Source organism: Protopterus annectens, chromosome 1.part2 (genome assembly GCF_019279795.1).
Source record: "Protopterus annectens isolate FY-2018-M chromosome 1.part2, PAN1.0, whole genome shotgun sequence".
Taxonomy (NCBI): domain Eukaryota; kingdom Metazoa; phylum Chordata; order Ceratodontiformes; family Protopteridae; genus Protopterus; species Protopterus annectens.
In genome coordinates this window covers 612942472-613014560 of record NC_056727.1, presented here as the reverse complement: position 1 = coordinate 613014560, position 72089 = coordinate 612942472, and the positions used below count along the sequence as shown (strand labels likewise).

At 40.4% G+C, this 72089-nt stretch overlaps 1 protein-coding gene across 1 annotated transcript; it reads left to right on the top strand.

Moving 5' to 3' along the window:
• The first annotated feature begins 22048 nt into the window (after window positions 1-22048).
• Window positions 22049-57714, top strand: LOC122790458 (N-acetylneuraminic acid phosphatase). Its single transcript, XM_044058007.1, has 3 exons — window positions 22049-22222; window positions 30756-30886; window positions 45464-57714. Exons 2-3 carry the CDS (start codon window positions 30797-30799, stop codon window positions 46121-46123), a joined length of 750 nt encoding a protein of 249 aa, XP_043913942.1. The 5' UTR covers window positions 22049-22222; window positions 30756-30796; the 3' UTR covers window positions 46124-57714.
• The last annotated feature ends 14375 nt before the right edge of the window (window positions 57715-72089 follow it).

Sequence of the window (72089 nt, the reverse complement as noted above, 5' to 3'; positions counted from 1 at the left end):
TATTTCCTTCATGCTAGAGCAATGCCCCATCCCGTAATTCTACATAACTGACTCTTTGAAGTTAAATCTATTTTTTCAACATAAAACTAGAATGCATTAGACTTGCAGATTTTAATTTTCACGCCTTAAACAGAAAAACAATTTCTCCAATTTCAGCAGTCCATGTTTTTTGTACTACACTATTGCTTAGTTCTCATTCTACACTAATGAGTGTACTCTGTGCTATTTACTCACCAGTTTGAGTCTTTAGTCATATTTTGAATGCATTAATAAAATCCTAGAAATATTTTCATGGTACTTATAAGTATATGTTCATTTTAATATGTTTATGTCAAAATATATGCTAATGTCAATCTTTCATTTTTAATACAACATAATAGTATATATTCATGATGCCTAATCTGAAGTAATCTAAAGTCTACAAATCCATTAGTGGGGTATGAGAATGGCAGGTTGCCCATCAAAGTAGTCCAAATTTGGCCCCATAGTTGTTAAGGTTATCCCAGGACAACACTAATGATGTTCTCTACCCCAGTGAAAAATATATACCTAGTCTCACTCACGACATCTGTAAACTTCTTTTCTGCTTTCTTTGGTGTGTCAGTGAATTGTTAATCATGAAATATACAGTTTTGTTTGCATCACTGACTTGCAAAAAATGTTCTTCCTCCTTTTCCTCAGCTTGTATGATGTTCAAAATGGTTAAGCTGTCCTCACCTTCTATACTGTTGACTAAAAGCTGGATGTGGCTTTTTATTGTACTGATAACCACACTTTGAACAAAATGGTGATTGCTGAGATGAATGTTTATAACTCTGACTGCATAACTGCACTCATGAATTACTGTTAACTCTCATTGCTGTCTTACTATGTGGAACATTTTTCATACTCTACTATAACAACATTATTCTACCTAATACCAAAACACATATTTTCAACATCACTTCAGAGGATGACAAATGTTTACTTAATACTTGTAATATTTAATGTCACAGACAATTATGCCTCTCAGCAATGAACTATGCAGCTCACCAAATTCACATTATTTGGCTCTGTCTTAATTAAGCCATATATGCATCAGCAAATTCACGAGCCCTATTTTCTACTGAAACATAAATGCTAAATACAGATTCTGCAAGGAATTTCCTTAAGCACAACCAAATCAGACTGCTGATCTTTAGCAAGCTTAAATGTGTCAGTTTTTTTATTGCATCACCTCCTGCCAGGTGAGGAAAAGTTGCAAATTGGACTTCATTACTTTTTTTCATATAAATCTGATGAGATGCTATGAAGACTGAACTTCTACTCCCACTACTTCCACCTTCCTGCCAAGTTACCTTGAAGAATCAGAGATGCTGATGAAGTGAAGGGCAAACTAGAGACCATGAAGAATGATTCAGCAACTTTTAGGGGAAAGGAAATGATGGATAAATTGAAATGTCCTGGATTCAGATTGCATGCAAACGTATGATAGCTGTTTGATAGATTCATAGATTGTTACTAGGCTAACAACCCGGGGGGGGGGGGGGCTTTCTAAGCCTATCCAAGTTTTCCTGAAAGAATAATGATGTCCTGTATTCAAATAAGACACTGAGTGCAGCATTTATAAGCTACATCTGTCCATAAGGGACATGGGTGCCAGATTCAGTGTAAATTTCCTATTCCTGATCCACTGGTCTAGGCTGCCCTTAAACTAGGTAAAAGAAGAACTCAGCTTCACGTGGATGGGAAGCCTGTTCCATAGGAAGGGCAGTCTCTGGGACACATATCTGTCTTTCCAGCATATTCTGTTTAAGTGACAGACAAAATTTAGGTCCTTAGACCTTGTATTTATGGTACTACTTGACATGAATATGCAGGAGATTCATAATGCAAATGCCTTGTAAGCCAGGCATAGATCACCCCTCGATAATCTATAGGAGACTGAGTAGAGGGAAAGGACTTTAAGTGCTCTATAAAGACAGGCTTCTTATGTCTTGTATTCTTTTCACAAGGTACCTCTGAGGTCGCTCTAGTTGCTGCATATGCCTGGCCAAGTACATACAGAAAGGAGCATTGTACTCTGTGATTGTTGTGATAATGGCAGACTACAGTGTGATAATGATCTCTCTGGACCTAGATTCCATGTCCTTACTTATAACTTGTGCAACACAGAAGGCTTTCCTCACCACTGTGGCCACATGGTGGTCAAAGGTAAGGCTATTGTCTACTTGTGTACCCAGATCCCTGAACATTGGGTTGACTCTCAGGGGCATATTATTAACATGGTAATTAGCCAGGATGGTTGACTTCACAAAGGGTATAATTATACATTTCTTAGCACTGAGTTTAAGACCATGGATTTGGCACCATTTGTTAGCCAGAGGTAAACCTTCTTGAAGAATGCTAGTGCCTTCAGGGGAGTTGATGATAACCAGCAGCTTGCAATCATCTGCAAACGTAGTCAGCCATAAACCTTTAGCTTTTGTTTCCATTTCAAAGAAACATAGCTAAAAAAGGAGTGGGCCCAGTACTGAGTGCTGGGGGACTCACTAGCAACTGGTCTCTTGGAGGACGTGGCCTCACCTATTTTGAGCTCTTGGGTCCAATCGTTAAGCCAGTTGGCTATCCAGTGGGTGATAAAGAGGTTTCTACCTACTTTAGTGAGCTTTTCTATAACACCTCTGTGAGGTATTGTATTAAAAGCCTTGGCCAGGTCGAGGTATGCTGTGTGCACTGTCTTCATCCATTGCTTTGATGACACTCTCAAAGAAGTCCTCCAAATTTAATCAGCATGACCTTCCTTTCATCTAATAATATTAATACTTTCTGCTTCTGCATATGAGATGTAGTTTATTTATGTGATTTTTGTAATTATTTTAATGCATTTTTTTACATTTTATTTTAAATGTTTGCATATTATTGCAGTGTTAACAATTTTGATGCCTTCTGTAACAATATATATTTTTTTGTATTGTTGGTTCATGTGTTCATTATCTAGAGGCATGCTTAGTGGTAAAAAGAAATTGCTTTTGGTGATCTAGTGAAATTCCATCACATTATTACATTGTTGTAATTTTTAAATCCAAATCTTTGCAAGATAAAATGGAGTAATATATGACAATTAGAAGACAATAAACCAGCCAGAACTTTTGAAAACTCAGAATTATGGTAACTGCTACAATCCTGTTTGACACCATGTACTCTTTGGCATGGATTCAGGTTCCATTTCTTGGCACAAAACACTCAGAATGAAAAACACAGGCATCCAGAAAAAAAGTAAGTAAACAACCATTCACTTAAATGACGCATCTGCAACTGCCTAAGTAAAAGAATGTTGTATGACATCCAAATGCACTGCAGTCTTATGGAATGCTTAAAGAAACACTGAACGTGTACATTAGAACTATAGACAATGTTTTGCATTTGTCCCTAAATGTTTTACAAAGAAAAGGTGTGATCCAAGGGGTGTCATGACTTTCTTATGCTTCATTTGTTAAACTGGATCATGTCAGATCTGCAGAGAAAAAAAAGTTAAACAGTTTGGGAAAGCTGAGTAACAGGCACACACACAAGAGCTGCTGCTCGGTCAACATTGTGATGAGGAATGAAGATCTAATACAGCAACCAAAAAGCAAATACACATTTAGCTGCCAAGCAAAAACAATTACAAGGTTTTCCTCAGTTTCTATCTTGTCAGTACAGCCATATCACAAGATGTCTCAACCTCTAAGCCCATAAGGCATACTACCACACAACCCAATATTTTCGTTTTAGATGACTCCATTGTGAGACACAAATATTACAAAAATTCTGTAGTTATCCTTCAGGAAGGCCTGACACAGACAAATAACTAGTGCCAGAGCCATGGTCTAACACTCAATACAAAGAATTGCATAATAGTATCCTTTAGAAAGATGGCCATCCCGGGACATTACAAGGATTTGGGTATGCATGTAGACAGTTACCTGTCCTTTGACATTCACATGTCTACAGTGTTGAGAAAGTCATTCGACAATGCACGACTTATACCCAAGGGTATGGAATCTAGATCCAAGGTCATAATTGTTCTGCTTTACTTGGCCTTCATTAGACCAATCATTGAGTATAGCACACTCTTTGGTATGTATCCGACCAGGCATTTGCAACAACAGGAGAGTCCTCAAAAACAGACTATAGGAAATAAAACAACATGTCCTAAAAGGAGATTCATATCGCTCCATCAAAGGCAGTTTCAACAAAAGCAAATAAACTGAAACCAGTTTGCCGAAATTGACTTCAGTGAACACTGAAACATTTATTTATTTATTTATTTTTTTTTTGTTTTTGCTTCCTAAACCTGCCACAGGTTATATAAGTGTTCACCAGTTTGTTTAATCTGCACAGAGAATCTGCGCAGACATATTCAGCCAGTACATATTGCAGAATCATGTAGACTTACCAACAATGATTCCAGTGAGTTCCAGTACATCAAACTGCTAATGCTGAAAACTGCTAACAACAAACTAAACTTTTTTGACAGGGGGAAAGCCCCTCTATACACCTCATTGGTGGGCACATCCACATTCTGATACTTAATATACTAGCTCAATGGTTGCACTACTGTGGATAAAAAAAAAAAAAAGGAGGCGCCCTGCATGACGGCTTCTACTCTGGCCTGCAAATGCAGTATTCACTCTAGCTCTTTTTCTGGAGTGGATTTACTTGGACTTACAAATTTTACTGAATTTTCAAATGTGGGAAGGTGTTATGGTCATTTTGCTCTGTTGAATCTTCTGGAATTTGGCTCACCGTGCGAGTGGTTTGCAGGGCTGATGCCTGCAGGCCCTGTGAGGTCTGAATCACTTAACAAACTGGGAATATTACTGAAGATTCATCCAGACTGCTGTAGCTGCTTTGCCTCTCAAATAAACAACAAAAATCAATGGAGAAAGCATAGGAGATGCGACAGACCTAGGAGAAGGGGCAACAGAGCTGGTATCAGAGTCAGATTAAGAAAAGCTGCTCTCAGGCCTGCAATTCCTTTTATGCTGTGGGCTATTGTAAGATCTCTGGATAATAAAATGGACTTTATCAGGCTAGACTTTAACACAAACAGTAAGGTAAGGAACAGCTGTATTATTATATTCACTGATACTTGGCTAAATTCAAATATCGGTGACCAAGCTGTTGGAATAGACAAATTCTTCTTATTCACAACAGACAGGTTACAGGCTCTCAGTGGCAAAACTAAAGGTAGGTGGAGTCAGTATATGCATCAACAACAGCTGGTGTGAAAAAAATGATGTCGTTACTAGCCATTGCTCAGCTGACATTGAATATCTTACAATTAAATGTCATCCATTCTACTTGCCCAGGGAGTTTTCAACTATCTTTATAACTGCAGTTTACATACATCCAAATGCAAACACAAATGAAGCACTCATCAGCCTGTACCAGTTAGCCTGTGATCTGAAAAACAAGAACCCAGAGTGTGTCAACATTTTAGCTGGGTATTTCAGTCAGGCCAAACTGTAAACTGTGCTAACAAACTACCAGCAGTATGTAAACTACTCTACACGAGGTGATAACACACTTGATCAAGTGTACTCCAATATCAAACAGGCATTCAAAGCAGCCCCCCACCCCCATCTTGGTAGCTCAGATCATATTTCCATCCTGCTTATCCCCACCTATAAACCAATGCTAGTAAGGGAAAAAACTTTCAAGAAGCAAATAAGGATCTGGCCTGAAAGAGCGGTCTCTGCTCTGCAAGACTGCTTTGAATGCACTGACTGGAATCTATTTAAAGAGGCTTCCATCACAAATCAATATATTAATTTGGATGAGTACACTGAAACAGTTATGGGATACATCACAAAATGTATTGAGGACATGGGTCTATATTAGCTCGCTGAAATTGCATAGCAGCGGACACCTAATCATCGACCCTAATTCAGCGAAAATCATTTCAGAGATTTGCTGAATTTACTGAGTGCAAGGAAATACTTGCCTGACAGCACAATGGACCGACCGCTAAGCAAATCGAACCCACCCAAGTGGGAGGCTGCACCCCCCCACACCCCCCAACTATATATACCAACTCCAAGACCCCACTACAGTGGTGAAAAGGGCAAAGTTGTGCTGTAGGGCAAGTATTTCCTTGCCCTCTGTAAATTCAGCAAATTGCTGAAATTAATTTTGCTGTATGAGGGCTGATGATTAGGTGTTTGCTGCAGTGTGATTTCAGAGAACTTATATAGACCCAAGGACTTCACCATCCTGAATGATCTAACCATCAGAGCCAACGAAAAACCCTGGCTCACCAGTGAGGTATACGAATTACTGAGAGCATAGAATGCTGTCTTTAAGGCTGGAGACAGATACGCTTTGAAAAAGGCCAGGGCTAACTTGAACAAAGGTATGAGAGTAGCGAAACGGGACTACAGTCTAAAAATACAGACACACCTCACTGACCAGAAAGATCCCAGGCAGCTGTGGAAAGGGATCTAAAACATCACAAACTATAAGCCACTATCCGCGTGATGTGATGATAACCCAGACTTTTCAAACAACCTAAAATCTACTTCAGTAGATTCAAGGGATTGAACAGAACCTCACCAAAGAGACTACCCACCAATCCAGATGCCACATCACTATGCCTTAGCTTGGAAGAGGTACGCAGGAACCTACATAGGGTTCACCTGGGCAAAGCAGCTGGTCCAGATATGATCCCAAGGAAGCTACTTAAAAACTGTGCTGATCAGCTGGCATCAGTCTTCACAGACATCTTCAATATATCTCTCAGCCAGGAATAAATGCCCAAATGCTTTAAGACCACAGACATCATCCCTCTGCCCATGAAACCATCTCCAGCATCATAAATGATTACTGGCCAATTGTACTTACTTCAGTAATGATGGGTTAAACATGATTTATGTCTAATATGTCATTGTTATTTATATAACTCTCTGCATAGCTCACTTTATACGTCTCTATCTGCACTATGGAAACTGCAGACTGTAAGTTTATGGCATATATTGATGGTGGGTATGTTTTACATGTGTGCCTCTTTTATTTTTTTACAGTACTGTTTCTTATATATGCTTATATTTCTACTGAATTTGTTCCTGTTGTTGTATTTGTTTTGTTTCTGCTGTAAAAAAGCTTTCAATTTTTTGCTTTATTTATTTTTAGTATCTTATTTTGATTTTTATTTTTGCTATTTAATTTTTTTTTAATTTAATATAGCTTCCTTTTCTAAACTGTCATTCTTATGGTACAAGCCTGATTATTGAAATTTTGTGCAATACCCACTTGTTCCTCTGTGTTCATCTGTTATGACAATAAAGTTTACTTTGACTTTGACTTGACTTTGATTTTGAAAAGAGCAAGGTTCCATTAGTTGTGAGTGGTTTACCAAACATTTTGATGCAATAGGATTTGTTCTTGTTGCCTTTGTTCACCTTTTACACTCCCCATAAAGTTAAAAGCTCGTCTTTATTTTGTCACATCTAGGTATAAATCGTATATTTTCATCGATATACAGTTATGTAGCTGTGTAAGGATAACTGCTTGGTTCCATTTGGTTTTCTTGTCATGCTCACATCTCACAATAGCTACAGTTCCAGGTCATCTCTTCTGCAAGCTTTTAGCTCTTGCATTTGTTAATTGTCAGCAGTTAACTGTGACACAGTTCATAATTATTCTAGAACTTTCCCTAAGAAATACTCTGTGTTTGTTTAAGTGTGCTCTACTAAGAATATTTGCAATATGCATAAAAATTCCTGGTTTACATTTACATGCAGGTCGTAGTTCTGCAATCACAATAACATTATTTGAAAATGAGCAAAAACTTTGAGCAAATGCTTCCTAAAGACACTTTGAAGTTGTTTATGCTTATATTCCACTGTGACAGTTTTCCTATAAATGAAACAATTGAACTTATAACATCGGAGAACAACTGCTAGCATTTCTTTCTCACTTTGTGCAGTGTAAGCATCTGTTAACACCTTTAATGTATAGAGAACAGGTCTGCTCTTCTGTAACATAATAGCAGGTAACCCTTGCTGATTTCTAACAACTCATAACGTTGTGGATAGTGTGATATCATTGTACTTTTCAGGTTGTGCTGTAGTTAATAGACTTTCAGCAGCTCATAATTTTTTTCTTGATTTGCTGACTAACACAATACTATATCACAGTCTTTGTACCATTCCCGATAAACACATCAGAGACAGTTTGTTAGCAGACGTCTTCATATTTACTTCAACATTTGGCAACACATGGCTTAACACTATTCTCTGTCAAGAAATCAGTTGTGTCGGCATAGAAGGATAAAGTCCTGACTACTGTCCAGATGACTCAAGTTCATCTAGTGGTTCAGGCACCTGTTGGAGCTGACAGGGAGAAGGGAGGAGTGATGTGGCATGACCAGCTGGCTTCTCTTCAGCGGAAGGGAGCTGGGGCATATGTCCAGAGTGCATGGTCCTGTGATGGAGTTCCAGATGAAGATCAGAGATCACATGGGAGTGCTGGATCCTAAGGTGGCAGGGCATTCTTCAGGGGCTATCTCACTTGCAGAAGTAACTGACAAGCCCTTGCTAATGACCATTGCATGCTAAGCCCTGGAGCATGTTATGGTACATGCACAGGGAATCATCATCATCATCATCATCCCCCTTTTTCCCATTTACATGGGGTCGGGGTATCGTATTAACTGTCGCCAACTCTCTCGATTCAGTGCCACTCTCCTGCCTTCTTCAACACTCATGCCTGACTGTCGCAGATCTTCTTTCACACAATCCATCCACCTCTTTGCTGGACACCCTCACTTCCTCTTACCTTCTTCCTGTCTGTCCCAAATCTCCCTCACCAGATTGTCTTCTGCTTTTCTACACATGTGCCCATACCATCGTAATCTGTTCTCTTTGATCTTTTCTGCAATTGGAGCTACTTTGGCTTCTGCTCTTATGTCCTCATTTCTTCGCCTGTCCCCCAGTGTGCATCCTACCACCTTTCTCAGGCACTTAATTTCCATCACCTCTAGCTTCTTCAACTGTTCTGCCTTTACTGCCCAGGTTTCTGTACCATACAGTAGTACCGGTCGCACCACTGTCTTGTACACCTTACTTTTCAGCTTCTTTGGCATTCTTCTGTCATAGACTACACCTGATACTCTATGCCAGTTGGCTGCAGCCCCTCTGATTCTAGCTTTGACCTCTTCGTTCAGACTACCATTGGTGGTGGTGGTGGTTTGAAGTCCCAGAAACATTGGTAGAATTAGTACAGGCTATGTACAAGGACCCAGTGACTCAAGTACGAACAGTGTTTGGCCTCACTGAGGGTTCCCAGTGGGAGTTCTGAGCCCACTGCTGTTCATACTGGTAATGGACTACATCAGCAAACAGGTTGGAGGGGTCAGAGCAACAAAGCTGCTGTATGCAGATGATGTGGCAGTACAGGCAGACTCTGATCTATAACTTCAGCGAAGGATAGGAGAATGGAATGCAAATCTGAAGGCACATGGGATGAAACTAAGCACAGATAAGACAGTGGTAATGGCAGCAGATTGGGGAAATCAGAAGAAGCTGAGAATAGAGATAGATGGGAAGATAGTGGAACAGGTAAACAGCTTCAAGTAACTGGGAGGGGTGGTTGAGGAGAAGGGTAGTCTGAATGAAAGGTCAAAGCTATGCACAGGGAAATTAGAGCTAAAAAGAAAACACTGAAGGCTGCCTTAATAATGACCATTGTCAGTCATCTCTCTGTCTCTCTGTCTCTCTGTCTCTCTCTCTCTCACTCTCTCTCCCTCACTGAAGAACAAACAAATGGGTCAATTGGTCGGGAGGAGGTGGTCAACAGGTAGCAGGGGAGAAAAAGTAAAAAAAAAATCACTGTCAGCAAATGCCCCATATACTTTACATAAATGACATGTATCTTATTTTTAGCTTTGCTGATCTACAGACCTTGAGATTACAATCTGCCTGGCAGTTTAATGAGTTATATGTCATGTTTCTGCTTCATAGCATCTCTTAGTAGAGTGTCATGTATAAAACTGACCACATCATCTAGCCCCTGTTATATGTCTGCTACTTCTTTCTGGAATACTTCTAGTGCAGCTGAGATCCTGAAAAGGAGCCTCGATAATCTAATTCAGCTTGATTTATCACAACCCCTGGTCTGCATCAAGCACTGAAAATCTGCCATTAGGCATAGTTACTATTGTGACTCCACTGGTTTAAAGTGAATAATGCAGTGTCTTAATCCATTTGTAGATCTTGTAGTCAATTCATATTCTGATACTGTACTGCTTCAAGACTGCTACCTTAGTACCACTACCCTACTCTTTGGATCTGACTGTCTGACTATGACTCCAAGTGACTTCATGAACTTTTGCTCTTTTCAGGTCTAGCCTTAGGCACAAAAGCAATTCTTTGTGGAACATGAATCAGATGATAGTTTGATATGGTAATCAGCATGCAGGCATCTTATGCCTTCAAACAGAACAGCACACCTCTTCAGAATATTATTTGTATTCTGCACAATTGCAGCTCCATTCTTTGACATATGTTTTTGTTTTTGTAAACAAGTAGTGCAAATCATCAACACATTTTATTTTTTACATAGATTGGGTTGCTTGCCATTAAAATTCTGAATCCATATACTTTTCACCTAATCCGGTGCCTTAAATTCAGTATGTGGCTGCTCTTATACTATGTTAGCTTTAGAATTGCTCAGAAATTTGAGATTGGATGTCCCTTTGATATTTCTGCATTCTTTAATACACATTCTCATAGTACTGTATCAGCTTAAAGAGGCAGGCATTGTGTGTCTTCAGTACCTATAGATTCCATATTGTAACTGTATACTACATTTTCAACTGTATACTACATTTTTGCCGCAGTGGTATGGCAGTAGCGTTGTTACCTCACAGCAAGAGGTTCTCACGTTTGATTCTCGGCTTGGCATGGGAGTGCCTTCTGTGTGGAGTCTGCATGTCCTCCCCGCGGTTGGGTAGCATTCAAAAGACATGCATGCGTAAATGGGCATGCCTTCGTTGAAGGTTGGGCATCGAGCTGGCACCTCGGCATTTCATAAAAATCTACTGCCAATCATTAGTGGACTGGAGTTCCGCTGTGGTGACACCTTACCAGGAAAAGGCCGAAAGAAAAACAACAACATACTACATTTTCATCAATCTGTTCAGCAGAAAGTAATTTATTTTTCTTTTGCCCTACATGAATTCTCTTTATCATGCCTGATGTAACACAATAATTTCTGACTCCTAAGATATTTGTTTTTTTGGCTGAGTTTGCATAGTCAGAGTTTTGTACAACAGCTTATTTTTTATTTGTATATACACAACTCAGCCACATTTGATCCAGCAGCAATAAGAAAGTAATATGCAGAGACACTTTTACATCTTATAGGATCACAGGAATCATAGGAAGTTATTAGGCTATTGGTCCTGAGGCCCTTACAAGCCTGGCATGTATTTAGCCCATGTTCTGACAAGTCAGCACCCGATGCCCCTGTCCAGCAGGGACACAGGTGGAATTCCATGGGTGTATTTTCTGTTCCCCATCCAGTTATCCAGGTTGTACTTAAAAAGGGCTAATGAGTCACTCTTCTTGACGTGGAGAGGGAGTCTGTTCCACAGAAGGGGAAATCTCTGGGAGAACAAGTCCTATTGATTTTACAGACCAGTTTGAGGTCACGTGTGCAGGTTACTCGAGTGGAGCATGACTTGTAGATATGCAGCAGTCCCATCAAGGCAGGGTCTAAGATTGCTTTGTATGCCAGACAGCGGTCACCTCTGAGGAGTCTGTATGAGATGGAGTAGAAGAACAGGGCCTTTAGCCTATCTGTGTAGGGTAGATGTTTGAGGCCCTGGATTCTCCTGGTGAGGAAACTCTGTGGTCTCTCCAGGTGCTGCATGTGCTTTGTGAGGTACATGCTGAAAGGGGCATTGTACTCAATAATGGATCTTGTAAGGGAAGAATACAGGGGATGTTATAACCTCCTTGTCCCTGGCTATGATACCCTTACTAATGAAGTGAGCCATGTAGAAAGCTTTCTGTACAATGGAGGCAATATGGTTGTCAAAAGTCAGTTTGCTATCAACCAGGGTGCTCAAGTTCCTCATGCCTGATTGCATGCTTAAGACCTTGTTATTAATGTGATAATTTGTGGGGATGTCACTCTTCCTAAAGGGGATGCTGATGCATTTTTTTGGCATTCAGTCTGAGGCCATGTTTCTGACACCAGTCATTTGTTTGGGTGAGACCCTCTTGGAGGATGTGTAAATTACTAGGGGAACTGATGGCAGCACCCAGCTTGCAGTCATCTGCAAACTTGGTCAGCCATAGCCCACTGGTTTTGGCCTGAACCTTAGAAAAGTATATCCCAAACAACAGAGGTCTCAAGACCGATCCCTGGGGTACACTGCTCGTTACGGGTCTACTGCTTGAGATGCCTTTCCCTATTTCGACTAGGAGGGTTCTATCAGTGAGCCAGTTTGCTACTCATCTGGTAACATATGGATTGATGCCTAGTTGGGAGGGTTTATCTATTATACCCAAGTGGGGAACAGTATCAAAGGCCTTGGCCAGTTCAAGGTAGGTGGTGTGCACCATCTTCCCCTCTTCTATGGCCTTGGTGACTGTCTCAAAAAAGTCAACCAAATTAAACAGGCATGACCTTCCCTTGACAAAACTAAACTGTGTTGGATTAAGTGTCCTTGTTAATGAGGTCCATGATAATCTGCTCCATGGCCTTGCAGATCAGGCTAGTTAGGCTGATGGGTCTATAATTTCCTGGATCGGTGGACTCTCCACCTTTGTGCAAAGGGACGATAGTAGCTGTCCTCCACTCAGCTGGGACGAAGCTAATACTCAGGTTTTGGTTGAATAGGGTACCTAATGGTGCTGCAAGTTCCTGCATGAGTTCATGTAGGATGCAGCATGAGATGTTATCGGGTCCCATGGAGGCTGTATTTTTTGCCTTTGAGAAGGCTGTGATGACTTGCTCCCTAGAGATAAGGGAAGGGAGGCAGGTGCTGGGGATGTCCTGATTTACTGATGGGGGGGACAGAGGGGTGAAGTTTTCAGTGAACCTGCATGCAAGCAGGTTGGCTATACCTATGGCAACTGTGTATGTGGTGTCCTTGCATCTATATCACGTTATCGAAAGTTTACTTAATCAAATCAATAAAGGTCGAACTTTATTGATCGATTAAGTAAAACATCGAATAACGTAAAAAAAAAAACAAATTAAAAAAAACTAAATGGCGTAGGCAGGGGGGGCAAGGCTCCCTGCACCCCCCACACCCCCCCCTACTTAAATATACCAACTCCAAGACAGCACTACATTGAGGTAAATGGAAATCTCCCCTTACGGAGATTTCCGTTTACTTGCACAATGTTCTTCACTTTCGATATTGTCATTCCGACAATATCAGACTCGATATTGTCAGCTTACAACAATGTGAAGTAGACCCGGTGTCCTTGACCACCACTTCTGAGCAGATCTCAGTGCTTCCTTTGAGATTGCGCACATATGTGAAAAAGGCCTTATATTTGTCTTTAGTAGATGTGGCCAGTTTGGATTCAAAGTTTGCTTTGGAGGATTTCACTAGTACTCTTATTTGCATGTTCAGGCTAAGGAGAGACTGCTTCCAATTAGGCATCTGCTCCTTTTTGGTCCTGGACAGCAATTTTTTCCTTTTATTATAGAGTTTATTTATTGCAGATGTCCACCAGACAGGTTTACTCTTCCTTGAGGAGGAGGATTTTGTCCTGTGGATATTCCTGATTCCATGCAGCTATATAAACCCTCATATAGTACTTTGGTGTACTTTTGGATATATGTGCCAGTTCCTATGGGGGGGAGGGGGTAGTGAAGCTGATTATTTATTTATTGTATTTTATTTTATTTTATTTTACATTTGTTGACTGGGAGTGTCTGACTGGGCTAAAGCCCTTTTTCAGTGGAGGCCAGGGGAGAAAAGCTCCAGAAGAGTATAGACAATTAAACTAATCATACATATCATGGTAAATTCATAGCACTTAACAGTAGTTATGAAAATTACAGCAGTACAAACAAAAGGCAGATAAACCCCTAGAGCTTAGGGAGTATTTTTTTAAAAAAATAACAGATAGTGCAAATTGCAGGTTACATCAGGGTGAAAAAGTAACATAAGAAGTATGGGGAGTAAGGTTGTTAATACTATATATTATCTATTACAAAAGCAGTAATAGTAATTCCAGGATAATTTCTTAGGGTGATGGTGAAGAGGAAAAAAAGGAGATATAGAGATAAAAGGTTGTTAAGTAATAGGTTGAGGTCAGGGTGGGTGCGAGCAGTGACAGATCCAAAGACTTTTAAAGTAAACTTTGCTGGCTGATTTAAATAGTTTGGGGTGTGTGAGGGTCCTGATATGTAGTGGGAGATTGTTCCAAGCAATAGAGAAATGGTAACTATATAAAATTGCATCCAGTGTTTGATTTAGGTTTGTAAATATTTAGTAGATCTTGGGACGAACTTCGCAGAAGTCTTGTTGGGGAGTAGAGGGAGATGAGGGAAGAAAGAGTTGGACAGAAAGTTAGCTGATATAGAATGGAGTGTATGATCTGGAGCTCAGATTGGAGTAAAAGGTGTGGTAGCTCAAGCCAGTTCAGGTATTTTTAGAGAGAGACAGTGGTTGGATTTATAGGTTTGTTGAGCTGCAAATCTGGCTATCTTGTGATAGGTTGATTCAAGCTTGGTAAATAGGGAGGAGATGAGATTTGTGCGTATTTGGGAACAGTATGTTAAGCAAGCTAGAAGGTAGGTGTGTACATACCTTCCCTCAGGAGGTTGTAATCAGCTTTGGAGAACTTTTTTTGTTTGACCCTACTTGGGTGGGCATTTGGGGGAGATGGCGACTTTGACAGTGACCGCTTTGTGGTTGGATCTTACCAGGGAGGATGACACTGCAGGGATGCCGCAATGGTTACTCGTGTTGGTTAATACCAATACAGTTTAAGTGTAGCATTTCATACATAGAATCTGTTATTATATGCATTCTGTATCACTGTAGCACTCACAGACATTTCTGCTTTTGACTGATCGTTTACCTCAATAACATTAATAGCTTGCTGCTGCTGTACTTGTTTCTGAAGTGATTATTGTCTCCGGATGATCTACAGACTTGATTTTTACCTTTAAGGTGTGCCTTTTCATGCTTAATTCATTAATGCCACCCTGTAGTCAATAAGATAAGTGTCACATCTCTGACTGCTGGCAAAGCTGGGCAGCAACTGCCTATAACTGAGAGTAAAAATAAAAAAAATGAAATTTGAGAAAATCTTTTCAAATTAGAATAAAAAATCAGCTTTCTGCATTTCTTTTTAGCCTGTAGTCACTGCAGTGAATACTGCAAACACAGTAGTGAAATTAAATTACAGTGGAGCAGAAGTGCTATGTGTGAATGAGATAAGGCAGTTCATAGACACAGTGCTGCAACTATAATTAACAGTACAAAACAATCAGTGATGTTGGGTGTTTTGTTAAAGCCACGCTTGTACAGGGCATGTTTTCTATCTGCTTCATTGTTATCAGGCATCGTTTGAATATTATGTGGTTGCTTACAACTTCATTTGTATTTTTATTACTTTCTGTGAATATAAGCTTCATGTTCACATCATTTTTATACACACATCCTATCTTATACACCTCACCCTTGTGAAATTCTTTCAAGTTGCACACCACATTTCACAAACTCTACATACATCTGTGGCTTTCTCCAAGTTTAAATCAGTTTCTCTCAATAGACTTACCCATGTCTGAGCATTTCTGATTCTGCATACAATTCTCTCTAATACAAACAAATCAGCCGAGTCTCCAAGTTCACAAATGTGTACTGTATGTTTAAAATCAGTGACATTGACATATATTGTCTCCTGAATCCTTGATATCAAATAAAAATAAATGACTCACATATAGTATCTTATTCTTTGGCTTACATTATCTTTGGAATTTAGTTTTAAGACTATCTTTCTGGTCCCAAGAAAACTAAATGTTTTAAATACATTGATGGTTTCCCCAGTTGCAACATAAAGAGACACAGTACATTGGATTCTTTCAGCCATGTCTGCAAGGCCAATTAGTGAAAAACAGATCAAAATGCTGAATCTGTGACTTCCAGCTTGTGGAGTAGCTTTCCTGCAGACATAGAGATGTTTAGGGTTGCAGCGCCATCATTCTGAGCCAGAAATTGAAGAAGTGAAGCAAAAATGCATTGGTAGCCCAGTTTAATACAAAACTAATATGTGAGTGTAAGAAACGTAACTGGCTGAAGAGCTAAACGAATTTGGATGGGCTTAATTTTATCAAAATAAAAAAGAACTAATGGCAGAGTTAACACAATTGACAACTTTCTTGCACAAGTCTTGCTCAGTCTTTGCCTTGTGTCCAGTAAACCAAGACCCTATTAGAAAGCAAATAGCAACTGCAGCAGTATTGCAAATTCCAAGTCAGAGTAAATAAAAAAAATGTTGCATTCAGTGTTTTAATAAATGTCTTTATTTCTAACACTATGTCAACAATTATTCTCATGTGTCCTTTCTTCTGGCATAATGTCAGATCTGCAAATGGAAAATAAAAGTTGCATAGTTCATGATAGATATGTAAGTGGCACACACAGGAGCTGTTTCTGATCAACATTTTACTGAAGACAAGATATTCAAACTTCACCCCCATAATTTACACCATAGCTATGGTACATTAATTACAAACATGGTACATGACAGGTAGTATTTATTCTGCAATGATGGAAGAATGTTGAGTGGGTATTCAAGGACACTAATGGAATGCAGGGCAGCTATCATTAGTGGGCAGTTCTGGTAAAAGAATAAGCTATGCATTGAGAATAAAGGAATATTATGTTATTACTTTTACTTGATCTTTGGTCTACTTTACTGGGAATGAGGTGGTGACAGAGCAGTGGTCACTAATTATTGAGGTGGTGACAGAGTAGTGGTCACTAATTATAGAGTACAGAGAAGGTAAGTCTGTCTGGTTTTGAGACTAGGTGGAGAGATGGCATGCTCTCCTTTTAATTATACATTTGGATATTAGCCAGAAAGCAAAGTGGACATGTAGACTGATGTAGGTCAGAGTTACCTAATGCAACTGTGCTTTTGTTTTGTAGGTAGGTCACTTCCTATAGATTTTTTACAGTAGTAGCTATAGTGGTGGGAGTGAGAATTGTATAATACTGCAGGTCTCGGCTTCCAGTGTCCAGCTATAGAACATTCCCTGACTAGCCATTCAGGAAAGCAGTCAGTTTAATTATGTGATGCTCCAAGTTGTATTCATGAGATACTTTGATTCGCCAATAGCAGAGCACTTCCCCCTACTTATTCACCTATTCATTTGTTAACCATGGAAGCATACAAATCACAGTGACTTTTTTCAGCCATAACCCAAACAAATGGCAGAAATGTAATAGAAAGCAATTAAGTACATCATAACATAAAATATGTACTAGTGCAGGAAGGTCAGCAGAACAAGGAATCAAACATACAACTTAAGTAGGAATATACTGGGATGAGCAAGCAGTGATCATTTAACTGATTAGTAAAAGCATAAGTCAGTAAATCTGTACAAATATGTAATCATTATCTACAATAAGAATATAGAGATATTTTATAATTGTATGTGTGTGATGGCCAAGTGTAAAGATGCCAAGTCAAAGGGCTGAGTTTATACTGGTATAGATTGTAATTGTCACCTGGGTTAAGAAATGTGTAGGATTTTTAATAAAGTTGAGAAAAAAGTACATTCAGGATACAGTCTGTTGTTAGTGTAGCATACACAGATAGCTACATTAAAGAAATTGTCTTTAAAAGTTTTACAGAAAATGCATGCACAGGAATGACATATAGGCTAGCTGGCAAGGTGGTCAAGAATAAATGTGAAGCAACTGTGAATGTTGTTTTCACTTGATACAAGTATGTGGAAGGGTACAAGACTTCTCAGAGATTCTTGATTAGATCATAAAGCATGTATATAGCAAACAGATTGGGTATAGGAGTGTTAAGTAAATCTGGGGCATAAAATAGGTAGGCAGCCCATATTCTTAAGCCTGACCTTTGGCTCGGGCACAAAGGGTATTTTCTACCCAGGTTTGCAGTGAGGGAGGAGTCCAGCTTAAGCCAGCATTTAGTGACACCCCAGAGTATCAATTCTCTGAGTACCACAGAGTGTGATAGGTGAGTCAGCTTTATTTTATGTATGTATGTATGTACGTATGTATTTATTTATTTATTTGACATTTGTTGACCAAGTTAGTCCATCTAGGCAGTTACCCTTTTACAATGGAGGCCCGAGAGGGGAAAGCTCCAACTCATACATACATACAAGATATAAAAGGAAATAGAACATTAGTCCCCTACAATTCCATCTTATACTTAATCACTATAGAATATCTTACAGATATATAGCATGAAGTAAGATCAGGTAAAACAATGTAGAGAGTAGAGTACAACATTAGTCACATACAATTGCATCCTTTACTTAAACATCATACGATTGCTAGCAGATATATAGCATCAATATAAAATGCACCATCACACCAGGACTAGAGAGAAATGTATACTGACCTATTTTTATGGAACAGGTCCAGGATTAAAATGATAATAGGTAAGATGTAAAGAGAAAGAGAGCAGAAAGAAGGAGGGCTTAGTTGCAGCAGAGGTGGAGATAGATTAGGTTGGGTCGGTGCAAGAGCAGGTCCAGGATTTTAATAGGGTATCTTTTAATGTTTTTATGAAACAGTAAGTGTCAGTTATTATTCCTACATGTAGAGCAGTTTGGCAACTGAGGGGTTGTAAAGAAGTTTACCAATGCTTTTATTGGGTTTATAAATCTCCAGGAGTTGTTGGTCAGAGCTACAGAGTGCATGACTAGGAGTGTAGCTGTAGATGAGAGATGAGAGTGTTTATAGCAGAAGCAGTGTATTCCTATGTGTGGTTATGGTGTCAAGATACAGTGTTATAGGCTCAACAAACTAGACTAGCTTAGAGCGACTACAATGGTTATCAAAATTATAATACACAAACAATGCCTATTAGGAAAATAAGTTAAAAGAAAAGTTCCTAGCTTAGAAATGAAGAAAGACATACCCAAATGGAAAGTTGTGAATGTCCATTAGTTGCAAACTTATGTGGCATAAGAGGAATTAACTGATTGTGTGAGATAGACAAAGACAATAGTGACATGAAACAAGCATCGGGGCTTTAATATCAGGGCATAAAGCCATTAATTAAGAAGGGAAGGAGAGGAAGTGAAGTCTGTGTGGATGTAAAGGAGGTAAAAGCTGGCTTGGAGAACAACTTTTAGGTCCTGCTATATGCAGTCAGTCAACCTGAAGTGGCAGAAATGCTCATGGCCTAAGAGGTGAGCCATGGGGTTAATTACTAATAAAGGAAGGTAAGCAGCATTTACAGAGTAGGTAGGAAGTAGAATGTAACAAGATTAAATAGCACAGGGGAGATGTTAATGTAAAGGTGAAATGCTTAAAGGTACATCCGTACACTGCAGTCTGTTACTAACCACACCAGCTGTAGCCAGATAGCTGGAAGGACTTGAACAAAATAACTTACTATGTAGTACTCTAATATTTTCCCCAGTCTCTTAATTGTTCATTTGTGCATTTGTTCTTTTGCTGATTACCTGTTTAATTTCATTTTGGGTCACGGGGAAATGGAAACCTAGTCCAGCACTCATTTGGATGAAAGCACTGAAATAACCTTGAACATATCACCAGACAATCTTAAGATGTACACACACACACACACAGGCACACACCTATAGGTAATGTGGAGGACCACTAATACACATAGCTTACATCTTTCATGAAACAGAGTACAAAGGATTAGTCCAGATAAAATCACTTTAGCTGACAAATTTGTACTCTGTTTCTTGTTAGTCCTGTCACCCTCTGGGTCACAGGTGGAATATCAGACCTGGCTTCAGCTTTCTGGATTACCTCTAGTTTCTAGCTAACTTCTTTGGAATATGAAAAGATACTGGAGTACCCAGCGAAAATCCACACAGACACAGAAGAGAATATATGGATTCTGCACAGAAGGCACGTCTGTTGAGAACCAAACTGAGAGTCCAAGCCCTGTGAGTCAGCAGTGTTAACGACAGTACAGTGTGCTGCCCTGAAATGGCACTAAGTATTTACCTAACACTCTAGCTGCAACCAGACAGTAACTGTCTGTAAAACACTACCTCTATTGATTTGGGACTACATAGTATCTTGACTATTTGATGGTTAATTCTAACCAATCATTATGTTTCCATGCTCTGTGAAGTATACATAATTTGAATCCATTCCAACCTGGTTGAGTCCTTTCCTGTCCTCAGCAGTTCTGTCTCTGCTGTGTTTGCACTGAATTTAGGAATTTAGAAGTTTTAATCTCATTCGTGCTGTTTTACCTACTTTTGTTGCTTTTCTCTTAGTGTTTGGATTACTTATTATTAAATAATTGAAGGTATTTGGAAAATGTAGGTACTTGGACTGAATTTTTAGGTGACAAGAGCAGTACGTGAACTTGCAGGGCAGTATATCTGGGTATTATTGGAGTAAAGAAATTGCAAAAGTGAAACAAACAGAATTCTGAATGATTATTAACAGGACTGGGTACAAAATGTAATATGGTGATGATATCAGAGACATGCAAACAGCCTTCGACAGTCACATATTTAGGAAACAGCACATTACTGCAGGCAGGGAGACATTTGTTTGCATGCAAACAGTACTAAAATGTGTTTCTTCATCTAATCATACTAAAGAGCTGTTCTTTTAAACCTGACACAATAGAACTGTGTTAATCTCAACCTTTTCTATCACAATAGCTGTCACTAAAGCCCTGCCATCTCTTCAGAAATGGCTAGTCATATAGTACTTTCAGTGAAGTGCAGTTTCATACCCCCTCCAATTATTTCCTCTAACTTTTATTTAAGTTGCTGTGTTTCCTATTCTATACCATTTGTTTCTGACAAACATTAGCTATGTATAGTTTGTGTGTATTAATCTAATGGGGGGAGGGGGTTGCAAAGTAGTCTTGCATTCTTGGGTACCTTATTCTTTGTAGCAGTTTTGATGGAAGCATCGTCAGTGGCACAACAGGTAGCACATTTGTGTGGGTTCTATTCCCACTCCATGTGACTGGATTGTTAACACTGCAGTGCATCACTGGGGGGATGCTGCACTCGTGAGTGTGTCATCCTTCAGATGAGATGTTAAACTGAGGTCCCATCTGCTTCAGTTGGTGGTAGCCTCAGGTGCATGCGACTGCACCAGCTGAAGTTCACCAATGATCTGGCCAAATATCCCCTAGTAATAGAAATATTTTCTCGGTTCTCACCCCAAAGAAGCTACTGGCCTAGCAGGACTTACTTGGTCAGCAAAGGATACATAAAAAAACTTCTGTCCCTCCTGCAAAGTGTTTGCAAACTCTTCCAGTGTGTGTGCTGTCACTGGAATTGCTAAGGGTGTACAGCTTTAACAGTTATGTATACTGTGTGCATTCCTCCCACCTTTTCCAAACTCTACTACCTTTTATAATCCATGTGATCCTCCATTCAAAGTTTGTGTGGTGTGTGTTGCTGTGTTAAACGAACTGTGGTATAGAAGTAAGTTTTGATGATCTTAGAAAAAAAAAACACTGAAGTTATAACACTATTTGGAATTCCTGGTTCCCTCAACACTAATCTTTATTACACAGCAGCAGAGCCTTACCAGTGTCTAATGTGTTCCAGAGGCTTGTGTTGTGATTAGAGCTGTGATATTATTTAAAGATTATTTTAAATATATTTCACCATTTTATCTACGAAATCATTAATTTCATGGGTCATTTACCAAAGCTACTAAATACTACAACTTGCAAGATTTTCAATAATCAAACACTAGAGAAACCCACATAAAAATATATTTAAAAAAATTAGTGCTTCCTTAACCAGATTCACAGCAAGACTAAATGTTGTTTGCTTGGGGTATGTTTTAAGTGATGCACATTTGAGGTCAGAGTTGAAGAGAATTTATTTTCCTTTCATTTCCTTCCTGATGACAACTAGTTTATTCAGAAAGGTTGCAGATTGTTGAACGTGGAGTATCAGCTATATGGGAAATGGTGCCAGTATATATTTCAAACATTTGAAGTTTTATTTTTAGGCTGAGTAACACCAGAGACAGTACACTAACAAAAAGGTAGGAAAGCAGTTTATAATGAAATTCACAGTAGGCATGCATTTCTTCCTAAGCTCGTATAGATTTGTATACTAAGTAATTCTTGAATGATGCTCCCTTTTGTGTTGTTTGTTTTTGTGAATGTGAGACCCACTGCAGAAAATCTAAGCAGTCAGTAAAGTGGAAACAAAGCAGATTTTTGCCAGGTAACTTTATAAATACTCCCCCAGAAAATGCACACAGTGTTGTATTCCTGATTCAAGTTAGAACTGCAGCAATGTCTGTGGTGTATTAACCAGCAGAACAAGCCCAGATACGTGTTTATTTTTTTAACTTGCTGCCACGTAATCAGGATAAGGGGAGGGTTATTTGCATTTCTACTGTGGTGACAGCAACATCTGAGATAATGATTAATTAACACATATTGTAAACTGTAATATAGATGTAAACTTTCGTGGTATGATAACATCTGCTTATGAAGTTTGTGCTTTGAGGTAGTACTTTATGTTTGGCTTGTAGAACCTGGCAGGTTCTGGCAACTTAGTGCAGAAAGTTAAGGTTATGAGCTGCTAACATGCTTTGTTCTGTAGTCATGAGCTTGCTTCCCTCAGTATTCATATGCCTTCTATGTGTCTGAACAAAAACAAGGCTACTGTGCTTGCATAATTAACAAATAAGTAAAATAAAATAGTGCAAACTCAATATGCGTCATTATATCTCAGAAGTAAGCATAAGATCAGGCTAGCTGATTGCAAAGTCATTACCTGCATTACTATCAGTCTCTTGAGAGCAGGCTACTTTAGAAATGTTTTGTCTGTGTCATATCTCTTCAGAGATGCTTTGTGTAAGTTCACAGAAGGTTTGGCAAAAACTTCTACAAAAACTGGTGAGATGATAAGCTTTACAATGTAACATAATGGCAGAATGCTAAGATTAGAAAAAAAATATTGCATCTTGCTGTGCAGTTTATCATACTGTGAAATTCTTTGACTTTGGATCTGCTTTGCACATGCTTATTGTTATAATAGACTGATTTACCCATGGGTTGTCTCAGTTATTTCCAAGATTTTCATCTGACTCCAGGAGTTTGTATTTTATCCCATCAGGTTAGGTTTTCTGGCAGAAGGTAATATGTCACCAATTATTATTATTGTATTACGTTTTTTAGGACTTCTCAGACTGTGAGCATGTGTACTACTATTAAAAAAAATATTTGTGATGCACAGTTTTGTTAATGGTATCAATTCGGTAGGCATCTTTAAAAGCTAGCTTGTTATAACCTTTTGTTACCTGTTTCCTGGTTATATGGCCTTTCATTCAAGGATTATTAAATTGTCTTTTGACTTTATCACTGTGTTTACATCATTTTCTCTCCTGGGTTGCAGTAAGACATCTCTATAGGATTTATTGTACAGCCCATCTTGACTGCAGTCTGTCCTGGTGACAGTATTCCTTTCTGTGGCCAAATTGTCACATTGCCTGTGGAAGGACTGGCGTTTGACATATTCCCCAGGAATTTCCAGAAGGATATGTCACAGTGGCTAACTCAGACAGGTCATTTACTTGGGGTTATAGAGGGCACTTGTATCAAAAATCCCAAGTTTCATTCCTTTCGTTTGTACTTGATTCCTTTTGCCCATCATTATTATTTTCATTGTTGTTATTATTATTATTATTATTATGGAAATCTGTGCAGATTTCTCACTGATATTTGCATGTCAGGTACCATAATCTTCAAACCTGCATGATCATTCAAACATAAATATAGGTTGTTAGGTAGGTACTAGGCTATTGGCACTAGGGCCTATATAAGTCTAGCTAAAAGGTGCCCTGGCTTTCACCACCCAAGCTAATTATTTTCCTGTGTCCCTGTCGAGCAGAGCCACAGAGGTGATCTCTGGGGTGAATTTCCTATCTCCCATCCAATCATCAAGATTTTTCTTGAAGGGTGCTGATGAGGAGCTTTGTTTGATATAGATAGGTAGTTTGTTTCCAGAGTATGGGAAGTCTCTGGGACAGGAATCTGTCCCTCCAGCATGTTCTGTTTATTGTGGTGACAAGGTTTAGGTCCCTAGAGCGTGTAGCACGGAGGGATTGGGATTTCTTTAAGTGGAACATGTCCAACAGCTCTGGATTTGACATAGCTTTGTATGTTAGGCAGAGATCGCCTCTGAGTAGGCGATATGCGATGGAGTAAAGCTGGAGTTTTTTGAGATGGTCTGCGTAGGGCATCTGTTTGAGGCTGGTAATCCTCTTTGTGAGGTGTTTCTGTGGCCTTTCCAGTTGTTGTAGATGTCTTGTGAGGTACATGCCAAAAGAGGCATTGTATTCTATAATGGGTCTAATGAGTGAAGAGTAGAGGGGAACAGTGACCTCTTTTTTTCCCCTGAATGAGAAACCTATTGTGATGAGGTGTGCCATGTAGAAGGATTTCCTGACTACTGTGGTGATGTGATTATCAAAGGAGAGACTACTGTCCACCTGTGTCCCAAGGTCTCTTATCACACTTTCAGTGTTAAGTAGACTACCGCCTATGTGGTAGTTCATGGGTACAGAGTTTTTACCAAAAGGGATGACAATGCACTTTTTGGCATTGAGCTTGAGGCCATGGCTTTGACACCAGGCATCTGTCTCAGTGAGGCCCTTTTGTAGGATGTCCACATCTTTAGGCGTTTTGATTATGGCTCCTAGTTTGCAGTTATCTGCAAACTTCTTTAGCCAAAGACCTTCTGTGTTAGCCTGTACTTCAGAGAAGTAGATACCAAACAGGAGAGGACCGAACCCCATGGTACTCCACTTGTCAATGGTCTGAAGTAGATACCAAACAGGAGAGGACCGAACCCCATGGTACTCCACTTGTCAATGGTCTGAAGTTGGATTTGAAGTCTGTTCTGTCAGTGAGCCAGTTGGAAACCCATCTTGTGACATAGGGATTTATACCTAGTTTAGTGAGTTTATCTATAATTCCAGAGTGGGGGATGGTGTTGGTGAGATCTGGATAGGCTGTCTGAACCACCTTACCCTCATCTATGGCTTTGGTGACCGTTTCAAAGAAGTCTATCAGGTTTAGGAGATATGATCTGCCCTTTACAAACCCGAAAGGGGTGGGGTCCAGAGTTTGGAGATTACCAATGTCATTGTTTTTAAGTTCCATGATGATACGTTCCATAGCCTTGCAGACCAGGCTCATCAGGCTAATGGGGCAGTAGTCCCCGGGGTCCGTGGTGGCTCCCCCCTTTGTGGAGTGAGATAACCATTGCTGTGCTCCATTCAGTGGGCACAAAGCCTGAGGTGAGGCTATGATTGAACATGGTACTTAGATGGGGTGCCAGTTCGTTCTGTAGTTCGTGTAGAATGCAGCCTGGGATGTTGTCAGGTCCCATGGATGCTGTGTTCTTGGCTTTGGAGAGTGTGTTTTTACCTGTGCAGCCATGATTACAGGAACTTTGCATTCTTCCAGTATAGAGATGATCCCTTTAGGGGATGAGAGGGGGGTAAAGTTAGCACTGAACCTCTCTGCCAGGATGTTGGCAATATCAGTTGGTTCTGTATATTTAGTGCCATTGTGCTGTAACTCAGAGCAGATCTGAGTGTTGCCACTGAGATTCTTGACATAGCTATAGAATACTTTGTGGTTGTCTTTAGAATCATTGGCGATTTTGTTTTCGTAACTAGCTTTGGAGGATTTTATGAAGGATCTTGGCTTCTTACTGAGGCTGACTAGGGAGTTCTTCCAATCATGGGATTTTACTCTTTTTTTGCAACAGTTTCTTTCTTCTGTTTTAGAGTTTGTTTACGGCAGGGGGACCACCAGATTGGCTTCCTTTTTTGGAGGATAGCATCTTGGTTCTGTTAGGGATTGCACGATCCATGCACCCGTGTAAGTGATTATAAAGTGCATTTGTGTAGGATTCAGTAGTTGTACCTCTATTGTCCGTCAGCATGAGTGTCGTGAAGTTTGCCACTTCTGTCTTAAGAAGCGTGAAGTTGGCTTTGGAGAAATTTTTTACGGTGGTTTCCCTAATGGGGGGGCGGGGGTGGTGGCAGGATGTGGATTTCTAGGGTGATTAGCTTGTGGTCGGATCTGACCAACAAGGAATTGACCTCTGGTGTGGAACACCAGTTGCCCATGTTGGTAATGGCCAGGTCTAGGATATTGCTGCCCCTGGTGGGGGTGTGGATAAGTTGATCCAAGGCACTGGAATTTATGAATTCCAGGAAACATTGAGCACAAGAGTTGGTACATGAGTAGTTTTCCCATTTAATGGTGGGGTAGTTGAAATCGCCCATTATTACGGTGTTAGGTTGTACCCTAATATTTTCCAGTGTATCAAGAAATGAGGAGTGAGAATCCTGGTGCATGGTGGGGGATCTGTAGCAAGCTACAATTTGGATTGCGGTCTTGCCCAGAGATTGTTGCACTTGGATAATCTCGGATGCATTATGCTGAGCAACTAGCCCGGAGGTGTGGTTATCCTTAATGAATATGGACACACCTTCATTTTTAGGGTTTTGGTTCAGGTTAGGTGGCCGAAAGGTGTGGTATGAATTATAGCCTGGTAATGCAGGGGTGCTGTCTGGAGCCTTGAACCAGGTCTCTGTCACTGCACAGTTGTCGATGTTCTCCAATTTAAGAAGTGCCTTGAGTGAGTGCATTTTGAGGTTTAGACTTCTAGCATTGAGTAGCACTACCCTCAGATTTTGCTTGCTTGTACCTGTTACGGTGGTGAATTTGTCATTTGAACCTTGACTAAAAAAGGCACTATAGGGGTGGCAAGAGCCTTAGCCAGTATCCGGAGTCCCAAGGGCGACAGGTGCAGGCCATCTCTGGCAAAGCATCGTGGTTTGTCGATCATGTCTTCCCAGGCAGACAGATACTGTATCCCCTTAGAATGACACCAGGAGCTTAGCCAATTATTGAAGTCAATCATTTTGTCCTTGTACTGCGGTATTCTGGGTGATGGCAGGATGCTATTCAGGGCTAGGGTCATACCTACCTGGGCTACAAGATCAGACAGCTCCTCCATGTCTCTCTTCATGTAGTCCAGGGAGGTATGTCTCAGGTCATTTACACCAACATGGACAATGACAGAGTCATATTTGTACTTGTTGTGGAGTGACCTGTGTGCGTGCATTATGTGGCGGATCCTGGCACCCGACAGGCAGCTGACAGTAACTTTCTCCTTGTTTAGCCTGGTGAGTGGAACATCAGTGTGCTTAACTATAGAATCACCTATGACTAGAGTGTTGGGTACGTTGTTATGCCTTATGGGCTGTGGTTGAGTGGCACACTGAGTTTGTGGGTTTTGTTGGGGGGGGTGGAGGTTGCTTGCGTTTCTGCTTTGGAGGTCCCTGTTGCTTGGGCAGATTTTATTGAGAGCCTCCGCAAATGTAGGTGTGTGTTTTGTGTTTCTATGTGTGTGTTTTGGTGGTGTAGGTTTGGAGGGACTATGTGATGAGTGTGGTGTGGTGCAAATGTTTACCTTCTCCTCTTGACTGTGTAGTCCAGTCTTGGGTGAAGAGAGCTTTGCTTCCAGTTTGGCTATATAAGTGCATCTCTCACAGGTTGTAGTGTTGGGTGGTAGGAGGAGAGGGTTGTCTGTGTACATGAGGCAATTGCTGCAAGATGCCCAGATTCATCAGGTAGACAGGAATAAACACTGGGAGCTGACCCTTAGACATGCCTGGATAGGTGCTTATTTATTAAGTACTAAAAACTGTTTTCCTCTAGACAAGTGAGGAAAGTTGAGTGCTGTAGTGATTTGTAGCTTATTTAGTGCTTACAATGAGTTCTGAACAAGTGCTGATCTCAAAGAAACAGATTTGAGTGCCAAAACTAAAAAACTGGCTAGTTCTAAGAAACAAAATTAAGCTAGAAGGCTTCCCTCCAACACAGGAAGGCATGGGGGCTCTGAAGCTTACAAACAGTCCTGGATACAGCAAATCTGTATCTGGACAAGATTACTTACAGGAAACAAGCTTAGAATTTTTTTTTGTGTGTAAAGGAGAAAGGGGAGCAGAACCTAAGTGGGTTGGCCTTCTCAAATGTTCTCCCTTTACTTTGTGGCCAGCATACTTTACAGAACTGTTATTTTAAACTGATTAATTCAACTAGTATTGTAGTTGTGACTTTGTCAGCAGCGCTACATGATATCAGTTGTATTACCCTAAAGAGAAAAAGATCCAGCGAGTTTGTCTAATCAACAGAGTGCAGAACAAGGATGTACCGTACTTGCTTGCTTGGTTAATTCGCTCTTAAGTGAATAGTCCTGGGAAAATCATATGGGCAGTGCACTGTTCCTTGTCCATCTTTAAGTACATTTTGGTTATGAAATGTAATTACAGTACCATTCTGTGTAATTTGTGCAGAGCATAGTGGAAGGAGAGAAGGACGTGTGATAAATATCTTCTGGTCTGCTTCAGCCAGTGAGAGAGAGTCATATTTGTATTGGAAAATTTCTAACGTGGTAAAAATGAGTTCTGCTGATATTTAGTTTCACTGCTTATCAGGCTGTATGCACAAAATCTACTGGATACTTAGTGTTGAATGCTTGGGTTATCATCTGAGAATGTTACTAGTTTCCTGACATTGCAATTATCCAGTACTACCAGGATAGGCATTAGTTTTGTCAGCCCTGGTTGGACACTTAGTTTTTTATCTGGATAAAGAAGCTTATGCGGAGTACAATGACTTTAGTGCACTTTTTTAAATCTGACAGGTAATTTTGTCATATCTGGGAAAAGCTGTTCTCTTTCTTACCTCCCCAACACACACACATACGCGCACAGACGCACACACTCCCCAAAGATGCTTTCAGGAGATGGAGCTGGCATTCATTTGGAAGTTCCTACCCTTTACATTGCTGAGCGTTTTGGCTGGAGAGGCCATAATTAAAAATGTTCTCTACAACAGCTTCATGAGGCTGTCTAGTAAATGGCTGCTGCATATAGTGTCAGAAATCTTCACTGCCCTGGGGATGGTAATACCAGAGACATTTAGGAAAGCATGGAGCAACACAAAGTAATTAGTGGTCAGCTGGGCTGGAAGGTGTGCAAAGGGGGAAAGCAAAATCTGATTTCCCATATGACATTCACCACATTCTGTATCTTCTTATACTGAGACTTCAAGACGTATCAGTTCTGTCAGTTCATGGACCATTGAGATTATGAGGGATCTAGTAACAGAAGTGGGTAGCAATGGATCCTTTAGCAAATGAGTGGGCATGTTGTTTTCAATGATGTAAAAATGTGTTTACAGTAGGACTGCCTGCAGTTACTTGTTGAGTTGTCTTCATACGAGGATGTGGTGTCAGCAGTATTTAAGGGACTTTGTCATACTACCAAACAGCTTATTCTGTAACATTTTCAGTGAGACCTAGTACATTCATTTTGTAGTCCCTAAAAGCTAAGCATGTAATGAGGCATACTTGGTGTTCTCAGTTGAATACATTTTTTTTACTGCATCCTTTGGTAACATTTTAGAGACCAGAACATATAGAAGTGTCTAAGGAAGTGTGCACAGCACAGATCCATGTGTGACATACTTAGAAATGGGAAACTTCTCTGAAAAGTAATACTTTTTATGGTTATATGAGACACAGCTGAAAATATGTACACTTCTTAAATGGAGAGGAGGCCATTTTTGGCTGGATGTGTGCATTTAATTTTTTAAATGCTGTGTAGGTGGATAGGGCAACAATTTACAGTCTGCATACACATGGCTACACCAGTGATTTGAGATACTGTCTCATCTGCTTCATAGCAGTGTGCATTGGTAGTTATTTCTTTAGTAATTGTTGAGTAATGATGCAGTCATTGCATGTAATACTAGGCCTTTATTAAAAGCAGCATTCACATTTGAAATTGTTGTCTTTAGTGATCTTTGTTGAAGTGGACTTTTGAAAATCTGGTCTATGTGAAAGAAAACAGCCAGGTAACATAAGCAATGAACTTTTTCTTCTATTTGAACCAGTATTTAGCAGAGGTTGAGTTGCACGTTTATATGCAGCATTGGGATAAATGTAATAGTGTCATTAGGAACAGGGCCGGCCTTTGGTCAACTGGTGCCCTAGGCAAAAAGTCTCCACAGTGCCCCCCACACCATCTGGTGCCCCCTTCCTGGTCTATCGACACCATCCAGATTACTGGAAAACCGTCCCTGCTACAGTGGCGCCCTAGGTGGCCGCCTAGTTAGCCTATACCTAAGGCCAGCTATGATTAGTAATCATTGAGAATGCCGGTGGCAGGTGGCTAGAACAAGCTACTACGTGCTTTGGAAGAAAAAATAGTTGTGGTTGTAAATATTACTAGATTGTGAAAGAAATGACTGAAACTATCAGAGTCCTCTGAACTAGATGGGGAGACAGTGGGAAAGGATAGGTAGGCGTTGTCTTGTTTTGCCTAAAAAGAAAATTGATATTTTATGTAGAATAATGTGTATGCATGTAGCTATTTAACTAATTATAACATACAAAAAATAACATCACACACACATTTAACTAATCCAGCTTACTGGGTTTAATCGTTAAGGACTTGTTTTTCTTTTTCTTTGCAGGCTTACAACTACAAAAAAAAAAGACACTGCATCCATTAGTCATGGGATTTGATGGAATAAAAGCTGTCATCTTTGATCTGGATAACACTCTCATAGATACTACTGGAGCTGGTAATAAAGCTATTTTGCAGGTAAAATGCTTTACTGGTGTGCATTAGGCACATACATGAAATTTGCGATGTACATTCTCATGTGTTTCTTTGCCCTGTAGCTACCAAAGTGATTTCTCTTAGATATGTGTATCTCATTTGGTGAAATATTTAAGTATGGCTTGTTCAAACTTTTCAAACTGCTTATCATATAACTGTATAATAGAGTCCTTATTCCAATATTTGAATTGGACAATTAGCCATGTTTACCAAATTGAAATATGGCATTTTCAACATGGGGAGAGTACCAGCTGTGTAAAGTGCTTGTATGCCATGCAATACTACCAACCAAGTTATGAAGACAGACAAGAAATTTTAATTTAGCCAGTATTACTCTGACCCCTTCCAACATCTTGTAAGTGTCTGACATCACATATCAAATACAAAAAAAAGCATAAGAGCTGAACATGTTCTGCTGTGCACATCATGGTCTTCTCATATCTTCATCCCTTGCAACACAAGTTGTAGTAACAAATAGTGTTTTGGTGGCATTATTAAGATTGCATCAGTTCATTCATTCATTCATTCATTCATGCATGCATGTGCATATATGTTCAAGACAAATGTGCCGCACTGACCAAAATAACGAACGGACAGCAGAGTAGTTTAAAAAACATATAAATAACTCTCCCAATCATGTGTAATGCCAGATTTACAAAGAGTAACCAATAAAAAAGAAAAAGAAAATTGTTTATTGACCATCATTGAGTGGCTAGCACTGATTTACCTGTGCCTGTTGGTATTTTATTAGAGCTTTACAGCCTCATGTTCAGAGAGTACTAGATGTCATTGCATTCTGTCCAGTGTAAACCTGTTTTTGTGCTTGAGCGCTTTCCTCAGAAAAATAGGTAAATCTGCTCACCACGTGAAGGAAGTAGATAATTACCAAGTAGCCCAGGTCCACTGCATAGAGGGCTAAAGCCTTAACTATTACCCAGACAAGCAGGGGGAGCTGGAAAGGAGATGATGGAAATGAGCAGTTGTTACCAGCTTGTCCATCTTTGGGTTCATGATGGTCTAGTTGGTTGCGTACCATTAATCAGTGGAGGCTTGCTGGTAACAAGCATACAGAGAAGAAACCGATATAACGGCTTGGTGTTTGGTACTTGGCAGAAAGAGGGGTGGAACAAAGTAAAATTAATTTGTACAAGGAAATACTTGAAATTATTTTGAAAAATAATTCTATTTATTTTGAAGGTAAGATTTATTTGCAATTGGAAAGAGTGCCTATGGGTTCGAATGTAGGGGCATTATTTACAAACATTATTATGGTCAAATGGCAGAAAGGGTTTGTTTTTAAAGGGAAATTTAATAATTCTATTAGATTTTATATTTAATACCTTGATGACTTGTTTGTAATTTGGAAAGACACCAAACAACAACTGGAGTGTTTTAGAGAATATATCAATACAGCCACCCATTTGTTGAGATTTAATACGCAAGTCGACAAGGACAAAATTTCTTATCTTAATATATTGTTAGAGAAAAACTATGCAGATAGAAGATAAATTGCTAAGATTTAATGTAAACCCACCTATTCTAATACTATTTTGCACTATTCGAGTAGCCATCCATACCATCAAAAGAAAGCAAAATCTAAAGGCCAGTATGTAAGGGTGGCTAGAATGGTAACAGAGTTTGATGATTTTATTAAACTGTGTGCTTTTATGAAAATAGGTTTTTGAATAGGGGGTACCCTACAAAATGATTGAAGCATTGTTATCGGAGGTGAAAAAAAAAAGAGAAGGGATGGATCGTATGTGCCTCTGCTGGCTAAGGGGCAAGAAACATGGGTGATATCTGTGAAAGGCCCTGTGTGTACCCCCTGCACATATACAGCTGCATTTATTACTAGTTTTAGTAGAGATAGTGCAGTTGCCATGTGTCCAGAATTTTATTAGGAAAGATTGTGATTGTGGTATACAAAAGAAACAACAACTTGAAGGGTGTATTAGAGAGAAGGGTAATGAACTTGGGCCCGACAAGGTGTGGTATGAAAAAATGTGGCCACTGTCCACAATTTAAGTGGATTAGTGTAGGGGAACAGCTGTTCTGTTTTGGGCAAAATATTTTATTTTAATGGCGAGTTTAATTGCAGAACAACTGGGGTGGTGTATCGTGCTTTATGTCAGGGGTGTAGCTCATTTTATATAGGTAAAACTGAACAGACTTTAAGGTCTCGAATATATGAACATGTGTTTGATATTAAAAACAATAAAAATACAAATGTCCTGGCAAAGCATATATTAGTTTACCCTGAACACTCCTTCAAATTTGTCATTTTAGAAAAAGTGGACGCTGTGAAATGGGGGGGGAGCTTGGCAAGTACGGCTAGAAATAAGGGAATTGTACTGGTAGCTCTCTTTAGATGCTTTTAAACCCCCAGGACTTAAATATAACTGTAATATAGCTTGTTTGTTGAGAATGAAAGCTCTTGAAAGGTGATTTTAATGTAGTGTTTTTATATCTGTCTTTATGCAGAAGGTTCTGGATTCAGTTTCCAGTGGAGCTGATATGGATTTTTTTGTGTTTTTCATGTTTATTTGTTTTAAATTTTATTGTGTATCCTTGTATAATATGTACAATAGCTTGTACCTTGTTTAACATATTAGGATGGGGTAGGAAATGAATTAATTTCTAAATATGCTTGTTTCTAATTTTCATCTGTGGTTTATTAGTAATATATTTTATATAGGTGTTCATTTAATTTTTATTTATAAATTATTTATTGTTGCAAACTTACTTGTTTTTATTAATTAAAAGTTAATTTTATGTTTGTTAGATTTGAGGAGTTAACGCTATAATATGTAATGTTTTTGAACACTGTCTCTTTAAATCTAAGAACAGGCAACATTGTTATTTAAGGGCTAAGGAGGGTGTAGTCTGTTTAGATTTATCTGAGGAAGTTCTGGAAGGTACCAGGATGAAAGCACTAGTATCTCACTTTATTTAATGACTTTTTTATTGTTTTTTAAGTGTGAGTTTGTTAATAAACCTTCTAAACAAACTTTTATCCGTGCTGGACTTGGTACTGCTTTTTCTGCTGGTCATTCACTATTTTGGTGGATTACTGGTTTGTCTTTTGTCACTCTGGTTGGTTTTGCACTTTTCTTAAGCTCCTGTCCCGTCTCATCTATTTTTGTGCTTCTCATGTAGGGCAAACATACAGAACCAGTATCCATCAGATTACACCTATTTGCTTTCTGTTTTCAAAGTCCTTTGTACTTCTCATGTTATTTGCTTCTCTTTTTGGGTGTACAGCACAACTGTTAGTAATCAAAACCACAACTGTTAATAACCAAAACCCTGGCTCATCTCCCATTACATTGAGTCCACTTCACATTCCAGTGTCCCACTTCCAGGTGGCACTGTTACCTGACTTTGTGTACTTTTCCTCCCAGCTTGCAGAAGTTTCACCTTTCCACTCCACTATCTATATTTTCTACCTAAATGTTCCCTACTACTTATAACTTGACAGTGCTCTTTATCCCCTTTCCTTTAAGCAGCCCTTCCTCTATAGTTCTTCATTTGACCTCTGTCTTCCAACGTAACACGGGCTGTCTTATAGTCACTGTTACACTTGCCTTTTATTGTCCAGCCTTCTCCTTCCCCTTAATTCTAGGCATCATTGTTATTACCAGACGTCAACCCAGGACCAAAACAGATTATGCTCTTTCCCATCTTCTTATGCTGTATGCTATTGTCCATCTTCACTGGCTCATAAAATACCAAACAACCTAACTACTCAAGGTCTACCATGAAAAATCTGTGCACCTAAGTATCACAGTTTCATAGAATACCCCTCATCCCAATTACCCAATGTTTATGTACAATTCAGTTCATCAACCTAAAGTATCTGTACAAGCAGTCTGAATGAAATGTTTCCACATTCCTGCTGCCCTGGTATAGTGATACTCATAGTCATTGGACCTCTTTTTCTCAGACCATTCCTTCTACCATGCTTCACTCATGGGAGAGCTCATACCCTTCTTTTCACCTCACCATTCATGGCTATTTATTTTAGGCTTAAAACATACTCGCATCAATGCATGCGCCATGTGCAACAAGGTAGAATGCTCAATAGGCTTTGCCCCACTCTTCAACCCACATACCATTTTATGTGTCTGGAGCATGTCATCCTAGTTAACCTGCTATGTTGGTGATCATGTCTCTGAGGTAGCTACTATCTGTTGCTCACAGAAAAAAATCCTGTATCTTAATCAGAGAGATCCACACTTCATTTGTGGAAAATTACACATCCCATGCTGATAAGATTTCACCCTTGATGTCATGACCACTTCTGTGATCACATCCAGTTATGTCTGGTTTAACTTATCACTCTGTGATCCCATCCAGGTATGTAGCCTTGCATAACTAATATCAGCCTGCCTACTGTGTTTATAAAACAACAGAAAGAGGGGTTAGATTCTAAAATGATTACTTTAGCACGGAAGAAGGCTTCTGCCATCCTGCTGTAACTACCTGTAAGTGAGATTTCCATCCTAAAAATCCCTGGGGTGAGGGTGGGGGTCATACCTCTCAACTGCCAGATTTTTGCAGAATGTCCAGATTTTTGCGTCATATTTTTGGTCTGTTCCTCATAAATTTTTTGGTTTTCTTGATTTTTGTGGCAAATCAGTGAGGATTAAATTCCCTAAATAATGACAGACCTTTAAGTTTCAGACTTTATATCCTTCAGAAAATGTATGGTAACACACAACCTTTTATTCTAATAATCTAAGAGCAATATTTAAAATTTGTCCCTATTTTGAGGTTACACCCATTAATTTTGTCTTTGTCCAGTTGTTATGTGCTAAGAAATTGAGAGCTGTGCCGGGGAGGGGGGGGGGGGGGTTAAGGTTCACCCATTTCAATACCTTGTTTTGGTTTGGAGTGTGCTGTTAGCAGGGCATAGGTATTTTATTTGTATAACCTCCATATATACTAAAGCTGCTTCTTAGTTGCATTGCAGCTTGATATGCTTGATTTGTAGCTCATTTTCATAAGTCCTATTTGGCACACAATAACACTTTTCTGCATGAGCACTCATGATTAAGATGGTAATGCACTTTTTTAAGACCGTATTCTTGCACATTATATCTGTCTCTGAAGTGTGTTGCACGTGTTAGCTCAAGCTAATTTGCATATATAGTATGCCCAGGATGCTTGTTTGTGCAGTAGCACCTGACAGTGAGCACAGAGAATTAAGACTTAGAACTGTTAATGGGCCGTTTCCTGTTTACCTGGGTTTGATTATTTCAGCCTCCATTTACCTACTGTGTGTCTGTGAGCAAGACACTTAACCAGATAATGCTGTGGGACTATTGGAGGAAAAACTGGACTAGGCTCCACTGTGGTCTCCCAGACTTTATACCAATAATATGACCATTTGTACCCATACTGCTCAGCTGTCTTTAGTCATAAGCTGGACTTTATACTCATGTCTAGTCTTAATCTCACTCTGTATTTGGTCTGGATAGATGAAGAAATTGTTTTCTTTAGTAGCCAAGAATTAAATACAACATTAGTAGTTATGTAGTATTGCTTCTAATGCTATATCTACTGTAGTCAACCACATAAAAATCAACACACTGCTAAACTGTTTTAAACTGTTTAAAGTTGTTTTTGCACCTGCACTTTTAAAGTTTGTCCTGTTTGTTGCATTTAACTGTTGAGGCTACACACTCAAGTGCACTAGCCTGTGTTACATATTTATTGCATTTTCCTGCTGTTTGTTGCAAAAAAGAAAAATAAAACAAAAAATTATCCTTGTTTCGTGTCTTTCCTGACCTAGAGTAGTCCAAATACAGGCTTTGCTGTATTCTGGACTTTTGGCAAGTTCCTGTGTTGCCCATTTCCTTTCTGGGATAAAGGGAGGCTTCTTTGTTCACCAGTGGCAGTGAGGAGCTTAGAGCAGCCTATCTATCCCTGGAGGAGTGTCCCAGCACAAGAATCTGATAGTCTATTGGCCGTTTTGGGCCAATTTCTAGCTCTTTCAAACCCGCTTTGGCGTGGTTTTTGTGCTTGTTACTACTCAGCCAGGCTACTCGTGGTCCTGCAGAGTGGTGCTACCTGCAGAGAGGCTAAAAGAGTGACTGCTAACCTGATAAAAGTGTTTTTTTTCCTGCTACTACCTGGGCGACTGTCCGATCCAGCTAAACTGCAAGTATTTCTGCTTCTTGAACTGTTTTAAACTGTTTAAAGTTGTTTTTGCACCTGCACTTTTAAAGTTTGCCCTGTTTGTTGCATTTACCTGTTGAGGCTACACACTCAAGTGCACTAGCCTGTGTTACATATTTATTGCATTTTCCTGCTGTTTGTTGCAAAAAAGAAAAAAAAAACAAAAAATTATCCTTGTTTCCCGTCTTTCCTGACCTAGAGTAGTCCAAATACAGGCTTTGCTGTATTCTGGACTTTTGGAAAGTTCCTGTGTTGCCCATTTCCTTTCTTGGATAAAGGGAGGCTTCTTTATTCACCAGTGGCAGTGGGGAGCTTAGAGCAGCCTATCTATCCCTGGAGGAGTGTTCCCAGCACAAGAATCTGGTAGTCTATTGGCCATTTTGGGGCAATTTCTAGCTCTTTCAAGTCCTCCTGTATAAAACCCGCTTTGACGCGATTTTGCACATAGAGCAGCATCGGGCAGCTCCGCTTAATTGGGTTTAAACCATTCTCGGCTCCACAAAGTCTGCTGTTCACTTTTTCCCCTTCTAACTGATCTAGTTTTCATAATAAACACCGTATTCCTACTCTAAAGCCTGGCACTTGCTCACTAAAGCAATTATATAAGTCAGCACTAAAAAAATAAAAGCACTACATCCTCACAAACTCCCCTTAAGTATCTTGTTCCCCATTGGCTGTTTTTTTCAATTATAAAGGAATTCCCAATACTATTCTAGCATGTCCAAAGGTCAGTTGTCAATCTCCTCTCCGGTCCAGCTGGTGAATCTGGGAATCTTGAGGCAATGTTACAACTGCCTCATGTACACAGACAACCCTCTCCTCCTCCCAACAAATTCCAACACATGTGAGAGATGCAACCATGTAGCCAAACTGGAGGCTAAGCTCTCTCAACTCAGTACTGGCGTAACCAGTCAGGAGGAGAAGGAAACCACACTCACTACAATTCCAGTCCCGCATAGACCTACCACGACAGCAAACCAAACACATAAACACACAAAAACATACTCGGAGCCTCTAAATAAAAATCTGCCTAAGCAGCAGAGACCTCCAAAGCAGACACCCAAGCAACCACTACCCCAAAACAAAACATGTGCAACACAGCTCACAAAGCCAGTGTGCCGAACAGTCACAGCCCTTAAGCTAAACAACACACGTGATACACTTGTAATAGGTGACTCTATTGTCAGGCACACTGACGTCCCGCTCACCAGGCTGAACAAGGAGAAGGTCACGGTGAGCTGCCTGTCAGGCGCTAGGATCCGCCACATAACACAAGCACTTGGGTCACTCCAAGGCCAGTACAAATATGACTCGGTCATTGTCCATGCTGGTGTGAATGACCTGAGATGTACCTCCCAGGACTACATGAAAAGAGACATAGAGGAGCTCTCTGAGCATGTATCCCAGGCCGGTATGACCCTGACCTTGAGTAGCATCTTACCCTCACCAAAAATGATGCCACAATATGAAGACAAGATGATCAATTTCAACAATTGGCTTAAGTATTGGTGTCATTCAAAGGGAATCCAATGCCTGTCAGCCTGGGATGACATGCTCGACAAGCCACGATGCTTCGCTAGGGACGGCTTGCACCTGTCACCCCTGGGCTTTCGGATATTGGCAAAGGCTCTTGCCACCCCCATAGTGCCTTTTTTAGCAAGGCTCAAAAAACAAACCCACCTCCATAGGTATCACAAGGGATAAGAAACTAAGAGTAATGCTACTCAACGCCAGAAGTCTAAACCTCAAGATGCACACACTCGAAACTCTCCTTAGCATGGAGAACATTGATATCTGTGCAGTAACAGAAACCTGGTTCAAGGCTCCCGAGAGCACCCCAGCACTACCAGGTTATACCTCATACCATGCTTTTCGGCCCCAAAACTTGGACCGAACCACAAAAGGAGGGGGAGTATCAATATTCGCCAAAGATACCCACACCTCCAGGTTGGTGGCACAGCACGAAGCATCAGAGACTATCCATGTGCAACTAACAGTGGGTAAAACTGCCTTCCAGTTTATAGCCTGCTACAGACCACCCTCTCAAACCCAGGAACCCCACTCGGCCTTCCTGAGAACACTGGAAAAAATGAAGGTCTCTCCAAACACCATTATATTGGGCGACTTCAACTACCCAAACATAGACTGGGAGCATTACTCTAGCTCCAACACCCTAGCCCAAAGGTACCTAGAATTTATAAACTCAAATGCTATGGAACAACTTGTTACCACTCCCACAAGAGGGGAAAACATACTGGACCTGGTCATCACCAACATGGGGGCTCTATTCTCCAGACCAGAAGTGTATCCCTCACTGGTAAGATCAGACCATAAACTAATCTCACTGGATATTCACATCCCAACCCCACCCCCTGCCCAGAAAACCACAGTGAAAAATTTCTGTAAAGCAAATTTCGCACTCCTCAAAACCGAGGTGGAATCATTCAAAGCCCCCGGGCCTGTGGAAAATACGGCCCAGACCACAGAATCCTTTATAAACGCATTCTATAAACACCTTCAGGAATGCATGGATCATGCAATCCCAAATAAAGCCAAGACCCAATCCTCCAAAGGCAGGCGTCCTGTCTGGTGGACCACAGCCATAAACAAACTGTACAATAGAAGGAGGAAGCTACTACATGATAGAGCAAAATCCCAAAAAGGGAAGGCATCTCTGATCAGTATCAGCAAAAAACTACGGGCACTCATAAAATCGTCTAAGGCCAGCTTTGAGAGAAAAATTGCACAGGACCCTAATGATAATCACAAGGCTTTCTTTAGTTATGTTAGGAACCTGGGTGGGAATTCCCAGATATGCTCAGAATTAGTCCAAAATGACAAAAAATACACCGAACCCACAGACATTGCCAACATCCTAGCTGACAGGTACAGTGCAAACCCCCCCCCCCTGCCAAAAGGGAAAATATCTATCCCAGCAGACTGCAGCCCCCCTGACATCTCAGATGCTCAGGTAAGAGCCGCCCTCTCCAAAGCAAAAAACACAGCATCAATGGGACCAGACGGTGTCCCGGGCTGCGTCCTACATGAACTCCAAGAAGAGCTAAACCCAAACATAAAACTACTGTTCAGTCTCAGCCTTACTACAGGATATGTACCCAAAGAGTGGCGTACAGCAACACTGGTCCCTCTCCACAAAGGTGGTGCCTCAACGGATCCTGGAAACTATCGCCCCATAAGCCTGACTTGCTTGGTCTGCAAAGCTATGGAAAGGATCATCATGGACCTCATAAATAAAGATATTGGGGAACTACAGGCACTGGATCCTACCCAGTTCGGCTTTGTTAAGGGCAGATCCTGCCTCTTAAACCTGGTCTATTTCTTTCAAACAGTCACCAAGGCCATTGACGAGGGGAAGGTGGTCCACACAGCCTACCTGGACTTCACAAAAGCCTTCGATACAATACCCCACTCGGGCATTATAGATAAGCTCACCAGCTTAAATATAAACCCCTATGTCACTAGATGGGTTACAAACTGGCTCAAGGACAGAACCCACATGGTTAGAATTGCTGGAGCCCAAACAAGCTACAAGTGGCGTCCCACAAGGCTCAGTCCTGGGACCTCTCTTGTTCGGTATATATTTCTCGGAGGTACAGGCCAACACAGAAGGACTGTGGCTGGCCAAGTTCGCAGATGACTGCAAACTATGCGCCATAATCAACTCTCCAGCCGACACAAGCATCCTACAAAAGGCCCTCATAGAAACAGACAACTGGTGCCAGAGCCATGGCCTCAAGCTAAACACCAAAAAGTGTATAGTCATCCCCTTTGGCAAAAACAAAGTGCCCACAAATTACCACATAGGTGGTAATCCATTAAGTACGGAAGAAGTAATTAGGGACCTGGGGACCCAAGTTGATAGCAATCTCTCATTTGAAAACCACGTGGCCAAAGTGGTTAGAAAAACATTTTATGTAGCCCACCTAATCATGAAGGGATTCACATCTAGATCAGGGGAGGTCATCGTGCCTCTTTACTCATCCCTCAAAAGGCCCATAATTGAGTACAATGCCCCCTTTGGGATGTACCTTACCAGACAACTACAGCAACTGGAAAGACCCCAAAAGTACCTCACCAAGAGGATCAAAGGGCTCAAACAGATGCCATATGCTGCCCGGTTAAAAAAACTCCAGCTCTACTCAGTGGCATACCGCCTGCTCAGAGGTGATCTGTGCCTGATGTATAAAGCCATGTCCAACCCGGAATTAATGGACATATTGCACCTCAGAAAATCCAAATCCCATCGAGCTATGTGCTCGAGAGACTTGAACCTCAGCACTGAAATAAATAGGACATGCTGGAGGGACAGATTCATAACCCAGAGGCTCCCTTCACTCTGGAATAAAATCCCAGTCTAGGTTAGGCAGAGTCACTCATTGACTCTCTTCAAGAGGAATCTTGATGAGTGGATGGGAGATCGTAGGTTTACCCCCGGGTATCACTTCTGTGTCACTGTTAGACAGAGGCACAATATACTAACCTCGAAAAAGGGCATAGCAAAATTCATTTAAAATGGGTGGCGAAAGCCAAACACACTCTGGCTTAGGGCAGATAGCCTAGTATGAACCTATAAACCGTCAGCTGCTATTACTACTGCCATGGCCACTTTAGTTTGAGCTTGGGAAACTTCTTGTTTCAGCAAGCACTGATGAATCGAGCACCATTTGACCAAAACTGACATGGAAGTGTGCTTCACAGTGCTTTATTAGAATTTTTTAATGTTCCATTTTGTATCCTGGAGGTATGAGATTTGGTAAACTTGGGGGTTAGATGTTATAAGTAAAAAAGTGCAGAGGATACTGTTCCCTGCATCAGGGTGTGGCAGCACATTGACCCATGCATAAAAAGTGGTGAAGATTCTTATTAGAGCACCATCTGCCTGATCATTCAGGACCAAATGGTCTTTGGATTTGAGATGACTAGTATCCATTAATATGATGGCCACTATTACTACTCCTACCTACATGGAGGAGCTCTAGGTTTATGTAGCCCAGGCAGGTATGACTCTAGCCCTGAGCAGTCTCCTACCCTCACCCAGAATGATACCGTAGTACAAGCAGAAAATGATTGATTTCAACAATTGGCTAAGTTTCCAGTGTCATTCTATGGGGATCCAGTATCTGTCTGCTTGGGATGACATGAAAGACAGACCTCGATGCTTTGCCAGAGATGGCTTGCATCTGTCCTTCTGGATACTGGCCAAACCTCTTGCCACCCCTATAGTGCCTTTTTTTAGGTGGTGTTCCAAAGACAAAATCACCACCGTAACTGCTACAAACAAATGCATTCTGAAGGTCATGCTTCTCAGTGCTAGAAGTCTAAATCTCAAAATGTACTCGCTCGAAGTACTTCTTAAAATCGAGAACATCGACATTTGTGCTGTAACTGAGGGTATACCTTCATAAACTCGACATCCACATCGTTGAAACTGCTGTTGCAAACTAAAATTCAACAATCGCAAAAACCGAAGCACCAAATTAAAAACGTTGACCCCTTTTTGACCCATGGTAGCACTCGTTTTGGCAGTGGAGCGATCGGATAGTTTTGTAAAGAATCTCCGTGGTAATACCCAGATTTGCCCGGAGCTGTTGCACAATGGCACCTCCTATACCAAGCCAACAGATATTGCCAATATGCTAGCCAACAGATTCAATGCCAACTTTACCCCCCTCCCAAAGGACCAATCACAATACCAGTAGATTGCCAGGCACCCAGTATTACTGCTGCACAGGTTAAAATAGCACTGTCCAAGGCCCAGAATACAGCTTCTATGGGACCTGACAATACTGGCTGTGTTCTACATGAACTACAGAGTGAACTGGCACCTCACCTGTGTGCCATGTTCAGTCACAACCTCACCTCAGGCTTTGCCCCACCTGAATGGCGCACTGCTACAGTCATCCCTCTCCACAAAGGAGGAGCGACTACAGACTCAGAGAACTATCACTTCATTAGCCTGACAAGTCTGATATGCAAAGCTAAGGAGCGCATCATCATGGATCGAATAAACAAGGTTATAGGGAATCTCCAAACTCTGGATCCCACACAGTTTGGTTTTGTGAAGGGTAGATCATGCCTGCTTAAACTGGTCAACTTCTTTGAGTCAGTCACCAGAGCTTTGGATTAGGCAAGGTGGGTCATACAGCCTACTTTGATATGGCCAAGGCCTTTGATACCATTCCCCACTAGGGAATCATAGAAAAACTAACTAAGCTAGGCATCATCCCCTATATCACTAGCTGGGTTGCAAACTGACTCACAGAACCCAAAGTGTGAAAGTAGCTGACTCCCAAGTCAGGCTGCCGACCAGTCACAAGTGGAGTCCCACAGAGTTCAGTCCTGGGTCCTCTGCTGTTTGGTGTCTACTACTCTGAAGTGCAGTCCAACACGAAGAGACTCTGACTGAGAAAGTTCACACATGATTGCAAGTCGGGAGCCATAATTAACTCCCCAAGTGATGTTGACATCCTACAGAAAGGCCTCAATGAGACCAACAGCTGGTGTCAGAACCATGGCCTTAAGCTTAGTGCCAAAAAATGTGTCATCATCCCCTTTGGGAAAAACCCGGTTCCCATGAATTGCCACATCAATGGTAGTCCACTGAACACAGAAGGTGTCATAAGAGATCTGGGAACACAGGTTGACAGCAACCTGTCTTTTGACCAACACATTGCCACTGTGGTCAGAAAGTCCTTCTGTGTGGCACATCTCATTACTAAGGGTTTTGCATCCAGGAAGAAAGAGGTTATTGTTTCCCTCCACTTTTCCCTCATTAGGCCAGTCATCGAGTACAATTTCCCATTTGGCATGTACCTCGCTAGATACCTGCAACAACTGGAGAGGCTGCAAAAGTACCTCACAAAGAGGATCCTAGGCCTTAAATACTTGTCCTATGTGGACAAACTCAAAAAATCTCCCAACTATTCTCTGTCTCATATCGCCTACTTAGAGGTGATCTCTGCTTGACTTACAAAGCCATGTTTGAACCATCTCTGTTAGAAATGCTATGTCTAAAGAAATCCCAATCCTTCCACACTACACACTCCAGAGACCCCAACATCATTACCACAATCAACAAAACAAGCTGGAGGGACAGGTTCATAACCTAGAGACTGCCCATGCTATGGAATAGACTTCCCATACATGTCAAGTGGAGCGCCTCACTGGTCCTCTTCAAGAGAAATCTTAATGAGTGGAGGGGAAATAGAAAATTCACCCCGGGGATCACTCCAGTGGCTGTACTCGACAGAGGCACTGGGAACTAAGGCCGGGTGGCACGATGCCAGTGTAATCCTATGGGCTAGGCTTGTAAAGGCTCCAGGGCCATTAACCTAGTACACATCTATGAACCACCACCCACTATTCTGTTTTAGTATTAATCAAACATAGTTGCTAGTTATTCTAAGAACAATGACTTTAATGCAAAAAAGTAGATATTTTGGCTTGTTTATTCTACTTGTTTCCCAAGGTTCTGGATAGCTGCATATCATGCATAACCAGATTATCCCTTTTTTATTCAGTCCATCATTAAGAATGGCCTTGTGTCAATCCTATGCATGCAAAAAAATCCTGTCCTTGTTTTAGAATTCAATTACTAGAATTGCTTCTGCCACATAATGGTATAGAAGCTCAATTTAGAATTTAGCATATCAGTCTGTCCTTATTTGTTAGCATTAATATTTCTTCATAAAAGGTATTGGTATTAAAGCATATGAAATAGCAATCAGTCAAGTGTGATTTTTTATTTTTCTTTGTTATAAGTTATTTAGGGGAAGAATTCTTCTATATTAAAAGGCTCTGATTTGAATCCCTAACACAATTTTTTTTTTCATAGGAATCAAATTTATACGTAAGTGTACATTAAAGAGGCAGGCATCCAAAACTGGACCTGACAGTGAGAAGATGATCATGTGGGTGTGTTTCTACATTAGTTACAAAGTATGTTAAGCTTTCAGGAGTATTGTCTGTCAAGTAACACCAACCTGCTTACTGAATGATAGAAAACTGCATTGTCCTTTACAGGAAAGAGTTTAGAGTTGAATTAGTGGAAAACGTGACCCAATACTCTTAATGCCCAACATTATATAGAGGTAAGATAAGGGTGTAGACTCTCAAAAGCAGATAATGTCTGCTTATCTTTGAATGAACACTTTCTTTCTGCTGTGTTCTTGTGAAGCTTAAAGTTTGCTAGATGAGAACAAGGTTGTACAATGTTTTGTAGACTATGAAAGCATTACTTGCGAGGTGTTTTAAGGGTTGTGCTAGTGAGAGTAAAACCATTATTGAGAAAACAAAATCATATACGTCTTTATTTTGCATATCTGTAGTTAATAAATAACTTTTTATATTGATTTCCAGGTTAAAAGTTTATTAAGAGCTAAATTCCATTGTCCTGATGACCACATTAATGCTATCTGTGAAAAGTTCCAAGAAAAACTGCTTACAGAATCCTTCCGCTCCACAGCACTAAATACAGATGATGCAAGAATTTTGCACTGGGACACAGCCATTCGAGAAGTCACTGGTGATGAAACAAATGGGCCTTTATCTACAGAATGTTATTTTTTGTGGAAATCAACACGTATGCAGTACTTTTCATTCTCAGATGATGTTCAAAATATGCTAACAGAGCTTCGAAAGTCATTTAAGTTACTACTTTTAACCAATGGTGCCCCACAAGTACAAAGAGAAAAGGTAGAAATTTGCTGCTGTCAGACCTACTTTGATGCTGTTGTTCTTGCAGGTGAACACACTGAGGAAAAACCAGCACCTTCTATATTCCACCACTGTTGCAATATCCTGGGAGTTGAACCGCAGGTCTGTGTTATGGTTGGAGATTCATTGGACACTGATATCCTGGGAGGTTTAAATGCTGGGTTGAAAGCCACAATCTGGATCAATAATAGTGGCAGAGCCCTCACAGAGGGCTCCCCTTTACCTCACTATACTGTATCCTCTGTGCTGGAAGTACCTCAGGTGCTGAAAAATATTAAAAAAGAAGGCATCTGTAAGAACTGACCAGATGTGTGAGACATATGATTGCCAAATTAGGAGACTGATTGTTTTTAAAATTTGAATTATTTTTCTGCATTTTCAGACTAATTCAGATTTCTGCTAATCTGCACTTCAAAAAGTTTTGTAACACAGTATACAAATTTTTAAATGCAACAATGACTGGATTTGGATGATGGTGCTACATTAAGAAACTCCATTCCATGTTGGTAAATATTCTAAGACCAGATTTGATCCTAAAAATGAGTGGGAGGCACAGGAAAAACATTCCATCAAATGTTAATCAAGCAAGAACAACAGTGCAGTTCAATTATCTTTGTATATTTTCTGTTTTTTTTTTACTTTGCTGTGATAGGGCACCCCCATTATGGGATACTTGGTGGGGGCATGTCTTTATAGCTCGAATGGTACTGTTTAAGATCTGCTGTGCAGTAAAAATTAGTGTAAATTTACTTTGTCCATCTGAGCCCAATTTTCCATGTTCAGTGGCTGACTACAGACTTGCCCTACTTTTACCTTATCTTGGCAGCATTACTGAAGCTTGTAAGGTGCATGTACAAAAGATAAATCTTGGTGACACATGTACGGGGTTATTAGACCTTGGGGAAGTTTGAAGATTAATGATATTCAGTTCAGTACAAAATGAGGGACTCACATTCATTATGAAAGTCAGTGCCAACTCCAGTGACCAGGGCTGTGGGCCGAACACTAAAATCCTGTCTGTTATAGTGCTTCTGTAGTTCTCTAATGTATCAGTGAAGTGTTTAGAATTAGATTTTGTCATTGCTGGAAATGAACTTGAAAGTGTGGGAATAGGACATCTTGGTTCTATAGATAAGGATTCATCATATTTGTCAAAGATGAAAATATCTTTTGAGGCACATACAGTAGATTGGGATGATTACAATCTAAACAAAAACTTTAAAAGGGAGAAAGGGTTAAAATGTAGAAAAAGAACAGAGTATTAAGTCACTGAGGAAAAGACATTTAGTGATTTCTGTTTTTGTCCTAAACAACTTAATAAGGTGAACAGATTAAGAAGAGAGACACAAACCAATTGAATGGGAATTTAAAAGCCAATGGAGGGTGTTTGTAGGAGTTGGCAATAAAAAGATAAACTACATATGCAAGTGTATTCTTTGATAGTAAAAAAGTAGTTCCCCTTTATGGCACAGATGTTAGGATTCCCTCCAATATCTAACTTTCAGGCCTCTAACCCAACTCTGCTTTGGGCTACATGTTATTGTTTCTTATACTATGCCACCAACACTGCACCCCCATAAGCCCAACAGTTTTTCAGAATTTTCTTGTGGTTTCTTTTCACAATTTCCATTGGTTCCCTGGATGATGGGCTTGCTTCTGATTGGCTACCCTCAAATTCCCTGACTGATAACAGTAGGTAACCCCAGTAAGCCCCATTAAGCCCCTTAGTCACTCTTTTATGTTGGTAGTTTTTCATTCAGACCTTTGATGCCTGTTGGTGCAGCATTCCCAAGAATGAACCCCTCAAATCACAGATTATTTGAGCTGCTATCTACATCACTTCATTTTCATTAAAACCATTAAGGCTGTAAATGAAACTGTGCTGTCTGAATTAATCTTATGCTGGGACAAAGGCAGCTACGAGTATTCTGTCCAGAAGTTGCAATGAAAAGTCTTTTTTCTTGCTAATGAAAAACTCGTACAGCTCTGTGATTTATTTTCAGTTCAGATTGGAATTTATTACACAAACCTTTTGAAATTAAATTTGTTTTTTGTTTTTTTTGATTTTTCTTCCACAAAGACTGATTGGATCACTATAGCAAGTGATAGTGATAGTCCATCCTCACAACACTTGAATACACCTTTGGTTTGCCAGATCTGAAAGGGCTTGGACCTACAGAGGATCTCCCCAAGGAGGTCTCTTTCCATATTTGAAACTGCATGAAAGAGTCTCTGAATTCCTTTAGAAAAGATATTGAAACTGCAGTGGTGACCCCCACAGTTCCAGAGTTGGATCAAAGATCTTGACAAGAAGCCAAAACAGCTCAGTACTTTGCAGTAGAATGAACTGTACATAGAAGGAAGCCTAGATGAAAAGTATAACCCTTGGGGCTTATAAATATCTTAACTAACCACTTTGCTGAATATGGGTGCAAGTTAATGAAAAAGATTGTCTGGATTCCCTTGAAATGCAGCCATATGTGAAAAGCCAGCCTAAGAGTAGATTTAAAAGTAACTGAACAAAAATAATGACTGACTGCTTCAGCAGTATGTCAAGAAATACAAGCTTGTCTACCAATATGCTGATAAACAAATATGACCTGTAATTTCAGAGAAGACTGAAACATACCAGAGGGGACAACAAGGACTAGATAGCCTCCCAGTCCTTTAGCTATAAACATGACTATTCACCCACCACTGCTATTGACTTGATAATCCCTTTACCAAATCCCCTAACCTTTTCATAAAAGGTCAGCAGCCCACCAGCAACAGCTTACTCAGCAGGTAGGATTTTTATTATTGGACCATGGCTGAAGGCACCTCAAGAGGCGGGCCCATCAAGATTGGATTTCCAATTCAGCTGCTAAGGAGATACTCATACTTTGTCACAAATCTCCATGTCCAGAAGTAACAGGATGAAGTCCAACACAGCAGACCATCACCCACATAAAAAATCAAACTAGATAATGATCACAAAGAGAGCAATAAACCTGATCCACCTGTAACTTCCATCCCCAAAGATGAGAGAGGAGGAAAGCAGGATTTGCCAGAAACAAGAGGTGCATATGGAGGAACATGGCCAAGCTGGAATTTGCAGAATCCAACTAATGTACCCCTCCCCTGCCCAGTAAATCTGTGATCATAAACAGCTCTGGCAAGAAGTTTTAGGAGTGGAATTCAAAGTATTTGAAAAGGGTTCACATATTTTCCACACTAGCAGGGCCAGCATGCAGTCCACTACCTTTTCATACAATAACATCTGTAAGGGTACTGAACCACCAAATATGACATTAGAACTACTTCAGACCACTCCATCACCAGAGCATTACATCTATTTACCATTACATTTAGTGGGGAATATCTCCCCATGTAAAATCCAAATAACCTGTGATATTCTATGGCTAATACTGGACAAAAATTTCCCTTGTAATGAAAAGTTTTTCAGAGGGACCAACAATGTAGTTATGAGGTAGCTTCATTGTCCTGATGGTGCAGAGAGCAAATTTATACTGCAAAGTTCAGATTATTCCTGTCATTCCTCTGCTGTTATTCTGGATACTTTGGTGACATCTTTTTTGTTACAGAAGACTAGCTGTCAGCTGCAGGACAGTTTCATGCAGCATATTAACAGCTCAACATCTTTTCTGAGATTCACTGTCAACTCAAGCCCTCAAAGAATGCAAGAAACTAGGCAGTCTTCAGATCCTCACAGACCATTATCAAAAAAACCATAAGGATAGATGGTCAGCTACTTACAGGTTATATGCACCCTTTCCACACCACTAAAAGAAACATTGTGAAGTCACAGTTGCTTAGGTTAGTGAGAATTACAACTGAAATGGAGAATTTTGAAAAGAATATGGTGCATTTAAAGGAAGAATTCCTCAAGAGGGCATACAGTGTTCCAGAGGTTGATTATATTTTCCAACCTATTCCCGAGCAACGATGCCAAAATTTAACAGTATCTGGACCAACCCTTTTCCCTGCATAGTTAATAACCACCTTAAAACTAGGTGCTGACATAAGGGCACCAAGCCACAGTTGTTTCCCCAGTGCCATGGCTGTTCTTGCACAGTGTATTCCCATCCTTTATTAAGGATATTGTCAAGACTAACCAGAAGATTATAGATGAAAATGGAGGACTCTTCTGACAGCTTGGTGTAAGGCCCAATTTCTACAAAAAAGCAAGAAACATTAATGTTTAGGAGTCTATCTTGGAAGAGCAGCTTTCTCAGTCCTACCACCACTCTCCTGTAGAGGGAATATTTCCTTGGAAAAAATGCAGTTGTGGTTTCACCAGTAGGCCACATTGGTTCACATCACCATAGAATAGAGTATACCCCCTTGAGATTCCAATATTGTCTGAGACATCTTGTTTCTATATGGTACACTGAATGTAAGAGTTTCTATGCAAGCAAGACCATAGGCAAATTATCAAAATATATAAGCACCTTTATACTCTATAGAACAAATGCAGTCATAATGCCATGTATAGAGATCAAATTGGCTCACATCATAAGGCCGTGTATGCGTAGTTGGTTCACGACATCCCAAAAGCTTCATAGTTTCATAGAAGATTACTAGGCTGATGGCTTAAGGGCCCTTACAAGCCTAGAAAATAAAGCCTGAATTTACCCAATATATGGCCTCTATGGGCAAGAGGATGGCATGGATTTGTAACTGTGCAATATGTTACAGATTGCCTCTATCCATAAAGGACATAGGCACTACCCTAGGTGTGAATTTGTGATTTCCCCATCCATTGATCCAAATTGCATTGAAGAGGATCAGGTAAGGGCTCTGCTTAATGTGAATAGGAAGCCTGCTTCAAAGAAGGGGCAATCTCTGAGACATATCTGTCTGTCCAGCATGTTTTGTTTGAGTTGATGGCTAAGTTTAGATCCCTATATCAGGTGACCTTCATGCTCTTTGACTTGCGGATGTGTAGCGGCTCCATCAGAGCTGGATTTGTGACTGCCTTATAGGTCGGGCATAGGTCACCCCTTATAGTCAGTACACCCTGTATGTATTTTCTTTGTGAGGAACCTCTGAAATCGTTCCAGCTGGTGTAAGTACCTAGTCCAGTATATGCCAAGTGGAGCATTGTACAGCAGGACTATAATTTCCTTGGATCTGGATGCCATACCTTTACTTATAAGTTGTGCCACATAAAAGGACGTCCTTACCACTGTGAACACATGATGGTCCAAAGTTCAGGCTACTGTCTGTCTGTGTACCTAGATCTCTCTCCTCTGAGTCCACTCTTAGGGGTGTGCTACTGATATTGTAATTTGCAGGGGTATTTGACTTCCCAAATAGAATGATGATGTTAATGTTAGGCTTTCGATCTGGAGAAACATTTGCAGCCTAGCCACAAAAATCCCAAATTGTATTACCCACAGGTGTGAATAATTAATACCCAGTTACAAATCACTTCAGTGAGGATTTAGGAGGCAGACCCAAGATGCATTTAATACATAAATTTGAACAATTTCAATGAGGGCTTGAGAAACCAGACCTGAGATATACTTACAATTGCCCAGCCATTTGTCCAGGTTATGCTTAGAGAGTTGGGAAGTGTCTTTGTTTTACATCCAAGGGACACTTTTTACATAAAGGATGAATTCTTTTGGAGAGATCTGCATCTCGCCTATAGGTCCTATTTATATTTTATTAGAAATTTAAATCCCTTGAGCAGGTGTTTAGGGTGGTGTTTGTTTATGGATGTTTCAAAACCACATAGGACTGAATCCTTTGAGGCTCTGTAGGGAGTTTGCAGAAAACAAAAAAAGAGCAGACACACTGAGGTGATCTCTGTAGCTCATGGGGAGTCATGCCCTTGATTGTCTTGATGAGGAAACACTGCAGTCTTTTTAGCTGAGTCATATGCTTAGAAAAGTGCATACCAACGAAGGCATTATACTCTATTATGGGCTTAATGAAGGAGAAGTAGAGAGGGATGATAACTTCCTTGGTAATCACTCCGGTCAGATAAAAGTATTCTTGAATAAGAGTGGATACATGATGATCAAAGGATAGTTCATTATCAATGAAAGTGCCCAAGTCCCTGATGACTGAATTAACATTCAAAGGGGTGTTATCTGTGTGATTAGTGAATAGTTGCCCTTATTTGCTAAAGGACACAGTACTGCATAGAATGGCCTTTAGTTTAAGGCTATGGTCCACTCACCATTTATGTTGCATGGTAGGCCCTCCTTGAGAATCTGGAAGTCAAATGAAAATTTACGACTGCTCTGAGTTTGCAGTCATCTGCAAACTTAGCCACAGGCACTTGTTGTCAGTCTTAACATCACAGAAATAAATAATCTTAGGACTGATCCTTGGGAGACACTGTAGGTAACTACTCTTTTTGATGAGTGTGTGCCACCAACACTAATAGCTTGGGTTCTGTCAGTAAGCCAAGTTGCTATTTGGCTAGTAACATATAGGGGGTTATGTTTAATTTGATTAGCTTATCGATAATGCCAAAATGTGGACTAGTATCACAGGCTTTACCAGCTCCAGATAGGCAGTGTGAGTCAATTTGCCTGCATGTAATGCCTCAATGACCTGTTCAAAGAAGTCCACCAAGTTCAGGAGGCAAGATCTGCCTGTAAAAATCTCAAACTGGCCTGAGTCCAATGCTTGTAGACTGCCTGTATTTGTGCTAATAAGTTCCGTAATGATACATTCCATTGCTTTACAGATAAGGCTGGTGAGGTTTATACATCTATAGTTCCCAAGGTCAGTAGTAGAGCACCCCCTTGTGGAGTGGCATATCTACAGTGGTTCTTCATACCTCTGGTCCACCAAAGAGGTTTAGATTAAATGACCAGGCTTTTGTCCTTCATGCAGGTATATTTTCCACTATAACATAAATAGGAAATACTAGTATGAGCATTTCTGCAACTTAAAGCCAACACATGCTCTTCCTCAGCCTGTTTGCTGTTTTGAAGTGATTCCCACCCCACTTCCCCCCATTCTTTAAGTTTTATTTTACCAGTCCTTGCATCTTTCCCTTTCAGTTGATGTATTAATCCATTGAGGCTGAAACCCATACATTTTAAGTTATAGTCTTCTTAGATTGACATTACCTAGCAATCGGTTTTATTTTATCCCCCTTTTCTAACAGTTTGCATTCAGATTTTTTTAGCTTTAGTGCAGTTAAAGTATTGATGCGTTGGTCACACCAAAGTCTGAATAATACATAATGGTTATGTTTTAGATCCACCCACCATTACTACGTTGAGACTGCCCTTTTACAATTTATACCTCTGTATTTCCATAGTTGGTTATTGGTTTCTTATTGCTGTTCCTTGAAAACAAAGTGTGATTTAGCTTTGTACTTTGACAAGTGCCCTGTTTTTACTGATTGGCCTTACTATATATGAGATAAATTTACTTGTATACCACTTGGCACTTTAAATCACTTCCAGTTGCATATAGCATCTGAAGAAGTTTCCATTCAGGAGATTCAGGCAAACTTTCAAGGTCTTTCCACTGCAAGAGTTTCACCAGCATATTTCCACAAGTTCCATCAGAGTATTCTCATTCATCTGGCGAAACTTGTTTTTTTCCTGGTGTCCCATTTCTTTAGAAATTAGGTTGCCTTTCCTTGCCATATGGAATTAGCTCTGAGAGCTTCTTTTGGTTGAACAGTAAGACTTGCCGTGCTATGACTGGATGTTGTCCACCAACAGGTGATTGGTCTGACTTTCTCAAATAAAACCACTTTTTTTTACTGTCCTAATTCTCTGGTTACTGCAACCCCAGGTATAAAAGTGTTAGTACTTGTACATCTGCCAGCGGCAGATCACTGAACCAGTCCACGGTGTTCCTATTGTAGGTTAAGTATTCAGAACCCTATTGGTCATTACAACTCCTGAACATGGATATTATTGGTATTTAGGCATACCTTTGTTTGACATTTAGAAGTCCTCTCACTCATGGTTGTTCAGACCTTTTCCTTCTCCTTCCTCTCCACTAGTTGATTGACAGGTTTCTTGCCTCTTATCTTTGCCCATCCCATAGATGTGCCAGGCTTATGCTTCCATGTCATTGGAGCATATTTTCTCTAAAGTTGATTGGTTAGACCATTTTGTCTGCATTTTATCTTATTATTCATTCCACTGGTGCACAAAATGCTTCCTCCTCACTGGAATGCTTTTTTGTCATATAAAAGTGGATGGAACATTATTAATTGGCTTAGTTTCTGGTGTCATTCTAGGGGGTGGAATATTTGTTAGCATGGAAGGAGATGGTCAACAGACCACGCTACTTTGTTAAGGATGGCCTGCACTTCTCCCCTTTCGGCTTTCGAATATTAGTGAAAACATTGTCTTCCCCCATAGTGCGCTTTTTAGGCAATGCCAAACTAAAAGTACTTAAGACATAGCAAATCAAAACCAAGAAAATCTGGTACTTTTCCGTTATCGGGGCAACATTGAAAATGCGGTCGCTGAGCTACTTATGTACACAGAAAAGAAAACGAAGAAGGTCAAACATGTTGGTTCACTTCATATATCCCTTCATATATCTTTGTCACACTCATACCTAGGGCTCTGACACTTTATTTCCTCCTCCGTCTTAATTATGAATAATTTGCAGTCAGTATGTTAACATTAACCAGTTGTTGTGTAAGAGGTGACATAATTTCCTCAGAGCTCCTTTCTACAGTTGCTCACTGCTGATGTTGGGTGTACTTGTTCATATATATTTTTTTAAAGTCCTTATAGTTTTTCTTGTCTGGATTTCACGACTGTTAGTGGACGTTGTTTTCAATCTGTCTGATTAGTACGAGCGTGTACGCTGGGATCAGAATCTCAGTGAGATATACCGGCAGATTTATATGTCAGACAAGTGCCTAATAGTTAAAATTAACAGTTCAGTGTAGCCCCTTGAAGCAGAAATCTTTCAATAATATACCTGAAGTGCCTTAATGAACAGAGCCGTAAACATATTTAGGTACCCATATATATATTAATAGCCGTATTGTAATCAGAGCTTTGGTGAGACAGTGTACAGTATCTAAAATACTTTGCTCCTCCTCCTTTAAAAAAAAAACCTTGAGACTTCCAAAAAGGGAAACGGAACAACCTAACAGTAAATATGCTCCCTCACTGTCCACTTGTGAGTGTTCTGTTTGCGGAGGTAACTTCCCCTATGTAGATAGCTGGCGCTGAAAATGTAGTTTGCCGGGGTGGTTACAAAAGCATTTAAAAGACACATTTCACTTTTTTTTTTTTTTAGGTGCATTTCAGTAAATAAGCAAAGTAATACAATTACCAGCTTCACTTTTTTTCCTTTTTTTTTTTTTTGCCATTGCATCCCTTACATACTGTAATATACTGTAAATAGCTGTGTGTAGTGCTGCTGTTAACCAGGGTGTGTATGCATAAGAAATGCTGCCCAAACTATACCTAAAATCAGGAGTTGTAAAACAATCATACGAAAAAAAAAAATTTTATAAAGTCTTTTCAGCTTGAACCCTATTATATATTATCTATTTTGTTTACCCAACATATATTTTAGCAATAGTAGTATCGTACATTCTGTCATTTAACAGTAAAGTAATATTTACTGAAAATTGCTTTTAAAAAAAACAAGTAATTCTAAAATTCATTTAAACTATATTGTCGTACAATTTTGTATGGATAATCACAAACCAGTTATAGGTGTCAGTTTTCATTATAATGTAATAGTTAACACATGCTTGGAATGTACAGATAACAGCTTAGAATGTTTCTGTCAAAGATAATGAACATCTTGTAAATCCTGTCAAAAGTAAAGGAGTTATTTCCCCTTAAGATGGATTTCCCTATCTGGCAGTTGCCCATGGATGGCTTGAGGAGTCTCGTATACCACTCCTTACTGCACTGAGGTTTATATTTCTGGTGCCAGGAATTAACATCTATTGAGTTTTGTGAACTTAGTTACAGATGAATCACAACACCACCGTGGACTGGAATAACTATATGCAAGACGTGTGTGCTACTTCATTACTTTCAAAGCCTTCAGTTAAAATTGGTGGTGTAAACAAAATTGTGGAGGTTGATGAAAGTCTTTTCACTAAAAGAAAATCTAATGTTGGTCGTGTTTTACAACAGCAATGGGTTTTTGAAGGATTATGTCGTGAGACTAAATGTTTTCTTGTAGCTGTCCCTGACCGTTCTGCCCAAACCTTACTAAGTGCCATCCAGAATGTAGTGGAAGGCAGTACTGTCTTCTGTAATTGCTGGAAAGCATATAAATCTGATGAACTGAGGGATGCAAGATGCGAACACTTCACTGTAAATCATACCTATAATTTTGTGGATCCAGACAGTGGATGCCATACACAACATGTGGAGAGATTATGGGGAAGTGCAAAGTGGTGCAATAAAAGACATCGCGGTAGTGACAGACATCACCTTGACTCATACGTGGCTGAGTTTATGTGGAGACGTGGTAACCTTAAGAATTCACTATTTTCCACAATGTTGACAGATATTTCTAGCTTTATGTCTCCAGAATAACTATTACCAAATTCCTTTATTATAACTTAATTACAGTTTTACACACACTATTTTAAAGTTAATGTTACAAATTTTTCTTATTTGTGTTTCCTGTCATTCATTAACAAATAAAATTACAGTAAGTATTTTACATTTTCATCTGATTTCAAAATACGTTACTTATATGAAGTCACCGAAATGAGTGGGGAAGGGAGTGATAGAGGCTTGGCTCAGAGGTGTGATGAGCAATAGTCAATCATATTTTGACTTAACTGTGTTAAGTAAATTTAAAGTAATACACAAAAAAAAAATAACATGTTATCTGATTTTGTTGAATTCATTAAGTTTTTTACTTTCTGTTGTAAATTATCGGGCCAGCACTTTCAATACGATCGTTCCCTTGTAATCTACTAACTCGTGTAGAAAGTGTTGCCTTGGTACAGAAAAACATTGTATAGTCCAGGCATGTTACCTGAAAGGCTTATTTTATTTCTTTTATATTTGCTGCTTGACATTTGCTCCCATGCTTCGTTGCTGCTGTCTAGTACTAGTAACACTAAACACTTTTCTTACTAAGTGCAAACAAATACTATTGACAGCAGACTCAGTAGGTTAATTGTTGTTTTCTTCTTTCCCTCTTTTAGTATGTGTGGTCCAGTTCTCGATATTATAATAATAATAATAATAATAATAATAAAGTAATTAAGTAAGTACTGCTTTACGAGCTCTAGCCATGTTCTTGTCATTACTCACTTCTGCACAGTATTGCATTTGGTAGTGTGCAAGCAGGTACAGGAACTCAGTGCTAGATATCTAATACAAAAATCCAAGATATGAAAAATTTATTTAACATATACTGCAAGATTTCACAGAAGACGAATGTGAATAGAAGTTACAATTAATGATGAAAGCAAGGGCCTCATTTCATGAATAATGTTTCAATATTAAAACGTATAACTGAACAAAAGAAGAATGGTAACGCGTCTAAATTTGCAGATGTAAAACAGGTCAATTCCTGAATCCTTCTGCTCATTTTAATGCCCTATTTCACAACTGGGCCATTTTTTTCTTGGATCTTCACTCTACCTTATTATTTCAAGGTCCTTCAGCTATAGAATTGTTATACTGTTCTATTATTATATTTTTATTACTGTCTGTAACATTTACTGAAAAGACAGAAAAATATATTGCCTCTTACAATACCAATACAGTGATTGATTTTCATTTTTTTGAAAACGGGGACATGTAGCCTTCCACCGTAATAAGCCATAATCAATATATTTCATAAGAATGTTCTATTCCTTGCTCACTGAATATCAGGCTCCCCTCTCACTCTGCATTGCATTAAGCGGAATGTGACAGATTACATTGTGCAAGAATAAACAGTGGAATTAATAAATATGTTGTATTGTGATTCTGCTTACTTTTTCTGGAATAAGAATGGTGTCCCACTGTTTGGGGGAGGAAAACACCTCTTGGCTGTCAGTATTTTCTAAGAACACACCTGTGTTTTTCCCCTCAAGCTTTTGCTCCACCATCCTAAAAGTTGAACATTATTTTGAAAGTTCGAAGTTGATAGTATTACCATTTAAAACGTGTTCTTAATTTATATCTTTTTCACTAATTGTTATTTAATCAGGCATGAATAAAACAGTTAAAAGAGGAAAAGTCTAGATTTACGGAAGTGTGTATTCATTGTTATTCACTTAGCTATTGGAACCTCATTTCCACTGTTGCCCAGATAACGGAAAAGTACCGAAAATCTAAAGGCATTGCTGCTCAGTGGTAGGAGTCTAAACAAAAAACCCTACTCCCTAGAAGTTCTCTTCACCCTAGAGAATGTTGACGTCTGTGCAGTCACTGAGACATGGCTCATAGATTAGTATTAGGCTAACTGCCCTTGTGGATCATTTTAAAGCTAGACAGTTAACCTCTGTGAGAATCAAACCCTGCACCGTAAGGCAAAAATATCTTACCCATTATGCCATACTCCTTCTTTAAAGTTGCAGGAAGCACACCGACAGTGCAAGGTTATAATGCCTTCCACACATTTAGACCATCTGGTCCACAGATGGGGACTAAAGGTGGAGGTGCCTTGATTTACATCAAAAATAAATATACCTCAAGGCTGGACAAACAGGACAATGCATTTGAGCTACTCCATGTTCAAGTCACCATAGGAAAAATGCAATACCATTTCTTTGCAAGCTGTGGGTCCCCCTCTGTGACTCTGGAAACCCATACCATGTATTTAAACTTATTGGAAACACTCACCATCCAACTCTGTACCACATTCATGGATGGCTTTAATTGCTCCACTATTACGTAAGAATCCTGTATGACACCAAATGTACAGACTGCATATTCCTGTAAACGCTAACTCCCTGGACCAGATTGTCAGTACACCAACCAGGGTGCAACTATACTGGATCTGGTCCTCACTAGTATGGGAGAGTGCTGCACACCCCCTGATGTAATGTCTTCCATGGTAAGGTCAGACCACAGAATGGTTTCCTTTGAAGTAAAAATAAAACCTGGACCCCCAGCTAACCCTAGCATATTCAGGAATTACTCTAAGGCTAACTTCCTGCTGTTAAGTGATAAATTGGCAAATTTTCAAGCCTCCATAAACCCTGAGAACACAGCTACAAGCATGTTAGTAGCTGCATAGAGGCAGAAGTACCCGACCAGAAAGAAGTACAAAACTAACTCAAAAAACAAGCCACCCTGGTGGAATCACAAAATCAATAGGCTGTATAACAGAAGGAAGAAAATCGTGGCAAAAATTAAGAGGTGCAGCACCCAGCAGGATAAAAGTGCTACTCAGAGGACAAAGTCTGCAAAAGCCAAATCTGAGGTAAATTTGGCCTCCCAGACCAAGGACCAACCACAAGGCATTCTTTAGCTATGTCCACAACCTGAAAGGTAATACACAGTAGTGTGCAGAGCTCATTGTAAATGGAGCCACCTATACTGAGGCCGCAGATGTAGCAAATCTATGGGCTGACATATTCAGCTCCACCTCAACGTTCCCTCACGAAATACCATCAAATATAACTCCCCCAGCTATCACTAGAGAATAGGTCCTTAATGCTCTGTCTAAGGCCAAGAACACTGCATTAATGGGCCCAGACAATATCCTAGAATGCCATCTAAATAGTATGAAACATGGCCTAGCATTGCCTGTGGAGTTGCTGTTTAACTGTAGCCTCCAAACGGGCTTCGTGCCTCATGAATGGAGAACAGCAAGAGTCATCCCTCTACACAAAGGTGGGCCATCTACAGACCCTGGAAACTACAGACCCATAAGTCTCACTAGTCTTATATGCATATCCATGGAAAGAATCATCCTGTAAATGATCAATAATGATATAGTAAACCTCCAGACACTGGACCTAACCCAGTTTGGTTTCACCAAGGGCAGGTCATGCCTACTCAACCTGGTGGACTTCTTTGAGAAGGTTACCAAAGCAATGGATAGGGCAAAATGGTTCACACACTGCCTACATTGAGCTGACCAAGGCATTTGACACTACCCAATTTGTGCATTGTTGATAAACTCAAGAGGTTAGGTACAAACCTGTATGTTACCTGCTAGATAGCTAACTGGCTAACAGAATCCAGGAAGTTAGAATTGGGGAGTCCACCTCTACAAAGAGGGTAGTCACAAGTGGAGTCCCTCAGGCATCAGTCTTTGGACTGCTCCTTTTTTGCATTTACTTCTCTGAAGTCAAGGCCAATGTCATTGGTCTCTGGCTAACTAAATTAGCAGATGTTTGCAAATTAGGAGCTGTCGTTGAATCCCACAAAAACAGAAATGTTCTCCGAGAAGGGCTGACACAGACAAACAACTGCTGTCAGAACTATGGACTAATTAAATGGCAAGAAATGTATAATAGTATCCTTTGGGAAGTCATCCACCTCTGTTAACCATCATATTGACAACGTATACCTCTTAGAAATGACCCAGTAGTCAGGGACTTGGGGACATACATGGAAGTAGGACAGTTTGACTCCAGATGATTCATCCCTGGACAATTCAACCCCAATGCAATTGTATATACTTTCATGTTTAAATTTACATTTATTGTCTATGGGAATAGTTAGTTGACAGTTTGACCCCAATTATATAAAAAAGTTTTTAAAGTTTTATAAAAGCATTTTATTGCTTAATATTTCAGTCATGATTTTTTCATAGAAATTGAATACATTTAACTTTTTTATATGTAAATGTTTATTTATTATTTTTATTTTGTTACAATACATCTCTACTTTAGAAGTAATAAATTGTGCTTTGCATTCCATAATTGTAGTACATACTGATTATTAACTCCGGTTATTATGTCTTTATTTTTTTGTAAGATAGGATTTTTTCATTCCATTACTTGTTTATTTTTCTATTTATGCGGTACATTTTTTATATTTGACTTGTATTTCAGTTTGTAGTGTTAGTCCTGGTATTGGAAGTAGCTTTTTTTTTTTTTTTGAATGTTTCTTTAGTTCTACATGTTGTTTCACCTTTTTTACTTGGGTAATATTTGATCGTTTATCTTCATACTGTTTTAGATCTGTATTTTGGATGTTAATTCTTTCATTATGTGGTCAAAACATCCAGGGTCAAACCGTTCCATACCTGACATACATACCTTTAACCATCAAGTGTCTACAGGAGTGAGGAAATCATTCTATGTTATGCAACTTAGAAACAAAGGTTTGGCATCTAGGCCCAAGAAAGCCATTGTTCCACTGTATTCGGCATTCATCAGAGCTATCATCGATAAAAATACCCCCGTTGGTATTTACCTAACCAGGCATATCCAACAATTGGAGCATCCACAGAGGTTCCTTACTGAAAGAATACAGTGCATAAGTACAATGTCCTATGCAGACCGCCTCAAGGACCTATCCCTGTATTCTGTCTCATAGAGGCTGTTGAGGGGAGATCTATGCCTGGCATACAAGACATTGTCAGACCCCACTCTGATGGACCTTCTGCCTATCCACAAAACAAATGTCACCAGAATTACCCATTCTAAAGACTTAAACCTTGCCTGTGATATAAATTGGACCTTCTGGAGAGGCAGGAATGTATCCCAGAGACTACCCTGTCTATTGAACAGGCTTCCCAGTCATGTCATGTGAAGCAGAGTTCCTCCCCAACCCAATTCAAGTGTAACTTGGGCAATTGGATGGGGAACAGGAAATTCATCCCTGGCTTGGTACCTATGTCTCTAATGGATGCAGGTAACTTGTAAATGATTCATGTCTCAGGCCCCTTCTTGTAAATGTTTCTTCATCTCCCAAGCCCATGGTTACACTCAAGGGTACCAGAACTTGCTAGAGATTTGTGATACATGGCTAGGCTTAAAAAGGCTCTTGTGGTCGTTAGCCTAGTAAACACCTATGAACTTAATTCATGCTTCCTATTGATCTTTCCCTTTGCATTACTTAATTTTAAACTCCTGTCCCCAGGGTCTGAGGTATTGAATTTTGCTAAGCTGTTATATCTTTAACTTAGCAAAAGCTTTTGTTCACCTTAATGGGGAAACACCAAAGGTAGCACCCCCCCCCCATGTTGATGTATGTACTCATCAGTCAGAGGGCTAATGTGAAAGCACTTGCATACATTCTGATCAAAAGCTGTAATAATTCAGATGTTTTTATCTCAGTGTTTGTGTACACATTTATTTATTTATTTTATTTATTTTACATTTGTTAACCGGGCTAGTCCAACTGGATACATGTCCATTTTCAGTGGAGGCCCGAGGAGAAAAGCTCCGCTATCTACTACATGATAACAAAAGTAAATACAAAATACATAAGGCATTTACTGTACAAATACAGAAAAACTCTGCTATCTACTACATGATAACAAAACTAATTACAAAATATATAAGGCATTTACTGTACAAATAGTCAAGGCATTTGAACCACAATAAGAGGATGTAGAGACAAAGGTGAGAGAGGAGATACAGATATTACTGGAGTACTGATCAGCATAGTGAGAGACAGAGAAATAAAATAATTTAAGAGTTAGCTAAAGAGTTTAGAGACAAGTATAGTTCAAAGAAAAGAGAGTAATTCCTAAGTAGGAGTGAGTAGATAAAAAAGAAAATGGAGATGAGGAAGATAAAAGGATACAGGTGATGGGAGGGGGTTAAGATGAGATGGGTTAACATGAGAAGTTTTGTGTAATTTCACTTGAAACACCCTGGTTTGTAAGCGTCTGCTTATCTTAGATTCCTCTGTATTGACTTTAGGCTCTAGTGTATAACAAAAGGGACACACCTAGATGTAAGAAATAAACATTTAGATGTATGCAGATGAGCTTTCTATCGTTGCCCTTCTTCACAGCTCAACCTTCAGCCCTCCACCCCAGTTTAGGCTAGATGTTATTCCTGTCTCATGTTGTTCCACTAATACCACAATCCATTTCCAGCCTAGCACTTTTTAACATTTTTCCTCCATTTATTTCCACCAGTTCCACTGTTTCCTGGGTGAATGGTTTACTGCTGAATGGCTATCCTGAGGAGCCTGCTGATATGTAGTTGTATACATCCCCTATAAGCTTATTAACCTCATTTACTTTGATAGCTTTGCAGCAGGTCATTGTGCCTGTTGATACAGTATTCTTGTAGTATATCTACATTATTCCTATAGTATACCTTCACACCACAGATCTTATGATTTCAGTTATTAATATATATATATATATATATATATATATATATATATATATATATATATATATTTATATATATATATATATATATATATAAATGGTTTACCTCCATAAGGTCATGAGTCTGTTGTACGATGTCCTAAAGTGCAAAAGTACAACAGCAAGATTTGTAAATTTTGAAACACATAAGTGTGAATTCAAATGAGTGGATGCCAGTGTGCATTCGGCATTCTGAGTGGAGATTGCACTACAGTAGGGATTGGGACATGGACCCTTTCCATCACTGTAGTGTGATCTTGGAGTTAGTATATTAAATTAGCAGGGTGTGGGGGGGTGCAGGGGGCTTACCCCCCCTCCCGCATAATGGTGTTTGCAGACATCTGGAAATGTCGGGTGTTTCGAACACATTCGACATTTCCAGATTGTGGGATTCATTGTGTAGCACTTTCACTGTTTTCAGTAGTTGAAAGTGCAGTTTCCGAAGTTCTAAGTCTGATAGTTGAGTCGTCGCATCTTTTATTTACGACCAAATGGAGGTAAACCATATATATATATATATATATATATATATATATATATATATATATATATATATACAGAGACTTGTAAGGCTGTAACTGAAATTGCACTGTCCAAAGAAGTCCCCTGCTCTGGAGAAAACACTTGCATACATTCATAGGTGTGTACTAGGCTAATGGCCCTGGAGCCTTTACAAGCCTAGCCCATAGGATTATCCTGGCATTGTGCCATCCAACCTTAGTTCCCAGTGCCTCTGTCAAGTAGAGCCACTGTAGTGATCCCCAAGATGAATTTTCTGTTTCCCATCCACTCATCAAGAGTTCTCTTGAAGAGGGCCAGTGAGTTGCTCTGTTTAACATGTATGGGAAGTCTGTTCCATAGCATGGGCAGTCTCTGGGTTATGAACCTGTCCCTCCAGCACATTCCGTTGACTGTGGTAATGAGTTTGAGGTCTCTGGGGCATGTGGTGGGCTGGGATTGGGATTTTTTTAGGTGCAGCATTTCTAACAGATCTGGGTCAGACAAGGCTTTGTAAGTCAAGCAGAGATTGCCTCTAAGTAGGTAATATGAGACAGAGAATAGTTGGAGTTTTTTTGAGTCTATCCATATAAGACAAGTGTTTAAGGCCTAGGATTTTCTTTGTGAGGTACTTTTGAGGCCTCCCCAGTTGTTGCAGGTGTCTAGTGAGGTGCATGCCAAATGGGGCATTATACTCAATGACTGGCCTAATGATGGAAGAGTAGAGGGAGACAATTACCTCTTTCTTCCTGGATGCAAAACCCATAGTAATGGGGTGTGCCACATAGAAGGACTTTCTGACCACAGTGGCAATGTGGTGGTCAAAAGAGAAGTTGCTCTCAACCTGTTTTCCCAGATCTCTTATAACGCCTTCTGTGTTCAGTGGGCTACCATTGATGTGGTAATTCATGGGAATTGTTTTTTTTCCAAAGGGATGATGACACATTTTTTGGCATTGAGCTTAAGGCCATGGTTCTGACACCAGTCATTGGTCTCAGTGAGGCCTTTCTGTAGGATGACAACATCACTTGGGGAGTTAATAATAGCTCCCAACTTGCAATTGTCTGCAAACTTTGTCAGCCAGAGTTCATTCGTGTTGGCCTGGACTTGTACATACCAAACAGGAGAGGACCCAGGACCGAACCCTGTGGGACTCAACTCGTGACTGGTCGGCAGTCTAACTTGGAGTCATGTACTTTCACTCTGTGGGTTCTATCTGTGAGCCAGTTTGCAGCCCACCTAGTGATATAGGGGTTGATGCCTAGCTTAGTGAGTTTTTCTATGATTCCTGAGTGGGGAATGGTATCCAAGGCCTTGGCCAGATCGAGGTAGGCTGTATGAACCACCTTGCCTTCATCCACAGCTCTGGTGACTGACTCAAAGAAGTCAACCAAGTTGAACAGGCATTATCTACCCTTCACAAAACAAAACTGTGTGGGATCCAGAGTTTGGAGATTCCCTATAATCCTTGTTTATTAGGTCCATGATGATGCATTCCATAGCTTTGCATATCAGACTCATGCTAATGGGGCAGTAGTTCCCAGGGTCTGTAGTCACTCCTCCTTTGTGGAGAGGGATGACTGTAGCAGTGCGCCATTCAGCAGGGAAAAAGACTGAGATGAGGCTGTGATTGAACAGGGCACACAACTGGGGTGCTAGTTTGCTCTGTAGTTCATGTAGAACACAGCCAGGGATATTGTCAGGTCCCATAGAAGCTGTATTCTTGGCCTTGGACAGTGCTGTTTAACCTGTGCAGCAGTAATACTGGGTGCCTGGCAATCCATTGGTATTGTGATTGGTCCTGGGGGGGGTGGGGGAGACAAAGTTGGCACTAAATCTGTTGGCCAGTATATTGGCAGTATATGTTGCTCAGTATAGAAGGTACCATTGTGCAGTAGCTCAGAGCAAATCTGGGTATTGCCGTGGAGATTCTTTACATAAGTATAGAAGGCCTTACGGTTGTCTTTACTATCTAGTGCAATTCTATTTTCATAGCTAGCTTTAGAGGATTTGATGAGTGATCTTAACTTTTTTGTGGCTGATAAGGGAGTTTTTCCAGTCTTGGGACTTCACCTTATTCTGCATCAGTTTCCTCCTTCTGTTGTAGAGTTTGTTTATGGCAGGGGACCACCAGATTGGCTTCCTTTTTTTGGAGGAGAGCGTCATGGATCTTTTGGGTATGGCAAGATCCATGCATTTGTGTACGTGTTCATACACTGCATTGGTGTATGATTTGGCAGTCATGCAACTATTCTGCATTTGCATGGGTGCTATGAAGTTACCCACCTCTGTTTTTAGCAGCCCAAAGTTAGCTTTGGAGAAGTTTTTCATGGTGCTTACCTTTGCAGCGGGGTGGGTGGGAGGGATATGGATTTCCAAGGTGATTAGTTTGTGGTCAGATCTAACCAGGGAGGAGTTGACTATTGGTGTAGAGCAATGGTCACCCACGTTAGTAATGACCAGATCAAGGATGTTGCTACCTCAAGTGGGGGTAAGAATGAGCTGGTCCAGGGCACTGTAATTGATAAATTCCAGGAAACGTATCTCAAGTGTATTGGTACATGAGTAGTGTTCCCAGTTAATGGAGGGGTAGTTGAAGTCGCCCAGTATGAGAGTGTTAGGTTGGTCTCTAATATTCTCCAGGGTGTTTAGGAACATGGAGTGTGAGTCTTGTGGCATGGTTGGGGACGTATAGCAGACTACGACCTGAATCGCTGTCTTACCCAATGTTAGCTGCACCTGAAGTATATCTGATGCGTTATGTTGGGCTATCATTCTGGAGGTGTCTTGAACCAGGTCTCTGTTACACCCCAAATATCGATGTTCTGCATGTTAAGGAGTGCTTCGAGTGAGTGCATTTTGAGATTTAGACTTCTAGCGTTGAGCAGCATGACCCTCAGATTGCATTTGTTTGTAGCTGTTAAGGTGATAATTTGGTCTTTGGAACACCACCTAAAAATGGCACTATAGTGGTTGCAAGAGCCTTGGCCATTATCTGGATGCCCAGGGGTGACAGATGCAGGCCATCTCTGGCAAGGCATCAAGGTCTGTCAATCATGTCATCTCAGGCAGACAGATACTGGATTCCCTTAGAATGACACCAAAAACTTAGCCAGTTGTTGAAATCAGTCATTTTCTTCTTGTACTGTGGTATCATTCTGGGTGATGGTAGGATGCTTCTCCGGGCTAGGGTCATACCTGCCTGGGCTACATAATCCGAGAGCTCCTCCATGTCTCTTTTCATGTAGTCCAGGAAGGTATGTCACAGGTCTTTCACACCCACATGTACAATGACAGAGTCATATTTGTACCTGTTGTTGAGGGACCTGAGTGTGTGCGTTATGTGGTGGATCCTGGCACCTGACAGGCAACTATTACTTTCTCCTTATTCAGCCGAGTGAGCGGGACATGTGCCTCACTATCGAGTCACCTATCACTAGTGTGTTGGACATGCTGTTTTACCTTAGGGGCTTTGGTTGAGTGGCACACTGTTTGAGAGTTATGTGTCTCGTAATTAGTATCTGATCAAAAGTTGTAATATTTTTTTTTTTGTTTGCATCTGAAGAGTGCTGTGTCATGATTTATTTATATATTTAGATTAGATTAGAATTTGTTACACAAACTTCCAAGGTTACAATGATTTTTATTTGGAAAACAAAAATGTGGTAGAATATGTAATGTTGCACAAGTTATGTGACGGCATCTGCTTCTATACCATTATAACAAGCTAACATAATGTGGAATTCTTGTAGCCTTGAGTTGTGCACAGATCTAGTGACAGCACACTGTGGTGATTTAGGAGAGTTTACTGTATTACAGAATGAGAGAGACGTACGAGGATAAGTGGTAAATGAATGGTGTCAAGAAGTTCATAGAAGAGGTCCAGCTCCATGGTGTAGTGGAATGAATCCCTGACTTTGACCCATGATTAATTAGAAGCTTGCACCGAAGGACAGCAGGGTGTGAGAGGGTAGGAGAAAGTGGTCAATGTCAGCTCCTGCAGGGAGGGAGGTAAGCCAGCCTGCTACAAGATTAACATCTCATGGGGATACAAATGCGCTGCATACAATATTGTAGGCCAGGTTCTGTCAAGCCATATCCACATGGCAGCTTTCATTAATCAGGGGCGAGAACATGAATGCTCAAAGGAGAAGATGGAGTAGACCCTCACATCAACTGTCAGGGGAGAGATTAGGTGAGAAGATGGAAGTACCCATTATGGTTACCTAGAGTCTGATAGTTGAATGAGCAGCATGACCCTCAGATTGCATTTGTTTGTAGCTGTTAAGGTGATAATTTGTTCTTTGGAACACCACCTAAAAATGGCACTATAGTGGTTGCAAGAGCCTTGGCCACTAGAGTATCACTGTACCATGAGCTATTTTCACAGATGTGATGGAGAAGAAATGCTCAGGCATAGGTGACAGAAGAAAGAATATGGGGAAAAGTTCAAAGCAGTAATTAAAGACCAGAAGCATTAGTGTAGAAAAGGATACACGTATAGAACATCTTTTCAGTTGTCCCCATACATCTGACTGGAGGGACATAGGAAAGAAAATATGATAGAAAACACTTTTTCTGAAAATTCATTCACCCAATCGACTAGTGGAAATGGAGTGGCCCAACTCTCAGCTTGAGGAAGTAGATATTTGGGTGAGTCAACAAAAAGTATGATCTGCAGTCAAAATGGAATGCAAAGATAGAACTGTTATGAAAAGTTAAATTTGCCTGGGTCAGTAAGGAGTAGCCAAGATCATGATCACATTTGAATTACCAGTGTTGATAATTAACTTTATCAGCAGAATTAGAAGAAAGTACTAGAGCAGGCCTTTTTGTCAAGTTTGCATCAGACATCAGTGTAGCCGTGCTCTTACCAATGGAAGAGTAATAAGGAGAAATATTTCCAAAAATTGCTATTTGTAGGGTAGGCAGTAGGACTTTAGATTAATTAAGTTTAAGCAGAGGAATGAACCCTTTTCAGACATTTCCCAGTTCTAGAGGCTGTTACAACAAACAATGAGATGACGCACAACATACAAACATTATAAGCATGAAGGTAGATATAACAGAACAATGAAATTACTCACATAATTCTCAAAACTTAAGTATATACAGTAATACACAAATAAAATAATTAGTAATAAAAAAGTGAGATGCATAAATGTATGACTATAAATGACATTGTGTCTGAGTCCCAGACAACAGGTTAGAGCAACAGGCACGAGGGTAAAAAAAGTACTGTATTAGTCATGAGTTTGTGCTTTCAGTTGTTTACTGACTGCACTTCATGCGCTTTCTTTTTTCTGTGTTTACATGGATTAACTGCTTCCATATACATTTGTGATGATATGCCACTCTTTCTTCAGTGAAGATGTAATGAGTATAAATCCCTTACAAATAAAGAAAGAAAACAAAATGACAGTACAGATTAACAAGGGATGTCCTTCAAGAATGCAACTGCAGTCATAACATATGGGTTGTCCTGCCTCAGGCAGCCCTCGGTCAGCCGAATTCCAAAGTCTGGGTCCGGCGTTGGCTGGTGTCGCCTCCTCTCCGACGTCACAACGGCTGGAGTATAAAGGCATCGGCCGACGCCATCTTCTTCAGTCTTTCTTGCCGCGCGGTGCCCGAAGCAGAAGCGGTTCGCAAGTGCCGGTCGGTCAGCTCCTGTGTTTTCAGTACCGAAGACATCTAAAAGCTAAGTACCCCATTGGGGAACATTTATTCTTGCCTCAGCCGATGTCAGAACAAATTGAGAAAGTTAATAATTGTTTGTCTTGTGGTAAACAAATACCTCATAAGGACTTCCATTCTCTCTGCCTTCCCTGCCTGGGCCCAGACCACGACGTCTCGGTCTGTGCTGCCTGTGCCTGCTTTAATAAGCGCACTCTCAGACGCCGGGCAGAATTTGCCGAGGACTTCTTCGGTGAATCTTTTGCGTATATCATGCCGTCGGAACAACCGACAACCCAATCTGCTAAAAAACGCAAGGACCGGGACCGACATCCTCGGCCCGCGTCCACTACCGATGTTTCTCCTAAACCCTCTGCTAGCACTCCGGCTCCTTCAGAAGTGGTAAATCTACCACTCCAGGCCGACGACACAGCGCTAATACGACCTTCAGTCTCGGAGACCTCTCCGGTGCCGGTTATTGATTTTTCCTCCGGAAACCGAAGTTCTGGATCTACCCGACACCATTCCTGTGGACAAGGTAACGCCTCCTGTTTCCATGTCCATCAAGGCCTTTGCACGTGCTAAGGCCACCAGTCAGGCCAAGGCCCATCCTAAACCTGCCCAGGCCCCTTCCTCTGATAAGCAGATCATGTCTCTGGCTGCAGATCTTATTTCCCTTATCAGGGGGTCTCAGCCTCATCCAGACAGGGGTTCTCAGCCACCTGCAGAGAAAAGGCCTAGAACTGAGTAGGCGGACGATCTCTCCTCGGATGAAGCCTCTGGGGATTCTGAGCACTCTGACACTCAAGAAGAACCCTTCCAGGCCTACGAGGACTCTGATGCTGAGGAATCTATTCCCTCTGCCTCCCCTCCAGAGGATTTCTCATTTGGGGAAGTTCTGCATTCCATGAGGGAACATTTTCAATGGCAGGGTCAGGAATTCTCTGACTCCAGGAAAAGGCTTCGTACTTTCCTCAAGCTCCCCCAGCACAGACCTCTGGCTATCCCTCCAGTTATGGATGTTTTGGATGATGTTTTCTCTGACTCCAGTGCCAACCCTGACTCTCTTCCTCCTGCTCCTGTCAAGCCGGACAGATATTATAGGGTCTCTGACACTCACAAGCACCTTTTTAAGGCCCACTCTGTGGATCTAGAAACTATTTCACAGGGCCCCAAGGGAGTGGCTTCCTCCTCTGCCAAAAACCCACTGCCAGCTGACAGAGAAGCAAGGTCCCTGGAGAGATGGGGTAAAAAAGTATACACCTCTACTACCCTAGCCATGAGGTCTCTTAACTGCCTTTTTCACATGTTTCAGTACCAAGATTTTCTCCTGGATGACTTACAGAAAAAGGTAGCCTCTTCTGAGCCTATTGATAAAAAGGCACTGCAGGATCATATACATAACACTCAGCAGGTTAATAACCATTTTCTGCAGTGTGGTTATGATGCACTGGAAACTTCATGTAGGGCAGCTATGACTGGGGCTGTAATACGTAGACATGCTTGGTTGAAGGATCAATCTTTGCCTGACCATGTTAAAGTAAAGTTACTGGATGCACCTTTGGAGAAACAAAAGGTTTTTGGTGCTACTGCACAAGATGTATTGAAATCCATAGAGGAAAAAGCAAAGTCAGTACAGACAGTCAAGGATTTCCTTCAGGTTCAGCCACCCAGATTCAGCAGAAACTGGCCGTCAAAGAATTGGTCCTTCCCTGGCTCTGACAAGTTTCAAAGGGAAAAAGCAGACAAGCCAGGGGTAGAGGACAATACCGAGGATCTTACAGGGGCCACCAATGGCAACCTCCAAATCAAAGAAGTGGCGCAGACAGTTCAGCTGCACCACAGGGACAATCACAATGACTTCACTTTCGTACTGCCTACAAAGTTTCAAAGAGAAGCACCTTTGGACGGAAAATTAGCCTTATTCTCACAAAACTGGCATATCTTAACCAAAGACAATTGGATTCTGGATTTGATAGACAAAGGCTACAGATTCCACTTCCACACATTACCAATAAGACAAGGCATGCCAAACCTGCCACATCATCAAAGGGCAGAGGCACTCTCTCAAGTTTCCAAGCTATTAAGTATAAAAGCAATAGAAAGGGTTCCTCCTCAGGAGCAAGGCCAGGGATTTTATTCAAGACTGTTCCTTGTTCCAAGAAAAGAAAACAAATGGAGACCCATACTGGACTTGTCAAATCTAAACACTTTCCTCATTGTGCCAAAGTTCAAAATGCTGACGTTGCAGCAGCTTCTTCCCATGCTGGGCAAGGGGTCTTGGCTGGTCACTCTGGACCTCAAGGAGGCATACCTGCATGTCCCAATCAGACAAAGCTGCAGAATATACCTCAGATTTCTTGCAGGAACAGAGCATTATCAATTCTCAGCATTGCCGTTTGGCTTGTCTACTGCGCCCAGAGTGTTCACGAAATGCCTGGCATCAGTAGTGGCACACTGCAGACAGCAGGGGATTCAAATATACCCCTACTTGGACGACTGCCTCATACAAGCAGACAACAAACAAACCTTAAAAGGGAATTTGGACTATGTCATGCATCTACTGCAGGCCTTGGGATACACCGTCAACATTCAAAAGTCAAAATTACTACCATCCCAACAGATTACATTCCTAGGAGCCAAACTGGACACGGAAACACAAATGGCCTACCTCACAGAGGAAAAACAGCAGCATTTACCAGAGTACTTCAAAGGCCTAGCAAAGCTTTCCTAGCTGACTGCAAGGAAAATCCTGCAGGCCCTGGGTTTCATGGCATCTTGTATTCTTCTGATACCTTCGGCAAGACTTCATATGAGAAAGCTGCAATGGTATTTAAAAAACTTATGGTCTCAACACAGCAACAGCCTAGAGGACATAATCCCA

Excerpts from the sequence above, each read along its gene's own strand:
- LOC122790458 (XM_044058007.1), top strand. The coding sequence starts at position 30,797 with ATGGGATTTGATGGAATAAAAGCTGTCATCTTTGATCTGGATAACACT. Across the intron at positions 30,887-45,463 it reads GTAATAAAGCTATTTTGCAG|GTTAAAAGTTTATTAAGAGC; the intron begins GTAAAATGCTTT and ends ATTGATTTCCAG.